Below are 72089 nucleotides of genomic sequence, written 5' to 3'. Positions count from 1 at the left end.
AACGTGGTGGAGGTGGGGTCCCTCGATTGTTTCAAGCACGGGTTGGACAAGTATATGAGTGGGATTGGGTGGTTATAGAATAGGAGCTGCCTCGTATGGGCCAATAGGCCTTCTGCAGTTACCTTTGTTCTTATGTTCTTATGTTCTTATTTGTGTAACTGTTTGAGTCGTCTGACTCTTGTGTCTCTATTAGGATAATTAGTACATTTGTACAGAGAATGTTTTTGATTGCAAAACAAGCACATTCCCCATCCTACAGATCGTTTAGGGGTTACCGGTTTAGGTAAAACAGTATTTGCAGGTTGTGATGGTTTTGCTGCTTGCATTTGCTTGTTATTTATTCTCTTGTGAGTACTTGGTGTACTCTGGGGAACCATTAACAGGCTCTTGGGAGTGCTCTTTGGACTATTAGGTCTCTTAGGAGCACCTGTGGGACTCTTAGGCCTCACTGATGAATCAGTGTTTGACTGATTGTTGTTACATGGATTATTAGCACCTTTGTTACCTAGTGACAGTGTCACTTTAGGAGTTTCAGGCAAGGAAACTGATGTAGGTACAGTTTTGGTGCATTCAGATTTAGCATTAATTGCTTGGTCTGCTGTATGATTGCTCATATTACGCAAACCTGTAAATATATCCTGCATTGACAGGGTATTACCATTCTGGCATACATATAATTTATTAAGTGTGTCACCAGACAATTTTCTCTGGATGATAATTTTAGTCATCCACTCAGTAGTTGGGTGATCCACCTCTTTACTGCAAGAATTTATCAGTGACTCAAGCTGAAAACTAAAGTCTTGTAAAGAGTCAACTGATTGCTCTGGCGAAAATAAATTTAATAATTGGTGCACAAGGTTTATAATAGTCTTCTCATTGTTAGCACTTACTTTAGAAGGCTGTTGGGAGCAATTGTGACCATTACTTGTGTTGCTTAAGGCTTCTTGCTTAGCCTCAGCTTTGATTACAGCTTCGACTGCTGCTGCAGCATTAGCTTTATCATTTTCAGGTTCAGATTCACTGATCATTGCAGCTTCACTTGTTTCATCGGCAGCTTCACTTGTTTCTTTGGGTTCTGGTGATAAGCTAGTTAATTCAGTAGCCTTATGTATTGAACTTATAGAATCCAGGGAACATTGAGAAGAGTGGTCTGAAAATTGGTCAGACTCTGTAAACAAATCATCACATGAAGCTGTATTAGATGAGAGGTTAGAAAATGAAGGTTGAACTTCAGTTATGGATCCTGTGTAGTGATCAGTATTAATTAGAGGATTCTCCTCGTCTTGAGGTAGTTCAGGTATTTCATCTGAACTTAGTGTTAACTTGGATACAAGTCTATTAATGATCTGATCTACCCACTCGGGAATATCTTGTCTCGCAAGCACCTCCTTATATCGGTCTAACCTGGTTTGAACGGAATGTTCATAGTTATCGAGATCAGATTCTGTTAGACGTAAGTGGTCTGAGACAGTATGACCGACTTGGAGTAAATTCCTGTGGGACTCGATTACAGTCTATACATGATCATACTTTTGGATGGCGCTCCTTATGTAACTTGCTAGTCTATAGACGTCACCTGGGTCAGTTTCGACACAGAGATGACATTTCATAAGCAGTTTTCCTAAGGGACGTTGAAGAGCTGTCAAGAATCTTGCATTCCTTTCTAAAGGATTCATTCTTGCGGTAAATTGAGCCTGATAGGGCTTATGTAGCTAGTGGTATAGCTATAGTCTGCTCCTTGATGTAGAGCAGGTATAAGTATTGACAGCCTGATATTTCTTGAGGCTGGTTGTAATTTACCTCATTTAGAGGTTAGCTACCTACCTAATAATAAGTAACTAAGATTTGAGTGGTACCTTGGTCTCACTACAGGTGTTCCTCAGCTTAGCTCATCTAAATCAGCCTCGGATGGGTAGTAGACTTACAGTAACACTCAAAGACATACATAGAAATATGCAATAAAATAATTACACAATAAATGGTTAATCCCACCCTTGATAGGGTCAGCACAAAGAATAATATATATCACTAACTAGCTCAAGCCTAGTCGTGAGAATTTCTACTTGAGAAACTACAACTATATTTAGTCTGTGCTTGTGCCAGATTCAACACAATCACAGCCTAAATTGCTACCTAATGAAGGTTGGCAAAGATTATATTATGGTGCAGTAATGTGCAAATAATTGTGCTGTGTTTTTGTTTTTTTTGTATTTTATATAATATACACTTGTGTAATTGTGTGTATAAGAAATTAAATGAACACAAAGGAATTAATTGTGTTTGGCAAGTATTCTACTGCCGTAAATATTATCTAACTCCTGAATGTACTCCTAATTGTGGAATAAATGTTATCAGGGTTAGTAATAATTAACTAGTATGAGATCAGTAATTTATATTAGTATACTGGATCCCTAAATGTTAATGATCCACTGACTTGAGTGAAGCAGTAACTATAACATGGATTCAGGCTATAATGGACAGTCTGCTGACAGCCATATATTGAAACATTGGTATAGCCTAAATGGTTAACACTTAATTGGTGTTAGTGATTAATATAAGGTTATGAGCTGTTGCTCTTGGTGACCTAAAGATTCTACTTCAGTATGAATTGTAGGTCTAAATGTTGTGGGTAATTGGCTATGACCCACTAAAGCTACCTTATACATGAGGTGAAAGTAGCAATATGTTAGTGTGATCTAGACTAACGGTCACACAAGGATTAGTTATTAATGGTTAATATTTTAATTATAAATTTAATGCCTATCCGGTTCGATAAGGACCATAATGTGGGATATTTGGGGCTTGATTGTGATTATTTAAATATTAATGTAGTAAATTAAATTACGAAGGACCACCCGCTTTTATAGTAAAGAGGGAAACTGAGAATTTCTGATCATTAGATAATTCCTAGATGAACCAGTAACTATGGATAAAATACTAGAGAATATGATCATAGAAATAATTAATGGGCTGTATAATTAAATACAATACAATACAACAATACAATTTTATTTAGGTAAGGTACATACATACAATAAATATTTACAAGGATTGTTTGACTTATAGGTATAGCTAGTACATACAATGCCTAAAGCCACTATTACGCAAAGCGTTTCGGGCATGATAAACTTAAATGACAAGCTTTATACTAATTGAGCATAATGAGTAGAATGAAAACAAGAAATGAAAACATAGATGAAAAAGCAGAACAAATACAATTATGTCGACAAACAGCGCTCTTTAAAGAAAAAAACAGACATTGGTTGACAATAGAAGGGTAAGGTAGGTTACAGGGAATTTATTAGGTATAGCTTCGTTTTTAACTTAAACTGGTTGAGAGAGGTACAGTCTTTAACATGGTTGGGAAGGTCATTCCACATTCAGGGCCCATTGATTTGTAGAGCATTTCTAGTTTGATTAAGTCGTACTCTAGGAATATCAAAACTGTATTTATTTCTGGTGTGATGCTCATGGGTTCTGATACAACCTTCTATGAAGCTTTTGAGATCAGGATTGGCATTATAGTTTAGCGTTTTATATATGTATAATACACATGAGAGAATGTGCAGTGACTTCATGTCTAACATATTCAGAGATTTAAGTAGGGGTACCGAGTGGTGTCTGGGGCCAGAATTGGATATTGTCCTAATAGCAGCTTTGTGTTGAGTAATTAGAGGACGTAAGTGATTTTGGGTAGTAGAGCCCCAAGCACAAATACCATAGTTGAGATATGGATAGATAAGGGAGTAATAGAGAGTCACCAGGGCAGGGCGTGGTACATAATATCTGATCTTAGAAAGAATGCCCACAGTTTTTGAAACTTTTTTTGATATGTTTAGAATGTGTCCCTGGAAATTAAGCTTGTGGTCAATGAGAATGCCAAGGAATTTGCCATCTAATTTGTTACAAATTTGGGTATTGTTTATTTTGAGATTTATTTGATTAGGGGATTTATTGCCAAACAGAATATAAAAGGTTTTGTCAATGTTAAGGGTGAGTTTGTTGGCAGTTAGCCACAGATGGACTTTATTTAGCTCAGTATTTACTGTGGCATTTAGAGCAAGGGGATCAGGACTGGAGTAAATGAAGGTTGTGTCGTCAGCAAATAGAATTGGTTTGAGGTGTTGGGAGGCATTTGGAAGGTCATTAATGTAGATGAGAAAGAGGAGAGGGCCAAGTATGCTGCCCTGGGGAACACCAATGTTGATGGGTAGGGTGGGAGAAATTGTATTATTCACAGAAACATATTGGAGCCTGTCAGTAAGGTAGGATTTGAGGTATTGTAGGGAGTGTCCTCTGACTCCATAATGATGTAATTTAAGAAGAAGGTTTTGGTGGTTGACAGTGTCAAAAGCTTTACGCAGGTCCACAAACAACCCAACAGAGAACTCATTTTTATCAAGAGCTGTATGAATCGAGTTAAGCATACTAATAAGTGCATCGTTAGTGCTTTTTTTGGGCCTGAAGCCATATTGGCAAGGGCTAAGTATATTGAGTTTGGCTAGATATGAGTAAAGCTGCTTATAGATTAGTTTTTCAAAAAATTTTGACAAGTTTGGCAGGATAGATATAGGTCTGTAGTTGTTAACATCTGTGAGATTACCACATTTGTGGACAGGCGTTACTCTCGCTTTTTTTAGAATATCTGGGAAGGTTTGGAGTTCAAGTGACTTGTTGAAGAGCAAAGCAATAGCAGGGGCTAAAGATCTGGAGGCTTTTTTGTAAATTAAAGTTGGTATCTCCTCAAGGGCACCAGACTTGGTTTTAAGGGAAATGAATCAAACCCTCAAACACCTACATTGGGGGGTTATTACTGGAGGTAAGTACGTCCAGGAATTAGTGTGGTTCGTTCACTAATTCAATTAATAATTATCTAATCCTATAAATTTTATATTGAAACTGATATCATTACCATAAATGAGAACATAGATTATAAGTATAGTAATGAGAGTTACAGTAAACACATATTAATCCTGAGAAATTCTGCACATAAAGAATTGCAATAGATTCATGAAAGAATATAAAATCTTAGCTTAATGATGATTCCTCTAGACAAGCCATGGAGTTTCCTCTTATTCTCTGGACTCGGTTGGCTGACGAATGGGACGGATTAACATGGGAGAAGGCGGCAGGAAGAATTCTTCTCACGTGCTGCAAGACAAATATTTACAGTAGCAACTAATTTAACTACTGAATCTCTATATTCAAGAAATTGAGAGTTATAGGTGACAAAATTTAATCACCTGTTATTAGATGTTATCATGCGTCATAACGGTCAATCACCCAGCTACTACAAAACTCTTTACTAGATGCATCACATAAAGGGAATATACTTAGCTGAAAGGGCACTGTATAAGTTTTAAGATTGCCGGAATTCGCGTCCCCAGGCTCCGTCTAAGCCTATCCTGGATAGTGGCGCGCTTCGCTGGCTGGTCACGTGTCGTCAAGAACCAGGTTAAAAGGTTCCTTATCTGACACCAACACCAGCTGAAGATATTATCTGCAAGGTTATTCACGCCTCACAGTGGCGACTTTCATCTGAGGATGGATAACGTCTGCCCTAGTGGCTGGGCAATGGCGTCTCCTTGTGAGTACGGTATGCGCAGGTCTGCCTCTGAGCGGCTCCACACGTGTACTGAGTTGGTCCTCTTCAACCCACGCCGCGTCGCGCGTTCATAAAACAAATTATGTCACGAACATTAATATTTCTTGCATTTACGCTTGAAACGTTGAAGACTGGACGGGTTTATTATTTAGAGGAGGAAATTATTATTATTTACCACTTTAAGAATAGTAAATATATAAGGGAGAGGAATTAATGTCTCCCCATGGCATTCACTGGTGACGTTAGCTTTATTACGAGATAAACGTTATGACTCCAACGCTCTATTCGGCTTTTAGTTGGAAGTCAATTCATCTGCAATTAGTTATCATACAGAATGCCTTAGTTATAGAGAATCGATTTTAATTCTCACATACATTGGATATAATGTGTTTACTGTAAGGAAATCTGACGCAATACTGGCGTCAGGTGACGTGAGAATTCTAGCCTACTGTACAGATGGAATTATTAGTACATGAGAATTCTACGTGTTGTTAATTTTACTTACTACAATAATTAATATAGTTAGTAATAAGTAATGAGAATACAACAGTGTTGTATTCGGTGTTGGAAATATCCAACAGCTCTGGCTCTTTGGTCCCACCTCTCAACTGTCAATCAACTGGTGTACAGATTTCTGAGCCTACTGGGCTCTATCATATCTACATTTAAAACTGTGTATGGAGTCAGCCTCCACCACATCACTGCCTAGTGCATTCCACCTGTTAACTACTCTAACACTGAAAAAATTCCTTCTGATGTCCCTGTGGTTCATTTGGATACTCAGGTTTCCACCTGTGTCCCCTTGTTCGCGTACCACCCGTGTTAAACAGTTAATCTTTATCAACCCTGTCAATTCCTCTGAGAATTTTGTAGGTAGTGATCATGCCTCCCCTTACTCTTCTGTCTTCTAGTGTCGTGAGATGTATTTCATGCAGCCTTTCCTCGTAACTCATGCCTCCTAATTCTGGGACTAGTCTTGTGACATACCTCGGAAATTTTTCAAGCTTCGCCTTGTGCTTGACAAGGTCAAGACACATGGTGGTGATGTACCATGGTAGAGTGTGTCTGTAAGACACATAGTGGTGATGTACCATTGGAGAGTGTGCCTGTAAGACACATGGTGGTGATGTACCATGGGAGAGTGTGCCTGTAAGACACATGGTGGTGATGTACCATGGGAGTGTGTGCCTGTAAGACACATGGTGGTGATGTACCATGGGAGAGTGTGCCTGTAAGACACATGGTGGTGATGTACCATGGGAGAGTGTGCCTGTAAGACACATGGTGGTGATGTACCATGGGAGAGAGAGCCTGTAAGACACATGGTGGTGATGTACCATGGGAGAGAGAGCCTGTAAGACACATGGTGGTGATGTGCCATGGGAGAGTGTGCCTGTAAGACACATGGTGGTGATGTACCATGGGAGTGTGTGCCTGTAAGACACATGGTGTCAATGTACCATGGGAGAGTGTGCCTGTAAGACACATGGTGGTGATGTACCATGGGAGTGTGTGCCTGTAAGACACATGGTGGTGATGTACCATTGGAGAGTGTGCCTGTAAGACACATGGTGGTGATGTACCATTGGAGAGTGTGCCTGTAAGACACATGGTGGTGATGTACCATGGGAGAGTGTGCCTGTAAGACACATGGTGTCAATGTACCATGGGAGAGTGTGCCTGTAAGACACATGGTGGTGATGTACCATGAGAGAGTGTGCCTGTAAGACACATGGTGGTGATGTACCATGGGAGAGTGTGCCTGTAAGACACATGGTGGTGATGTACCATGGGAGAGTGTGCCTGTAAGACACATGGTGGTGATGTACCATGGGAGAGAGAGCCTGTAAGACACATGGTGGTGATGTGCCATGGGAGAGTGTGCCTGTAAGACACATGGCGGTGATGTACCATGGTAGAGTGTGTCTGTAAGACACATGGTGTCAATGTACTATGGGAGAGTGTGCCTGTAAGACACATGGTGGTGATGTACCATGGGAGTGTGTGCCTGTAAGACACATGGTGGTGATGTACCATTGGAGAGTGTGCCTGTAAGACACATGGTGGTGATGTACCATGGGAGAGTGTGCCTGTAAGACACATGGTGTCAATGTACCATGGGAGAGTGTGCCTGTAAGACACATGGTGGTGATGTACCATGAGAGAGTGTGCCTGTAAGACACATGGTGGTGATGTACCATGGGAGAGTGTGCCTGTAAGACACATGGTGGTGATGTACCATGGGAGAGTGTGCCTGTAAGACACATGGTGGTGATGTACCATGGGAGAGAGAGCCTGTAAGACACATGGTGGTGATGTGCCATGGGAGAGTGTGCCTGTAAGACACATGGTGGTGATGTACCATGGGAGAGTGTGCCTACCCATCAACATTGGTGTTCCTCAGGGCAGCATACTTGGCCCTCTCCTCTTTCTCATCTACATTATTGACCTTCCAAATGCCTCCCAACACCTCAAACCAATTCTATTTGCTGACGACACAACCTTCATTTACTCCAGTCCTGACCCTCTTGCTCTAAATGCCACAGTAAATACTGAGCTAAATAAAGTCCATCTTTGGCTAACTGCCAACAAACTCACCCTTAACATTGACAAAACTTTCTATATTCTGTTTGGCAATAAATCCTCTAGTCAAATAAATCTCAAAATAAACAATACCCAAATTTGTAACAAATTAGATGGCAAATTCCTTGGCATTCTCATTGACCACAAGCTGAATTTCCAGGGACACATTCTAAATATATCAAAAAAAGTTTCAAAAACTGTGGGCATTCTTTCTAAGATCAGATATTATGTACCACGCCCTGCCCTGGTGACTCTCTATTACTCCCTTATCTATCCATATCTCAACTATGGTATTTGTGCTTGGGGTTCTACTACCCAAAATCACTTACGTCCTCTAATTACCCAACACAAAGCTGCTATTAGAACAATATCCAACTCTGGCCCCAGACATCACTCGGTACCCCTACTCAAATCTCTGAATATGTTAGATATTAAGTCACTGCACATTCTCTCATGTGTATTATATATATATAAAACGCTAAACTATAATGCCAATCCTGATCTCAAAAGCTTCATAGAAGGTTGTAACAGAACCCATGAGCACCACACCAGAAATAAATACAGTTTTGATATTCCTAGAGTACGACTTAATCAAACTAGAAATTCTCTGCAAATCAAGGGGCCCAGAATGTGGAATGACCTTCCCAACCATGTTAAAGACTGTACCTCTCTCAACCAGTTTAAGATAAAAACTAAACACTACCTAATAAATTCCCTGTAACCTACCTCACTCCTCTATTGTCAACCCATGTCTTATTTTCTTTTTTTTTAATCAACACTGTTTGTCAACCTATTGTATTTGTGCTGCTTTTTCAGTCATGTTCCCCCCTTTTTTTTTATCTTTATTTGTATTTGTTCTCAACACTTTTTATTCTTTATGCTCAATTAGTATTAAGTTCTAGATATTAATGTTTTTCTTGCCCGAAACGCATTGCGTAATAGTGGCTTTAGGCATTGTATGTACTAGCTCTATCTATATATCAATCCATTAATGTAACATCACTTGTATGTATATACCTTACCTGAATAAACATCTGTAAGACACATGGTGGTGATGTACCATGGGAGAGTGTGCCTGTAAGACACATGGTGGTGATGTGCCATGGGAGAGTGTGCCTGTAAGACACATGGTGGTGATGTACCATGGGAGAGTGTGCCTGTAAGACACATGGTGGTGATGTACCATGGGAGAGTGTGCCTGTAAGACACATGGTGGTGATGTACCATGGGAGAGTGTGCCTGTAAGACACATGGTGGTGATGTACCATGGGAGTGTGTGCCTGTAAGACACATGGTGGTGATGTACCATGGGAGAGTGTGCCTGTAAGACACATGGTGGTGATGTACCATGGGAGAGTGTGCCTGTAAGACACATAGACATTCACCCATAACGCTATGCGTGCTATTGGCTGTACAAGAATGTAAGAACCCTTGTATACAAAAATAATAAATAAAATACAGTAATATATCATAATATATTACTGTATTTTATCATAATTTTGTAAAATATCACAATTCCTATTGTTTAGCTTTCTAAGTTTTCTCAGCCATTACATGGGTTACAGTGTGCAGGTGTTTAACATTAGGGGGGGGGGGGCAGGGTTCATGCAGGCTTCACATACAGCTGTAATTAGGTCAGTTTCAGTCTCATCTGTCCTGCACCTCGCAGTGTTCTACAATGTTAAAGATTTTTCTTTTAAACCATTTCATATATTAATGGGCCCCGGAGACATCATCCATAACTTTTGTTACTCCTCTGCATGAACCTTTTTTTCTAATTTCACCCAAAAAATCATAAAACTTTTTCCTTGAAAGATTATCGACTACTTTTGATATCACAATACTATCTTTCTCTTTCTTAATCCTCTTTCTTGATGATATTGAGCCCTGGTGCCACACCTGAGCTGGGACCACCAACCATCTCTGCCCCCCCCCCCCGGCATCTTTCCGTAGGTCATGCCAAAACGTCTGCAGTATCATGCATCTTTTTGTGGGTTATGCCAAAAGGTCTGGCCGGGACACCCTGCATCTTTCCATAGCTTATGTCAAATGGTCTGGGAGCACCCAGCAACTTTCCATAGGGTTTTCCCAAAGATCTGGAGCACCCTGCATCTTTCTGTAGGTTATGCCAAAAGGTAGATCTATTTTGAAATTCCCTAACATGATTGTTCCAACCAGGCATACTACTTCTTTTATTGGTTATAAGATAAATACTCTCTTCCCCTGCACTATCTAGCACTGAAACGACAGATGTGAAAAAGTCCTTGAGATTGTTCTGATGCAAATTGCACTGAATAATATTGCAAGCAATTGCATCACTTGTGATTTGAGTATTGGTTAAGCAGGCATTTAAACTTATCCAGGTCAGCAAGAATGGCCTTCCTACGTTTAGGTGTGTTCTAGGGAGGTTTATGTTATCTTTGGCAGCAGCAACTTGTGAGTGAGGTATATTGGAGGTGGCCATGGCAGGATGATACCAGGACAGGTTGTCATCACTGACAGCCTTATACTTAAAGGTGTGACCAGTTATATCATCAATAAGAAAATGATCAATATGAGACCTTCCGTTCCTATCTCATGACATAAAGCTATAGTAATAGTAAATAAATCATTAATAGCAGGGTTATGTAAATTTTCAGCATCCATGAATTCATTAAACAAATTTAAGTATACATCTTAGCGGGTAAAATCAGTGTTAAAAATCACCTACCACCCCATGAGTTCAGCATTATGATACAAATTAGTCAATTGATATATTTCTGATCATATATTTCCATACTCATCTGCACAGTTGATATTGCTTGTGGAAACCATGCATATACACACACACATAATCAAATACTGCTGAGCACCTTTCAGGCCCCTGAGCAAAGGGGCCTGACACCTGAGCGGACAGCACATCGGATTCGTAGTTCTGAGGTTCCGGGTTCGATCCTTGGTGGAGGCGGAAACAAATGGGCAGAGTTTCTTTCATCCTGATGCGTCTGTTCACCTAGCACTAAATATGTACCTGAGAGATAGACAACTGCTACAGGCTGCTTCCTTGGGATTGGGTAACAAAAAAAAAAAAGAGGCCTGGTCGAGGACCGGGCCGTGGGAACGATAAGCCCCGAAATCATCTCCAGATAACTATAGGACACAAGTATAGCAGGAGTGAGCCCTGATACAATATTGACAACCTCAACTTTACATTACATATTGTTATGCCCAGGATAGCAGCAGCACCATAGGGTCTTCCAGGACCTGACCAGTCAATAGACATGTCAATACTGGCAGTGGAAAAAGAACTATCGATAAATTTGAAGTGGTTTTGATATTCATAAGATGTAAGCCAGTGTTCTTGCAAAACAAGAATATTTTGCACATACCAAAATGCTTTTAACGTTCATATATTCAGGGTTTGTTATTTCTCTAATTACCTTAATAACCGGGAATTATAACTTTACAAATACTGAAGCATTGTCATGGGGGTAAATAAACCATATTACGTGAAGATCATTTATGTGCTAATTAAAACAACACTTATAGTAAGAGGACAGTAAATTGGAATGTTGAGACAATTGTCAAGTAATAATAATATAATAATTAACAGGTTTTAAGAGCCATCTATTGCACATTATTCTATCTATAAATAATCTGAACTAATAATAGAGCCTAAATAAATAATAATTAAACATCATTCACATCCATCAAGACAAGAAATTAAATGACCAATCAAAACCATATAGGTTACTCCTACACCTCATAATACAGGCCAATAATGATCATAAATATACTTATCAATTAAACAATATTCAAACTAAGGACTTTATATCAAATTTTTTAAATCACTAATTTAAAAGCAGACATCCTTTTATATTAATAAATTGTCAGATTAAGGCATCTGTAAACAAATGAAATAAATATTAGTAATTAAGCCTTCGATGAAATACTCCGCATTATAATACAAATTCTGGAGTCACTCATATATATGCAAAGTTTTGGTTTATAAAATACCAGATATAAGATAATACAAATATCAGAATAAGGCTAATATTATTGCCAGATTCATATACAGTACTGTATATATATATATATATATATATATATATATATATATATATATATATATATATATATATATATATATATATATATATATATATATATATAAATATATATATAAATATATATATTAGTATATTTTGGTAGCAGTCTTTCCTGTAGACATATATTATTAAATATGACCGAAAAAGTAAGATTAATAATTCTAACACGAATTTTCTCAATCTTTCGTACATTACGCTTCACTGTTGGAGGTAAATCAAAAATCACTTCTCCAAAATTCATTTTTATTTCTAGTCTGACGCGACACGGGCGCGTTTCGTAAAACTTATTACATTTTCAAAGACTTCACAAATACACAACTGATTAGAACTTACGTATCTCTGATTTTATATCTACATTTGAGTGAGGTGGGAGGGGTGATGTGGCATTAACACAAGACAGAACAAGAGGGGATATTAATAGGGTATTAAAAGTATCAACACAAGACAGAACAGAAACAATGGGTATTGAATAGAAGTGTTTGTAGAAAGCCTATTGGTCCATATTTCTTGATGCTTCTATATTGGAGCGGAGTCTTGAGGTGGGTAGAATATAGTTGTGCAATAATATTTATTGCACAACTATATTCTACCCACCTCAAGACTCCGCTCCAATATAGAAGCATCAAGAAATATGGACCAATAGGCTTTCTACAAACACTTCTATTCAATACCCATTGTTTCTGTTCTGTCTTGTGTTGATACTTTTAATACCCTATTAATATCCCCTCTTGTTCTGTCTTGTGTTAATGCCACATCACCCCTCCCACCTCACTCAAATGTAGATATAAAATCAGAGATACGTAAGTTCTAATCAGTTGTGTATTTGTGAAGTCTTTGAAAATGTAATAAGTTTTACGAAACGCGCCCGTGTCGCGTCAGACGAGAAATAAAAATGAATTTTGGAGAAGTGATTTTTGATTTACCTCCAACAGTGAAGCGTAATGTACGAAAGATTGAGAAAATTCGTGTTAGAATTATTAATCTTACTTTTTCGGTCATATTTAATAATATATATATATATATATATATATATATATATATATATATATATATATATATATATATATATATAAACATATATATATATATATATATATATATATATATATATATATATATATATATATATATATATATATATATATATAATTGCTTGCTACTTAAATATATATAATTGCCAGATTCATATATACATATATTGAATTGCTAGATCCATATAAATATAAAACTGCTCGATTCAAGATAATGTAATTAACATATTTATGCTATACTATATATATATATATATCACTAAGAACTCTTTGACCCGGCCAGGATTCGAACCCATGCCGTCCAGGATCACCCCTAAACGTACACAGTACCGTGACCACCGCACCAATGATCGTCTTGGTGCGGTGGTCACGGTACTGTGTATGTTTAGGGGTGATCCTGGACGGCATGGGTTCGAATCCTAGCCGGGTCAAAGAGTTCTTAGTGATATAGGGCTTGCGCGTTTTCAAAGATTATATTATGATATAAAACTTTGTGAACAAGGAATTCATATTGGCGAGATTTGTTAACACTGTCGGGAGAGGGGAGGAGGGGTTAAGGGAGGATTTCAAGATGTCTGCCCGCCAGCCATTATACATAAGTATACATGAATACAATATATATATATATATATATATATATATATATATATATATATATATATGTATATATATATATATATATATATATATATATATATATATATATATATATACACATGTGTATCAAAACCATGTCTGTGGTATACATCTCACAGTGCCAAAATCTAATTTAATGTTAGAGGACAATGTAATGAACAATAATGAAAGGGAAATTATACAGTATACATGACAGTAATACATCCGAGACCTAAATTTATACATTCTCCATCATAGTTCACATAATATTTCCTATACAGCATTATGTAGCATTCCATAATATAAGTATATACGGATGTTTTTCAAGCTATATGACATTAGGCTACTGCTATTCACTAGACTTCTAATATATATCCACAAATACATAGCAAGGACTTATAGTAAAGATATATAATATACATAGATACATGTGGAATACATTGGCAATACACATTTAATACTAGTGTGTTGTCGAAAACAGAATAACTACATAAATTAATATTCGTGATACTAGGCTAATCAGCTAAGACATCACTATACAGTTTGAGCACATCATACACCAGCTACAGTATGATCATACTGGTGTATGTGTGTCATAACACCACCTCACACCCATATTGTAATACCACAACACACCATGGACCAGTATGGTAATATCACAACACACCATGGACCAGTATGGTTATACCACAACACACCATGGTCCAGTATGGTAATATCACAACACACCATGGTCCAGTATGGTAATACCACAACACACCATGGTCCAGTATGGTAATATCACAACACACCATGGTCCAGTATGGTTATATCACAACACACCATGGACCAGTATGGTAATATCACAACACACCATGGACCAGTATGGTAATATCACAACACACCATGGTCCAGTATGGTAATATCACAACACACCACGGACCAGTATGGTAATATCACAACACACCATGGACCAGTATGGTAATATCACAACACACCATGGACCAGTATAGTAATATCACAACACACCTGAGTGATTGTGAGGTGATGATGATATAGCAGTGATAGTAATATAAGTAATGTTGTGATAGTGATACTGAGGTGGTGATATGACAGTGATATGGAGGTGATGGTAATATAGCTGTGATAGTGAGGCGATATAGCAGTGATAGTATAGTAGTGATAAAGCAGTGATATTGAGGTGATGGTGATATGAGTGATGGTGATATAGCAGTGATGGTGCAGTAGTGGTGCTGTAGCAGTGATAGTGATATAACAGTGAATGTAAGGAGGAAATCTATCAGTGTGAGGTGATAATGCGGAGAAAGAGAAATGATGTTGGTGTAGCAGTGACATTGTTATGTGATAGTGAGCTGTTGGTGACATAACAGTGACAACAGCTGTCATATGGTGACACCAACAATTTGTTACTTAATATGGTCAGTATATGACCCCAAGTGTGGGCACTAAGGTGATGGTGATATATAGAGGTGATAGTGAAGCTATAGTGATACAGCAATGATAGGTTACAGTACTGAGAAGATATAGCATTGATGGTGATACAGCTGTCATTGTCAGGTATATGATACCAAAGTATAAATACCAAAGTGTTAAATACCAAAGATAGTGAAGTTATGATGATATAGTGATAAAGGTCTGTCCTTAAGTTACATTGTCCTCAAAACACGCAGTCCATGGTGATGAAGGGATGATGGTGATGGTAGTGGTACAGTGAACTAGAGTGGCAGCACACCACCACAGTAGTGATGGTGGTGGTACAGTGAACTAGAGTGGCAGCACAACACCACAGTAGTGATGGTGGTGGTACAGTGAACTAGAGTGGCAGCACAACACCACAGTAGTGATGGTGGTGGTACAGTGAACTAGAGTGGCAGCACAACACCACGGTAGTGATGGTGATGGTACAGTGAACTAGAGTGGCAGCACAACACCACAGTAATGATGGTGGTGGTGGTACAGTGAACTAGAGTGGCAGCACAACACCAGAGTAGTGATGGTGATGGTACAGTGAACTAGAATGGCAGCACAACACCACAGTAGTGATGGTGATGGTACAGTGAACTAGAGTGGCTGCACAGCACCACAGTAGTGATCGTGGTGGTACAGTGAACTAGAGTGGCAGCACAACACCACAGTAGTGATCGTGGTGGTACAGTGAACTAGAGTGGCAGCACACTACCACAGTAGTGATGGTGGTGGTACAGTGAACTAGAGTGGCAGCACAACACCACAGTCCACCACAATCACCTCCGTAATGTCACTGTGGTTGACTGCTGCCCTCACCACATCCAGGCCGCTCACCACATCACCGAAGACATTTGACCACTGGACACCATCCGGGAGGTCCTTGGTGGTGATGACGAACTGGGCACACCTGGAACCCCCCGGCCCACCCAAGGCCCGCACAGCTCCTGCCTGACCTGACCTCCGGTACCGCCCCTGGAGGTCGGGTAGCATTGGGGCTCCTCCCTTACCATCATTACTCTCGTAGTCTCCGCCCTTCACCCACTCCCCCGGCTGACCCTTGTTCACCACCCGCAACAGTTTAGTGTTGCGGTAGGTGTGGCCCCGCTGGCCCGTACACAACAACACAAACTGTCTGGCCAGCGGAGTGTCCGGGATCAGCCGGATGGTGACCCGCCCTCTTGTTGACCGCGCCCACCCGAGGTCAAGGAACACCAGGGTGCAGGAGGGGTCCAGCACGCCCACAACCTCACTCTCCTACAGAAAATAAAATAAATCATGCTAATAACTGTATAACAAAATGTTATCATATTAGTTATCAAAACTCAGTAAGTCAGTAATGTCAGTAAGACTAGTGGGTGTAATAAAGTGACCTGGAGGGTGTGGGCGTGGGCGGGCGTGGGCTGACGCAGGAGTGGGTGGAGGTACAGCTTTCCGTCTTGTAGAGTTATCCTGGCAGAGCGGCGGCCATCTTGGTCTTCCTGGACAGCCATCACCCTGCCAGCCTCCACCAGCCTCTTGACGGCCACCACACGACCAGCCTCCACCAGCCTCTTGACGGACTCCCTCATCCTGCGGAGGTCCTCAACCTGTGGACAGTGTCAGCCCCATTATCACCTGTGGTCAGTGTCAGCCCCATTATGACCTGTGGTTAGTGTCAGCCCCATTATCACCTATGGACAGTGTCAGCCCCATTATCACCTGTGGACAGTGTCAGCCCCATTATCACATGTGGTCAGTATCAGCCCCATTATCACCTGTGGACAGTGTCAGCCCCATTATCACCTGTGGGCAGTGTCAGCCCCATTATCACCTGTGGTCAGTGTCAGCCCCATTATCACCTGTGGTCAGTGTCAGCCCTATTATCACCTGTGGACAGTGTCAGCCCCATTATCACCTGTGGACAGTGTCAGCCCCATTATCACCTGTCGACAGTATCAGCCCCATTATCACCTGTGGACAGTGTCAGCCCCATTATCACCTGTGGTCAATGTCAGCCCCATTATCACCTGTGGTCAGTGTCAGCCCCATTATCACTTGTGGTCAGTGTCAGCCCCATTATCATCTGTGGACAGTCAGCCCCATTATCACCTGTGGTCAGTGTCAGCCCCATTATCACCTGTGGTCAGTGTCAGCCCCATTATCACCTGTGGTCAGTGTTAGCTCCATTATCACCTGTGGACAGTGTCAGCCCCATTATCACCTGTGGTCAATGTTGTTTGGTGGTATAACACATGTAGCTAGACCTGTAGTTTCAGCCCCCCTTTCTCCTGGCAGGGGGTTGGTGCTGGACCTGTAGCTCCAGCCCCCTTCTACTGGCAGGGGGTTGGTGCTGGACCTGTAGCTCCAGCCACCCTGTACTGGCAGGGGGTTGGTGCTGGACCTGTAGCTCCCACCCTCTCTAATGGCAAGGGGTTGGTGCTGGGCCTGTAGCTCCAGCCCCCCTCTACTGGTTGGGTGGGGGAGGGGGGGTTAGTGCTGGACCTGTAGTTCCAGCCCCCCTCTAGTGGCAGGGGGGTTGGTGCTGGACCTATAGCTTCAGCCCTCCTCTAATGGCAGGGGGCTGGTACTGGACCTGTAGCTCCAGCCCCCCTCTACTGGCAGTGGGTTGGTGCTGGACCTGTAGCTTCACCCCCCCCCCTCTACTGGCAGGGGGATGGTGTAGGACCTGCAGCTCCCCCCCCCCCACTCTACTGACAGGGGGTTGGTGCTTAACCTGTAGCTTCTCCCTCCCCCCTCTACTGACAAGAGGTTGGTGCTGAACCTGTAGCTCCAGGCCCTTTCTACTGGCAGGGGGTTGGTGCTGGACCTGTAACTCCAGCCCCCCCCCCCCTCTACTGACAAGAGGTTGGTGCTGAACCTGTAGCTCCAGGCCCTCTCTACTGGCAGGGGGTTGGTGTTGGACCTGTAGCTCCATCCCTCCTTTACTGGCAGGGGGTTGGTGCTGGACCTGCAGCTTCAGCCCCCCTCTACTGGCAGGGGGTTGGTGCTGGTATTGTAGCTCCAGCCACCCTTTACTGGTAGGGGGTTGGTGCTGGGCCTGTAGCTCCAGCCCTCCTCTAATGGCAGTGGGTTGGTGCTGAACCTGTAGCTCCAGCCTCCCCCCCCTCTACTGGCAGGGCGTTGTTGCTGGACCTGTAGGTCTATCCCTCCTTTACTGACATGAGGTTGGTGCTGGACCTGTAGCTCTAGCCCCATCTAATGACAGGGGTTTGGTGCTGGACATGTAGCTCCAGCCCCCCTTTTACTGGCATAGGAGTTGGTGCTGGACCTGTCGCTCCATTCCTTCTCTACTGGCAAAGGGTTTGTGCTAAACCTGTAGCTCCATCCCCTCTACTGGCAAGGGGTTGGTGGTGAACCTGTAGCTCCCGCCCCCTCTACTGGCAGGAGAGATGGTGCTGGACCTGTAGCTCAAGCCCTCCTCTAATGGCAGGGAGGTTTGTGCTGAACCTGTGGCTCCATCCCCTTCTACTGGCAAGGGGTTGGTGCTGAACCTTTAGCTCCAGCCCCCCTCTACTGGCAGGGGGTTGGTGCTGGACCTGTAGCTCCAGCCCCCCCTCTACTGGCAGGGGGTTGGTGCTGGACCTGTAGCTCCAGCCCCCCTCTACTGGCAGGGGGGTTGTTGCTGGACCTGTAGCTCCAGCCCTCCTCTACTGGCAGGGGGTTGGTGCTGGACCTGTAGCTCCAGCCCCCCTCTACTGGCAGGGGGTTGGTGCTGGTATTGTTTAGGAGTTTGTTGGCAGTTTCAAGGCTTCAGTCTCTTGAAACCCAGCAGTGGTCTGTGGTTCGCTGTCTTTCTGGATGCTTTCCCGGTAGGTTGGTGGAGTGTCACCCGCTCTCTATGCCTCTGTGAGGGGGGCCAGGATCCCGGGTTCAATAGAGGATCACGGGTTCAATCACCATGCAGGCAAGAAATGGATCCGATGTTTCCTTTCACCTGATGATCCTGTTCACCTACCAGAATATATTTATCCAGGAGTTAGACAACTATTTTAGATTGTACGTTAAGGAAAGTCAGTAGTTGACCTTGGGGAACCCCCAATAAACCTAAGAACAGGCTTCCTCTCCTCAAAACGCAACTCAATATCTTGTGATATGACCTATGAGAGAAAATAAAAAACTTACTGTTAATTGCTTCTGGGGCATCTCTCCAGTGATTTCCTGAACTTTATCCATGATGCTGGAGGCTGAGTCTCCCAGGTGTGTGGGGTCAGCTGTGGCACCTGTCCCCGTGGTCGTCATCTCCAGGGCCTCCCTGATGGTCTCCTGCACCTGTCATTACCAACACAAACATTAATGGTGGAGGCTAAGTCTCCCAGGTGTACGGGGTCAGCTGTGGCACCTGTCTCTGTGGTCATCATCTCCAGGGCCTCCCTGATGGTCTCCTGGACCTGTCATTACCAACACAAACATTAATGGTGGAGGCTGAGTCTACCAGGTGTACGGGGTTAGCTGTGGCACCTGTCTCTATAATTTAAACGCCCCGCCTGGGATAGGGGCAGCAATAGTACAGCCATGACCGATAGTTGCCAGATGCCACCTAGAAAAAAAATCCAGGCCAACATTCTTGGGTGTTACAGTGTCAGTATTGAGCAAGCCACCAAGGCTGGTGCATGCAGCACGAGCTCCCAGCACCGCTGTTCAGCTTGTGACCACAGCATCGCCTACAAATGCCATAATATACTTGTTCATGCTATTATTTAGCAGTGACAGTATTACTGAAGCCCCCTGACTGTGATAAAACTGACCAGGATTCTGAAAATAGCAGGATTGTGGTGATATTTAGCGCTGTGCTAGGAGTAAGGCTGTGGAGGGAGGGTTGTGGTGTCGTCTTCTGACTGTGTGTGGCCACCATTTATTGACTGCACTCACTATACCAGCTTAGTGGTTCGCCATCGTGAACATAAATGTAGATACTTATATATAACATGTGTATAGTGTGAGATAACAGCGAGAGGAATAGGTTGGGAGCCGCCATTTAGGTGAGGGAGGAGCGTCGTCTGCACGACTTGGCATATTGTTAACTGATGGCCACTATGGTCTTTGGGCACCATACCAGCTTATTTGTACAGGTATGGTGAATAAAACAGGTAGATACTTATATATAATGTGTGTATATAGCGTAATAACACCACAAACAATATTGTTGGAGGAGAAATATTAGTGCATCTGGCCTTGAGGGCGGCCGCCGATCAGCTGACTGTGTGAGTAGCTACGTCTTTGTGCCTTTACTCACCATACAAGCTTAGATGTACAGTTATGGTGAACAAAACATGTAAATACGAATATATAACGTCTGTGTATAGTGAATAAATACAAAAACAGTATTGTGGGAGGAGAATGAGGGCGAGTGAGATGGTGTTGAGGGAGGGAGTGGCAGCAAGTGGCTCGCTGGTGTTTGGCGGTCACTCCTCGTTGCTTTTTGACTCACAAGACCAACTTAGTAGTTCGTTATGGTGAACAAAACATGCAGATACTTATATATAACCTGTGTATATAGTGTAACAACAGCAAAACTATTTGTTTATTTTTTTATGAACATAATAATTGAATCACTAATATGCACACCATAATTTTGAGTACAGCGATGGTTCACACATTTTATTATAAAAATATACCACAATTCACTGTATGGAATAATATTACTGCAAAAAAACTAAGAACAAATCAGAGACATTGAAATAATTAGGTAATAATATATTTGTGGCAACTGCCGTCTGACAGCTCGGGCGGAGTAGACCTCGTCTGGTGAAGGCTCTGCCAACGCCCCTTTTTTGCCACACTTCCCTACCCTATTGTGCCTAAAATATGCCACCTACGATTTTTTTTTCCCATGATCAGGGAACAAAAATGAACACTTCTGAAAGACGAAAGATTTTTTTGGATTTTTTTTTTTTTGTTGCGCCTGTGGGTGTGAATTCCATTTGGGCCCCTAGCGGTTTGAGGGTTAATGTGGAGCCTGGACTATAATGAAGCATCAGGCTCTGAGTAAAGTAACTGGACTATAATGAAGCATCAGGCTCTGAGAAAAGTAACTGCAGTACAATGAAACACCAGGCTCTGAGTAAAGTACCTGGACTATAATGAAGCATCAGACTCTAAGTAAAGTTCTCTACACTGACCACAGTGTAGAGAAACACCAAGATGACAGTTGACTTTATTAATAAAAATGTTTCAGGTGTTAGAGCAAAAAGTTTCCTATATATAAAGTCTACTCTCATCTTGATGTGTCTCCATGTCAAAAATGTTTATATAGAGGCAATACTACACTCAGTTGGGTGAGAACAATGTGACCTTCAGCAGCGTACCTTCACTGAGGTTTGGACAGTCTTGACATCTGGGAAGAGTTCCTGGCACTTCTGGAGCCAATTTTCTACCTCCATGTTGCATTGGTCAACTTCATTGATGGTCATGAATACTTCCTGTGCTGTGCTGACTGTGTCGAGGCTCCCCAACATGGCCTGCAGCTGAGTCTTCCCTTCCTCTCCTTGTGTTGTCATATCCACCACACTGGTATCCTCCAGTTCCAAGAGCTTCATTGTTGACTTGTTCTGCACTACCAGAGCATAGAGTCTGTCCTGGAGCTGGAGGTGTTGAGTCTTCCAGTCCCCCAGCTGCCCCCGATACTCCCCCAGCTGGGACAGTACCTCTTCACAGCTAGTAATGAGGCTGCTGATGATGCTCTTCTGCTCCTGCACCAGGGAATGTAACTTCTTGCTGATTCCTCTTGCAGGAGCTTTAATGGGTTTTCCTGGTACAACCTCGATACCTTTTAGTTTTCTGATAAGGGCCTCCATACCATAATTAATTGGGAACTGAGTAGCAGCTGTGGCAGCGTGCTCGGCACGGCAGCTGGGGCAGGTCAGCTGCCCATTCTTGATAGCATTGTCAATACACTGGGAGCAGAATGTGTGGCCGCACGGCAGTGTGCGAGGCCGTAGCTGATTGTCATCATAATTGTTAAAACACACTGAACATTCCTCTGGCTTGTTATCCTGTGGAAAAAAATATGTGGTTAAGCTAGAAGAATTTACAACAAAAAACAATACAGTATTACAGTATTGTACTGTATTTACCAATACAAATTACATAATATTTACATAATTTCTTTGTACAGAGGAGCCTCAGTGTTTGCACTGCTAAAAATTCGCACTTTTCGGTATTCAGACGCTGTGTTCATGTTTGGTATTCGTCTGTTTGCTCGGCATTCAGATGTAAACACGCGTCCCCTGATGCATCAGTTTCACCATAGCTGTTGGTCACTGCACAACCTACTACACTTTTCTCTTGGATATTTTTTATATTCTTATTGTAAATAAGTCACCATGACACCTATGAAAGTTTGTGATATGAGCCTAGCAAAAAGAAAAATGGTTAGAATCACGATACAGATGAAGAAAGAACTCACAGCTAAATATGAGAGTGGTACCTGAGTGTCAGCTCTTGTTACAGAGTTTGTTATGCCTAAATCTAGTTCTCTATTAAAAGAAATGTGTGCAAAATGAGGGAAAGTGCAAACCTTTTCTTGAAATTATCACCTTGACAAACTGTGTTATAAATCTGTTGAATGACAGTGCTATGACTTACTTTAAAAACATTTTAATGCACAGGCAAAAACAATCATCCTTGGACAAGTTTCTTTTAAGAAATGCATTCAGTGAGTGTAATGAGGGAAACAGAAAAAGACAGAAAAGAGAAAGAACATCAGAAACACAACTTCCAGAAGTTTTAATGTTAGGGAACTCCCCTGCCAAAGAACATCTCTCTTCCTCTGCCTCACTAGTTTCCACATATGCCATCAACTCTCCAAAGTACAGGTAAAGTGTAGTGTGTTAGCATTTATTCCATTTAATTATTGTATAACTATACAGTATTTATTTTTGTGGTTTGGAACTGATTAACCCTTACACTGCTCAGGGGTCCTTGGGACATTTACACCCCTGTGCGCAAGAAAAAAAAAATGAAAAAAAATTCTTTCGTCTTCTAAATATGTTAATTTGTGTCCCCTGAGCACGGAAAAAATAAAAAAAAAATCGTAGGTGACATATTTTGGGCACAATTGACCGAGGAAGTCTGGCAAAAAGTGGGCGTTGACAGAGCGGTCGTCAGACCCGGTCAGCGTCACCCGCGTTGACAGATGGGAGTTGCCACAAAGATATTATTACCAAATTGTTTCAATGTCTCCGACTGATTTTTTCTTAGTTTTTTTGCAGTAATATTATTCAATAGTGTGTATTGTAATATATTTATATAATAAAAGTGGTTAATAATCGCTATACTCAAAAGTATGATGTGCATATTAGTGATTCAATTATTATGTTTATAAAACAATAAACAAATAGTTTTGCTGCTATTACACTCTATACACAGGTTATATATAAGTATTGGCATGTTTTGGTCACCATAACGAACCATTAAGTTGGTATTGAGAGTCGAAAAGCAACGAGGAGTTACCGCCACACACCAGCCAGCCACTCGCTGCCACTCCCTCAACACACGCACTAAACTTTCTTCCCCAACAATACCATTTGTGGTGTTATTACACTATATACAGACGTTATATATAAGTATGTATATATTTTGTTCACCACAACTGTACAGCTAAGCTGATATAGTTAGTTCAGGCACTAAGAGTCGTCGCTATACACAGATGGCGGCTCCCTCACTCTTTCAAGGTCACACGCACTAAACTTTCTCCCCCAACAATACCTTTTGCAGTGTTATTACCCTATATACACATATTATATATAAATATCTACATGTTTTATGCACCGTAACTGTATACCTAAGCTTGTAGTGCGCCCAAAGGGCATAGTGGCCACCCTCTAAACAGCTAGACAAATCGTGCAGACGACGTCACCTCCGTCACCCATATGGCTCCTCCCAGCATAATCCTTTTGCTGTTATTACACTAATACACACATTATATATAAGTATCTACATTTGTGTTCACCATAGAGAACCACTGACCTGGTATGGTGAATGCAAACAATAACAGCTAGCCACACAGTCAGTAAACGATGCTGTCTCCCTCCATCTCTCAGCATCACTCCTCCCACAGCGCTAATTATTACAACAATCCTGCTATTATCACAACCCTGGTTATTTATATCACAGTCATTGGTCATCTGTAATATTGTCATCGCTAAATAATAACAATTATATATTTATTTTGACATTTTTCGGCGATGCTGTGGTCACAAGCTGAACATCAATGCTGTTTGCTCATGCTGTGTGCGCCGGCCTTGGTTGCTCCAACAGTACTGTGCCTCTCACACCTGAGAATATTGCCCACGATTTTTTTTTTAAATGGCATCTGTTTACAAGAGCCCTGAGGAAGCTACTGTGAACCCCGTGTAGCCGCGGGCCATTTGAATCAGGCCTGGCACCCTATGGCGTATATATACGCCATGCGCACCATGGGACATGTTACTCAGGGCGTATATATACGCCATGCGCAGTTTAAGGGTTAATCCAATATACATTATTCTTTACTAGCTGTACTTGGCCACACATTGCTGTGGCTCAGCAACACATGTGCGTTGTTGAGCCACAGCAACCTTTCCTGTCTCCCAGTCCTCCCCACCTTTCCCCAGTCCCCTCATCCTCCCAACCATTCCTCACTCCCCCGTCCCCTCGTCCTCCCAACCATTCCCCACTTCCCCGTCCCCTAGTCCTCCCCACCATCTCCTCTTCCTAACCATTCCCCACTCCACCATCCCTTCGGCCTCCTAACCATCTCTCACTCCCCCATCAACTCATCTGCCCGACAATTCCCCCCCCTCCCTTGTCCCCTCATCCTCTTCACCATCACCCACTCCCCCTGTCCCCTTGTGCTCCCCACCATTCTCCATTCCCCGGTCCCCACATCACCATCCCCAACTCCCCCATCCCCTCATCCTTCCCATCATTACCCCCCCCCCACTCCCGTTCCCTCGTCCTCCCCACCTTTCCCCACTCCCTCGTCTTATGCATTCCCAAATGATCTGATGTTCCCATTAGAAAATTGGGAACATCAAATGATCTGATGTTCCCATCACTGAAATATAAGAAAAACAGTTAAAAAACAAAACAAAATAAAAAACAAAAAACAAAAACAATCTACACTCACCAAATTTACGGTATGATAAAAACACAGCTCAATTCCAATGCCATGTCACACAAAATAATTACTGTAGACACTCAATTATCCGGGATTCGAATGTCCGGAAAACACCCTTATACGGTCAAAATCGTGACCGGATAAAGTTATCTCAATATCCGGCCAAAATGTCCATAGGAGCCGGGAAAATCAGGAGTTTGTCCGGATAAAAATCTGGGCCGGTTAACTTGCTGCCGATGTTGCAATATCCGGACAGTCAGCCAGACAGAGTGAATTTTCCGGATATGAAAGCCAGGCTGCGGGCCGTACCATATTAATCCAGTACGGCTGTGGCTCGAGGCGCATGGTGTAGGAGGGGTGGGATGGGTGGGTGGTATCGGGAGATAGGGGAGCGTTGGGAGGGATAACCTGGGGGGCTAAGGGGGATGTGGAGTGGCCTATACACTACGGTACAGTAATTACCATTAATTTTAGAACAATTCATCATAGCCAAAAACAAAAGAAATACTAGAATACTAAATATTTTTTCCAGTGTTCTGACATCAATTTTTGTGTTACGTCTTCCATTTTGGTATCAAATTGTGCGCAATTTAAAGGCGCATATTTTAAAACTAGTCCCATAATAATAAAAAAATAAATATAATTTTAACAAATATTTTAACTTTTGGACACTTTTTAACGCTCATCACCACAAAATTATTTATATCTTTCCAGTGTTCTGACATCAATTTTCATGTTATGTCTTTCATTTTGTCATCAAATTGTGTGGAATCTAAAGGTGCTCATTTTGAAACCACACCCAGACTGATAAGTTAAAATTTTAATTTTTAACAAATATTTTAATGGATGATTTCAGACCGCGTCACCCGAGACGTCCCAGGAAAAAAACGGATGTCACTGGAAAGCGACAGCGAAGCGTGAAAGTGATAATTATTAATACACTCACCAACACAGGTTAGTGACAACTGTTATGAGCCACCAGTCCCTCATAATATCCACCCCACCCAGTATGAGAGTTATTGTACACCTATTCCATATTTATACCATGTTTGGACTGCCTTATAACCCATTAATATGCAATACAGCATGTGTAGTTAGGTAGGTAGTACTGAATTTATAAGTGTTTCAGGCTCTCCAGACAACAGTATTAACAAAAACTCCATGATTTGCTCATCATCAGCTCTACTGAACTGCCCGAAGAACAAGAAGGTCAAAACTGTTCAAGTGTAGCCCATCAACTGATTACATCAGAGATAAACTTTAATGATACTATTAAATCTATCAGAATAGATAAAAACAATCACCACAGCACCAGACAGATGCTCACTAAACTAGCTTATCCCAATGACAAGTAACACCTCATTCAATCAGCTACAAATATAAAATCAATCTTTATATAAATGAGTGCCTTACCAAGCAGCGTTGATCCTCCTCTACAGACTGCATCATATTCACAAACAAAACCCAAATCTTATCAAGCAGTGCTACACCAGGAATGGAACAATCATTGCTAAGAAAGAACAGCAAAAGACATGAAATCAAAAGTGTCCAACAATTACTACCTTTCTTTGTTGATTGTGACATAACTGGAAGTCAGCGAACTTCCAATGCCATTACTGAGAGTAACACATGAGTGATCAGGCCTTACCTAGCCTAACCATATTTAAATTTTTTTTATATATATATATATATATTAATTACTAAATGCTTCTTTTTTATATTAATGACTTTAAATACATATAATTTACCCTCTTATAACTATTACTACAAAGACTTCAATTTTATAAAATGTAATAATTTTTTGAATGCTTAATTTGTCTAGTTATCAGATTCTTACCTTACAATATTTGCAACTTACCCATTTATCTGTTGATACTAACACTTCAATTTCCCAAAATGTTATAAACCTTGAACTCTTAATTTGTCAAATTATCTGAATCTTTAATTCATTACTTTGTGAATTAAAAATTAATAATTTAATTTCTCACTTATATATCTGCCCATTAATATTAGCTACTAGTCTTGTTTGTTGTCTAATATTCCAGTATTGTTAATGGATTCTTAAGCTTTAAGTACATCAGTGTTTGCAGCCATATGTGTTTGTTTCTATTGCATACCCTTATCCAACTTGTCTTATTACCATATGATATTACTGTATTACAATCTTAAGAGATTACTGAATTTTTAATTTGATTAATTATGTTTCCTTTTTTATTAATTATTTTGAATCTGAATCCATTTATTTATTCATAATTTTAATCTAATTGTCTAATTCTCACTTTGTTCTCTTCTTTTTTTTTTTTTTTGCCTGTGTATTACCTTTTTATATTGCATATCTTTGCCCATCTTGTATTATTACCATATAATATTCATGTATTACAATATTAATCTAATTCTTAAATTAGCTAATTATTTGTATTCCATTTGATTAATTATTTGAATCTTAATTTGTTTACTCTAGGAATCTAAATTTGATTAATTATCTAATTTCCCACTCTTCTGTTCTTTATTATTTTTACTTTTATATCTGGTAAATTTTATTACTTATATCAGTATCTGCTAAATTTTATTACTTTCATATCTGCTGAATAATATTTGCAATCACTTCTCTATTCTTGCATTTGTTTTCTTTCCAAATACAGTGCATCATCACTCTAACAGACCCCACTCTAACGAATTCCCGGATGGTCCAAATGAATTGCATTTGGCACTAAATGTTCAGTGGAACATACAAAATTTCATTTGTGTTGTTCCACTGATGGTGATGACCTAGTCCGGCATGGCAGGGCTGTGAGAGCTGTGTACTGTACACACTCTCCACATCGTTCACTTCACTATGCATATCACTAGTAGCAGACACCTGTGTTAGGTCTTTTTCCAGATTTGGGTTATCAAAATCATTGGCATGCTCATCTTCAAGCAATATGCCTTGTATTCCAACATCAAATGATGTTTTCTTAAAAAATGGCCGACTAGGGCTGGGAGCACGAAATGGATGAATACGACATGGTTTCTACCTTGAATATGAGCCTGCCCATGACTATGGGGAATGCTGGGAATTTTTTCAATCTGGCAAACACCTCAGGAATCCATCTTGTACCCAAGTCAACACTGCGTTGGACAGGTGTTTGGGAGCCAAAGGCGCATGTGCCACCCATTGTTGCTCACTCAGTACTAACCCAGCCAGCAGCCCTAGGACATTCTGGGAATTTTTTCCAAGATGGCTGCCTCTCACTGGAGGTCCTAAGAGTCCATTTTGTACTCAACCTACCGCAAGCGCGCTTCGACTGTGTACGAAGAAATGAAAAATACTTTTGTCAGTTGGCACAGTAATTGGCGAATGGCATTTGTCGTTTGGCACAGTGCAGTGGTTAACCCTTAACATGCTCGGGGTCTAATATCCTGCCATCCGCACAGGCGCATGTCATTTTGAAAAAAAAAAATTTTTTTTTTTGCTAATCTGTTAAGTTCTGTTCACTGATCACGGGAAAAATAAAAAAAAAAATCTATTGTACTTACTTTTGTTGCAATAGAGCCGAAAAGCTCGGTGATGACGTCACAATCTGCATGTTCGCTCATGCAGTACACGCCCGGGAGGTGTTGCGCGCGGTCCTCAAACAGCCAGAGTTGCCACAAATATATTTTCGCGCTATTTATTTACAATGTCTAAGCGCATTTTATCTAATTTTTTTTCACTAATTGTGTTTCAAATACTGTTTGAACATATTTTGTATCAATAATTGTTGCATATTTGAGTATACACAGGTGCACACAAATGTTTTCAATTACGGCAATATAATATGTCATTACAGTCTATTATATTGTATGTTCTGCTTATATTTGTATATATTTACACACACGCACACGCTATCTGCTTATATGTTTACATATTTACACACTCGCACACGCTATACACACTTTGAAGCACACTTAGAGGATTTCTAGAATGTGGTAGTCATTGAAGCAGTCGACAGCACATAATGAGATACCACACGTTTCACACCATGTTTGCACAAGCTTCCGTTTCTTGTCTCTACGTGTCGTTGTTTTACACACCAAGCAATCACGTTGGGCTATTGCACGCTTCACACCAGGTGGCAAATACTTAAGTTTGTGTGCTAGGAAGCCTTCAGTGTGAGCGAGGCGTGGAGTACCAGCATGCTGCAACAGTGGGTTTATGATGGGCCGCTGAATACCTGGGACATCTTTTGCAAACTTTCCTAATAACTGTATTGCAGCATCAAATACAAAGTCACGGAAAGTGGGCTTACGTCCAGTTCTCACAAGGTACATGTTGAAACAGTTCAGCATGCTCATGTCCACAAGATGGAAGAACACTTTTTTCGTCCACCTACATGTCTTCCGCACACACTCTGCAGTGCCAATCATCATGTCTGATTTATCAATCAACCGCATGTTGATATTATAGTCTAAAACACAGTCTGGCTTATATAGTGGTGCGTTTGTTTTATGGCTCACTTTCCCACTGTTCACCATTGTTCCATCATGAATTGTTGTCAACAAGTTTACCTCTCTTTTGTCTTTCCACCGAACTGACAGAATGTTATCACTTTTCCTTCTCTGACACTCACCAACTGCAATGTCGTTGTCAAACACAGGCATTTCCCTTCGTTGTGGCTTTACTGTACCAACCAATCCGGTTCTATTTTCTAGCAAGAACCGAGCTAGCAAGGGACTTGTATACTAATTATCTGTGTATAAAATGTGTCCCTTGTTCATCCACGGAGCCATGATGGTCTTCACTACACTCCCCGAGAATCCATGTTCGTCGTTACCGGGAATGTCTACATCACTAGCCGAGTACAGAATCATGTGTAACACGTATCCTGTCTCACAATCACAAAGAACAAAAAATTTCAGGCCAAATCGGTTTCGTTTTGAGGGAATGTACTGTTTGAATGGAACACGTCCCTTGAAAAGTATGAGAGATTCATCAACCACCAGCTTCTGTGCTGGTACGTAAAAATCTCTGAATTTTCCAATAACATCGTTCATGTAGTGCCTCACTCGCCACAGTCTATCATCAGGTGTTCGGTCCTGAACACTTCCAAAATGTAGACACCTGAGGAGTATCTGAAACCTGTCTCGTGACATATATTTCCCGAATAAAGGTGTTGGTATTGTCTTGTCCTTGCTCCAATAGTCATTTATTGCATGTTTGTGACAGTGCTTCATCAACAAACAGAGTGCCAAAAACACATACATTTCCGCCACTGTGGTATTTTTCCAACGCTGCAGTCGTGAAAATTCTGTGATTTCCCTCTCAATCAGGTAAGCAGCATGCAGGTTCGTTTGGTGTACAATGTATTCCATGAGTGGTTCATCATAGAATGCTGTAAAATATTCCATCTCAGCCATGTCCTCACCTTGATTAGGGAAAAGGTTTGTAATCCCTACATCTTTATCGTCAAAGTGAGGAATATTAGGAATAAAATCGTCACCATCACTCCACTCAAGTACACCAGGCGTCCTGCGAGATGCAGAGGAAGGACGGGGAGGAAGCGATGCATACCGGCGACCAGGAGCTGAATACCGTCTGCGAGAAGCACGGCGGCTACGTGCACGTGAGGTGGGTGCACGTGAGGTGGGTGCACATGAGGTGGATGCACTTGAGGTGTATGCACTTGAGGTGGATGCACTTGAGGTGGATGCACGTGAGGTGGATGCACGTGAGGTGGATGCACGTGAACACAAGGGTCTTGGTCCCTCATGTGGTGCCATGCGGTGGCGCTTGGCCGGGCGAGATGCTGCTGACGCGACAATTTCTCGCCCAGTTACACCACTGGTACCTGCCACAGGCTCAATAAAACTTTGATCTGAGTCACTAAACCCAGAAAAGGAGTCACCTCCCTCTGACTCGTCACCCTCAAACAGAAAATATCCACAGGAACTGTGAGGTCGTGGTAGAATTGGGGTAGAAAATGGCCGAGGAGGCATGGGTGAACGTATAGGCCTCGCCATGGCATGGCGGTCATTCTCACTTTCACTGCTGCTGCTACTATCACCCGACAACTGTGTATAATCCTCATCGTTGTCTGAATCGTCAAACACACTTTCTTCACCTTCAGAGAATAATTCGTGGGCTATTTGCTCTGGGGTGAGGGACTGAGTGGTGCGTGCCCGTGAGGCGTTTGACCGTGCGCTCGCCATGGTGACTCTCGCTAAACTGAGGCCTCCCATGCCTTCGGATCGTGAGCGGGATTTTTTTTCAAAATGGCCGCTGTTTACTAGAGCCCCTGGGCAGCGTATGGGACCCCCAGCTACACCGCGGGCCATTCAAATCGTGCGCGGTACCCATAATCTTCATATGAAGTGAAGCGCAGTTGACTGGTAAAACGATTTACACTTCATATGAAGTGATGCGCACTTTAAGGGTTAAGGTGTTATGCACACCCCTGATTGAGCAATATTATACGCTAATTGCATTTCAGAGGGGTAATACACTCAACATAACTGGGTAATAACACCATGATTAACCCTTAAACTGCGCAACACGTCATATGATGTGTTGAGTAACTTGCTATAAATTGTGCATCATGTCATATGACGTGATGGAATACCACACAAGATTTGAATGGCCAGCGGAGTAGGGGGCCCCCATACGCTGCCCAGGGGCTATAGTAAACCAGCTGCCATTTTGTAAAAAATATCCAGCTCACGCTACCAATGAGTGGGAGGCACCAATTACCCAGCGGTCACCATGGCGAACGCACAGCCAAATGCCTCCTGAGCACGCACCACGCAATCACTTACTCAAGAGAAAATAACTAGTGAATTATTTTCTGATGGTGAGGAAAATGATTTTTGATGACCCTGACATTGATAAGGACTACAGACAATTGACCGATGATAGTAGCACAGACAGTGAATATGAGATACAGTCTCCTCCCATGGCGAGGCCTACATGCTCACCCATGCCTTCTCGCCCAGTGTCTACTACAATTCACCCACGACCACACAGTTCTTGTACTTATTCAGAGTATGAGGATATTTTGGGCGACGAGTCAGAGGAAGGTGACTCATTTTCTGGTTTTCGTGAAGTGGATTCAGAGCATAGTGTTATCATGCCTGTTGCTAGTACCAGTGGTGATACCGGGCGAGAACTTGTCACGTCAGCAGCGTCTCGCCCAGCCAAGCGCCGCCGCATGGCACCACATGAGGAACCAAGACCCTCATGTTCACGTGATTTCACCTCACGTTTACATAGCGCCCGTACTTTGTGTAGACGGACTTTAGCTCCTGGTCCACGGTGTGCAATGCTTCCTCGCTGTCATGCCGCTGTTGCGTCTCGCAGGACACCAGGTGTACTTGTGTGGAGTGATAGTGACGATTTTATTCCTCTAATTCCTGCCTTTGACAATAAAGACGTTGGGATTACAGACCTTTTCCCTGATAATGGTGAGGACATGTGTGAAATGGATTACTTTACAACATTTTATGATGAGCCGCTCATGGAATATATTGTACACCAAATGAACCTTCATGCGACTCATCTCATTGGAAAAGAGATAACAGAATATTCACGATTGCAGCGTTGGAAAAACACTATTATAGGTGAAATATATGTATTTTTGGCAATATGTATGTTGATGAAACATTGTGTCAAACACGCTATTACAGATTATTGGAGCAAAAACCTGATTATTAAACCCACCTTTATTCGGGAAATATATGTCCCGAGACAGGTTTCAGATACTCCTCAGGTGTCTTCATTTTGCAAGTAATGAGGACCGAACAGAGGATGATAGACTTTGGAGAGTCAGGTACTATATGAATGAAGTGATTGGAAAGTTCAGAGATTTCTACGTACCAGCACAGACGCTGGTGATTGACGATTCCCTTGTGCTTTTCAGAGGACGTGTTGCATTCAAGCAGTATATTCCCTCCAAACGCAACATATTTGGATTGAAATTCTTTGTTCTTTGAGACTGTGAAACAGGATACGTGTTACACACGATTTTGTATTCGGCTAGTGATGTAAACATTCCCGGTAACGACCAACATGGTTTCTCAGGTAGTGTGGTAAAGTCACTGATGGTACCATGGATGAACAAGGGCCACATTTTATACACGGATAACTGCTATACAAGTCCCTTGCAATCTAGGTTCTTGATTTAAAATAGAACTGGATTGTTTGGCACAGTAAAGCCAAGAAGGGAAATGCCAGTGTTTGACAATAAACTTGAAGTTGGTGACTGCCAACTAAGAAAAAGTGATCAAATACGCTCAGTTAGGTGGAAAGACAAGAGAGAAGTGAACTTGCTGACAACCATTCATGATAGTACAATGGTGAACAGTGGCAAGGTGAACAGAGTAACGCAAGAACCAATAAGCCAAATTGTGTTCTTGACTATAATATCAACATGCATTTGGTTGATAAATCTGACATGATGGTGGGCAGTGTCGAGTGAGTGCGGAAAACATTGAAGTGGACGAAAAAACCAGCGTTGAATGTAATGAAACGCCATTTTCTGGGCGAGTCCCGGAGGCTCCCCGGAGCTATCCATGGCTGATATGGATACCCTAACTATTTTGCATCAGTTGATGTGGGTGGAGTTCTAGGCCTACCGGGGACCACGAGCCAGAACCTGGCCCCCTCAGAGAGGCAAGGGGAGCAATGGCCTATAGAAACCCTCGTGTGGTTGGAAGCATTCTATGTCTGCCATCGACCGGGACAGGCACCCAGAAAGGTAAGCGCCACAAAACAAACCCCTATTTTGGTTAAACAACAAAAATCGACAAACGAGTGGACAGAACTCCCCCAGGAAAACGAACTAACAAGCATGACGTCACGCGAGCCGCGCCGCATGTCTGCGCAGCTCCCCCCTCCCCGGGAGGGGGAAGGGGAGCCCCAGAACCCCGCACCGGCGATCCCCGCCCCAGTTCTGAGGCTGGATATCAAAACCGTGAAAAACCCGCCGACCGGAGGGCGGGAGGGTGCCGGGGAGCTTCCGGGACTCGCCCAGAAAATGGCGTTTTATTACATTTAACGCTGGTTTTCTGGGCGGAGCCCCTACGGCTCCCCGGAGCTACCTCACCAAAGACTACCTAAAAAACAAGGGGACATACCCGGGAGGCGGTCGGAGAATCACTCCACAACACGAAGTCGAGACAACAATCCAAGGTATAGCATTCGCCAGAAAAAAGGGAGAACGGCCGCAGACGAAGAAAACCTATGATCACGACAATAGGAGCCAAAAACCACTGCGCCTGAGAAGAGCAAGAAGCTCTGCCACACGGCCCCCAGAGGCGAATGCCAACACAAAAAGAAAACCGAGGCAAAGCAAACCTGACCCCAAGGAGCCACAACCACCAAGGAGAAGAAAAACAGGAGAGCACCCTGTCCAAAGACCAGGACGACACAGACAGTGCATAAGCAGGCCGGAGGTGTAACAACGCACGATACAACCTGCGAAACGGCGCAGAAGGAATATCGATACCGAAAGCTAGCAGCAGAAACCAAGGTGCCAGACCCAGGAACGGCCCCAAGCGCCTCTACATCCTCTGCAAGCCAATTCTATGACAGCCCCAGGAGGGAAAAGAAAACGCAGGACCAAAACGAAAATGCCACAAGTGTGCAAGACCACCTCCACAAGTGCAGCTGACAGGGAAGGAACTCGCATAAGGAGCTGCCCCGCACCAACATCCCGCAGAAGGGCAGGAGCGAAAACACTCATTAGGAGCAAAATCTCTCCCAGGAAAACTAGGAGCGCCGAGACAGTGTGAAGAGAAGAGATATTCACAAAAGAACAAAAAGGCCAACACCCAGAAGCTGCTGGGAAGAGGACCCACAAGCCCTAGAAAGGACCGGAGGGAAGCTCAACCGAATGACGACAGACGCACCAGAAAACGGGAAGGAGCAAAACAGTCCCGAACCATCGAGAACAAAAAGAAGCAAACACAAAGGACGAAGGCCCCAAAACCCCGTCGCACCCGAGACCAAAAGTCATGCAGAAACCCCAAGAAGAAAGGGACATGACGGAAGAAGGCCCGTCCCGGAAAAAGGGGCGAAGATCGTAGAAAAGCACCCACCGACAGGACGGAAACAACGGGTACAACGGACAAGGAAACCAAGCCCAGGGAGGGGCCGACAAAGCACGTGCAGATAGGGGGAACGGAAAACCCCACACCATACTACTGCAAGTCCCCCCCAGAGGGTTAGAAACACCCCGGCGGGGACCAACGGGGCCTGAGGCCTCTCACGTGAGCCCCACCCCAGCCCCGGGAACCCACCCTGCAGGCCCCGGGGCCGAGCTGTCCCCTCAAAGCCCCAGCGTCAAGAAAACCCCAGGGCAGCCATGAAAAACACGAAGGAAGGGAGCCCACTAGGCTCTGGAACTTGAACCGAAACCGGAGGATAGGCGAGGGGCGAAATGAAGACCCCAAGCTCATCCCCAGCCAGCACAATGAGGCGAGGACAAGACAATGAAACCAAGGAACATGGAAAAACCAGGCCCTGCACGGCAAGGAAGGAGAGCCCCAGAGAGAGCATGGAAGGGCCGAACATAACGCTACAACCAACCCTGACACACAGCTGCAGTACCAAAACCGCAGCAAAACGTCACCACACTCCCAGAGGAAGCGACAGAGAAGATAAATAAATCGTACACGAGTGGCACACATAGGGAAAATAGGCGGAAACCGAGCACCCAACTGAGCCACAGGGACGGTAGAAGAAACGTGTGCAGTGTAACAGGCAATCAAAGGAACACACATTAGGCAGCCCAACATGGGCTGACCCCATACACATCCCCAAGAGCAGAGATGAGAGTGCCCAAGAAGCACAGAATCCACCCGACAGGCAAACGACAGGGAAGAGGCGGAAACAAAGAGCCAGAACCCAACCTGCAAACACAAGGGGCCGGATTCAGGAAGGTACTTACGAAGGTTTTTCCTCTTAGCTAAGAGCGTTTTCCGTCTTAGCGCCTTCGTGGCGGCTACGTCCGTATTCAATTAACTACCCTAAGTGGAAAAACCTTCGTAAGTTCATTCCGGGATTTAAGTGTGGTTTCGACCACTCGTAGCTTTACGTAAACTGGATATAAGTCATTTTTTCTCTACTACATAACACTGGGATCGATTTATGATATTGGAACATGACCAAAATATTATAGCTGGTGAATCTAGTGAAGAGGAATCCTTCATGTTAGTTATATATGCATTCTCTGCTTGAAACTTGAAGTAAATATGTGTTTGATGATAGTAGAATTAGTTTTATAATAGCAAGATATTATACCAGTAGTTATTAAGTAAATAAACACTGGTGAACATGAAATATGAGAGGTGATGAGCCCTGCCTGATGGGATCATTTGCTATCACCAAATGCCCCTGTTCACCTAGTAGTAAGGGTATACCTTAGCTATATATACCCATTTCTAATTTATTTAGTTTGGTTTTATTTTGAAATTAAATATGGGTGAGACATAAAATAAAAATATGCTGCACAAATGATGTTAGGTAAGGAAAAGGGTAAAAATGTCAAAAACTTTATTCATTGAATACTTAAAGCTATAATTATGACTATATAGATTATTAAAAAAGAGAGAGGGAAGTAAGGATCCAAGACCTCTTCCTGTTATACAATTTGGGTGTGGAACAAGTAATTATAAAAAGAAGGCACCATGCCGGGAAGGCTATGTAGCAGTAAGGCAGTGAGGTGAGGCAGCTACTTATTTGAGAAATGCTTATTTTATTTACCTTATAAGCTGAGGCAACTTATTTTATTTGAGGAATACTCAGCTGATTCCTCTACATTTAGCATGGAACAAATTTGTGTCCAAGACCTCTTCCTGTTACTCAATTTGGCTGTGTGTAACCAAACTAGAAGTGCTCTACAAATCAAGGGACCCAGAATGTGGAATGACCTCCCGAATCATGTCAAAGGCTGTACCTCTCTCAACCAGTTTAAGAGTTAAACCAAGTACTGCCTAATTAACTCCATGTAACCTAACTTACCTCCTAAATGTCAACCCATGTCTTGCTATTTTTTAAACAACGCTGTTCACCAACATGTGCAATTGCTGATTTATGCTATGTTAACTCCCTTTTTGTATTTTTTATTCCTTCTTTCAACACAAATTATACCTAATCCCGATTACTATTAAGTTTTAGTCTAAGTGTTTTTCCCCCCACACCTTGCCCGAAATGCTATGAGTATTAGTGGCTTTAGGTATTGTATGTACTAGCTCTGTCTATAAATCCAACATTATGTTTGTAAATCAACTGTATGTACTTTTCCTGAATAAAATGTATTTATTATTTATTTTTAATCAGTAAGTATTAAAAGAAGGCACCAAGATGGGAAGGCTATGTAGCACCATTGTGTGTAACAATAAACCAATTTTTTTTAACAAATAATGCACCTGTATGGGAAAACAAATCCTGTCAGCTGTAAAAATATTGATGCAATTATTTAAATGAAAAATATAATGAAAGAAATATTACTGGTTTATTTTTATCCTATCTTTTTGTACTGTACAGTATATCCAAGGAAGTGAAAAATTGAGACATAATGCACAATTTAATGAATGATTAGCATGGATTAGCAGTTCAAAAGAAATATGACTTGTATTACATATCAACATGAGATCTTAATGATCCATGGTCAACATGATTTAATAAGGATAATACAGTACTGTATTTGTAATAATACCAACTATAATTTAAAATCTTTATTACTGATTTTTTTTATTAAGAAGATTTAGGTATACACAGCAATGTGCTGCTACCCTATTCTATATGGAATATTACACAGTGTAGATAAAAAACTAGCTATAAGTTTATCTAATACTCCCATCTCACAGGATGGTTAGACATACTGTACATGGAATCAATTTAGAAAATACCAGCCTCAATACAAAAAACAAATCAACTCTGACTAAACAACTCTAAGCAATTTTCACAAGAGGTAAGCACTGAATCATGGAAACATTATATTATAATTACTCTTACCAGTTTCTACAAAACTCCTCTCAAACAATGTATTTTTAAACATGTTTAGGTATACACAGCAATGTGCTGCTTCCCTATTCTGTATAAAGGACCACACAGTGTAGATCAAAAACCAGCTACAAGCTCACCCAACATCCTCACCTCACAGGATGGCCAGTCATACATGGAATTAGGAGAGAACAAAATACTTAATGCTGATCTATTAGCCTCCACTGGCAAAATCTGGGTGCAGCACAAAAATATCTTCCAATATTCCTGAGTGTATGAAGTAATTACAGAGCTCAAAATACCTCATACCATTTGGTATGAAGTCACTGATAACAGGACAATCACAGATATAGTGTTGGAGAGTATGTTCTCTCAAGTAGGACTAAAAACAGATGTTTTTTTTCCACCAAGAGGGCTATAAACCCATGGAACCGCCTACCCGCTGAAGCCGTAAATGCCAAATTCCAGCTAAAAAATATCATTAAGACAATTGGCGGGCCCTTTAACAAGCTGCCGGCTTTCTGTCCTCTTCGAGGTCACTAGATAGTTAGTGGCCTTGGGTAAATTCAGTAAATATATACAATAATTGTCAGCGCATCTTCCGAGCAACAAGGACAGCTACACAGTATCTCTTAGAATTACGTAGGTAAACAACAAATGTAACATATTTGTTTACTACAATGTCGGTGCTGGCTGTAGAAGTTGAAAAAACATTGTTTTACTTCGAAATATACTAATTTTATAAGAAAATTCAACGTAAATAGGAGGCAGTAGAGCTCCGATAAGCCAGCACTAAATCTTCAATATGAAGAATGTTGCTGCTCTCTGATTGGCCAAACGAAATACAGTAGTGACCTCTATCGGCACGCAGGTGAACCAACAATTTTCTTCCTAAGTATACCTTATTGAATCGCACCTAAGCATCTTCTTAGGGCGCACTTAGGAACCTTCGTAGCAAAACCACTTACGAAGAAATACACAGAGCTTCCTGAATCTAGGTCAAGGAGGCGAACACAAAACCTCCGACACAGGAAAACTTACTACCAAACAGGCACCCCCACCGTTGCACTGCGGAACAAGGTGGAGGCGGGGCCCCGAACTCAAGCAAGGTTAGACAAGCATAGGAGGGGGCAGGAGGAGTACAGGCAGGAACCGCCTCTGAAGGGACAAGAGGCCACCCGCAGACACCCGTGAACCAAGGAAGGAACCAGGTGGAGAGAACAAGAGCTGCCCAGTATGGGCTAATAGCCCTACAGTAGGCACCTCGGGTGATACGGTCCACGTTCTCAAGTACGTATGTACACCCATTCCTACTCCCAAAAACAAAAACAGCGTCAGGACGAAGGAGACGCCAAAACCGCACCAACTCACCTGCAGTACATAGGCCCTGAAGGGCCATGACGCAAGCGTTCGAGTCCGCATCCGCCGGAGGCGGCCAGTGCGCCCATGCTGGAGAGGAGGGGAGCAGTGAAGGAGGCTCCCCACCCTAGAACGCAGGGAAAACCTCATGAATTCCACACAGCGGCAACCCAGAACAGCCCCAAAGCAACGGGGCACGGATGGGAATAAGAAAAGAACGAGAGGCGAAGCCCCCCGAGAGAATTGGAGCAGAACACGTGTGCACACCACCCGGAACCAAAACAAACTCCTACAGCGCATGCGCAGGACGCGAAAGAAAGTAGCCCAACCAGGCGAGAAGTAGCCCAACCAGGCGAGAAGTAGCCCAACCAGGCGCGAAATAGCCCAATAAAGCGAGAAGTAGCCCAATAAAGCGAGAAGGAGCCCAACAAGGCGAGAAGTAGCCCAACCGGCTACAAGGAGCCCAAATGGCCACAAAGGAGCCCAAACGGCCACAAAGGAGCCCAAACGGCCACAAAGGAGCCCAAACGGCGACAAGGAGCCCAAACTGCTACAAGGAGCCCAAACAGCTACAAGGAGCCCAACCTGTCCAGAACAGAAGGAACCAGTATGGAGGCAAACTCCGGGACACGCAGGAGGAAGCCGCAAAGGCCAACCGCACCGCAGGCGAAGAGATGCGGTTAGCCGAAAACCTCCTGAAGACAGAACCGAAGAAACCACAGGGACACGGAACCGAACCCGGGGAGGAGCAGAACCCAAGCCCAAATCGTACGCAGAGGGGGGAAAGAAAACCCCACTCCTCGTAACAGGAAGCCCCGCTCAGAAGGATGGAAATCCAGGCGGGGCGCAATGGAGCCCAAGGCCCCCAAGGCCGCTCCTCCCCAACCCCAGGAGCCTCTGCACCAGGCCCCGGGGCCGAGTCGACCTCCAAAGTCCCGGCCTCACAAGAAAAAGCCGGGGCAGCCGAGAGAGCTGAAAGAGAATGGGGCCCACTGGTCAAAACCCCGGAGCATCGGCCGGAGGAACAGACTCGAATGCCTCCGCAGCTTCCCCGGACGGGGCAACCCCCGAAACTGCCCAAGTCTCAGAACCTCTAACCCCGCCCCGACCCCGAAGCCTGCAGATGGGTAGGGGCCGGAAGCAGGAGGGGGAAAAACAAGGGAGGCGTGGAAGGAACCAAGGCCGAAGCGACCAAAACCACCCAAGTCTGGGTCCCTATACAAGCGGGGCAGCATCGGGGCGTCCGGGGAAGTGACAGACCAGAGCGCGTTGCAACATCCTACCCTGCAACGCGCGAGCTGCCTGCACCCACGGGAATTCATCAGCAGACTGGGTGAATGGAGTCACGAACAGGCAACAAAGCTCGCAGGACTCATGGGTCGAATGTGTCACCGACCCAACAGGCAGCATGACGGAGGCAAAAACAAGGAGTCACCCTGAGACAAAGGGACAGAGCAACCCTCAACTCGCACAAAGCGAGAGGGGACGCAAGGGTCTCCACTATCGGACCCGAGAGCCCCCGGGGGGTTTCCCAGGGCCCCTAGACTGGGTCTGCTAAGGGTTATCCCAGGCAGGGTACTGCTAACCGGCGCCCCAAACTACCAAGCAAACTGCTAAAGCTGAACCCACGGGACATGTCCACTCGCGAGAGCAAAGCAGGGGGTGCCACCACACAAACGAACCTAATATAAGGGGGGGGGGGAACACAAGGAAGACCCCCCTACCAGGCAAAAACAAAAATAAAAGAAAAAACCACACAAGTGGACAACGTACCCAGAGGGAACAGAGCCGGCCGCTGTCATAGGTGAAAACTAGCTACGCAGTACCCTGCGCCCCACCAGTGCGATAACTACCACTTACCCCAAGGTAAACAAGGGAGTGAAACCCCCAAACCCTCGGGGCGGCCAAACGCCAAGCAGCGAAAAGCCAACAGAGGTAGACCCAAGGTGACTTGTGGAAGGCAACCCCAAGCCCCAAGGGCGGTACTTACAGGGCACTCAGGGAAGGTGACCCTAAGCACATGCAGCCCGAGTACCTGAGAATACTACTCCCAGCTCACATGACCACCGTAAGAGAAGCACTGCAAACAAGTCACAGCACTGAGACAAGACCGGAGCTGGAGCCACACGACCGTGCATGATCCCATCAGCCGAGGAACTGGGGCGGCAACCCGTTCTCGCAAATTCGTAAAGTCAATATTGACTTATTAAATAAGTGCATAGGTGACATACTAAACATAATAGATACCCTTAAAAAGCTTCATAGAAAACACCGACCTTACCTAACCTTGTTAGTATCTTAAGATAAGCATCTTATAGCTTCGTAATTACAATTGTTACTTAACCTATTATAGGTATAGGTTAAGTAATAATTGTAATTACGAAGCAATAAGATGCTTATCTTAAGATACTAACAAGGTTAGGTAAGGTCGGTGTTTTCTATGAAGCTTTTTAAGGGTATCTATTATGTTTAGTATATCACCTATGCACGTAGTTAATAAGTCAATATTGACTTTACGAATTTGCGAGAACGGGTTGGGGGTGGGGATCGCCGGCGCGGGGGTCTGGAGCTCCCCCTTCCTCCACTAGCTGCGCAGACATGCGGCGCGGCTCTTTACTTTAAATTTACATGACGTCATGCTTGTTAGTTCGTTTTCCTGGGGGAGTTCTGTCCACTCGTTTGTCGATTTTTGTTGTTTAACCAGAATAGGGGTTTGTTTTGTGGCGCTTACCTTTCTGGGTGCCTGTCCCGGTCGATGGCAGATATAGAATGCTCCAAATCACATGTGCATTTCTATGGGCCATTGCTCCCCGTGCCTCTCTGAGGGGGCCAGGTTCTGGCTCGTGGTCCCCGGTAGGCCTAGAACTCCACCCACATCGACTGATGCAAAATAGTTAGGGTATCCATATCAGCCATGGATAGCTCCGAGGAGCTGTAGGGGCTCCCCCCAGAAAAGTGTTTTTCGATGTGTTGACATAAGCATGCTGAACAGCTATATGTATCTGGTGAAAACTGGACGTAAACCAAGTTTCCGTTCGTTTGCTTTTACACTTCGGACACAGTTATTAGCAAAGTTTGGCAAAGATGTTCCTGGCATACAAAGACCCATCATGAACCCAGTGTTGCAGCATGCTGCTACACCCAGGCTCACTCACATTGAGGGCTTTCAAGCACACAGACTAAAACATTTGCCACCAGCTGGAAAGCGTGCAATAGGCCAACGTGATTGCTTAGTTTGTAGAACAATAAAAGAGATCAGAAACGTAAACTTGTGCAAACATGGTGTGAAGCATGTGCAGTCTCATTGTGTGCTGTCAACTGCTGCAACAACTATCACTCTCTCCAAGAATTCTAAATGTGCAATAATAGTGCAAAAACCTGTAAATAGTGTGTGCATGTGTGTAAATATAATAATGAACAATGTGAATACATATCATATTTGCATAATGGGAAAATATTTTTGTGTGCATGTGTATACTCAATGTATGCAACATTTATTACCATTGAACATGAAGTAACATTATATGCAACACAATTAGTGAATAATATTTGTGATAAAATACGCCTAGACACTGTAAATAATGCAGCAAAAATAAATTTGTGGCAATTCTGACTGCTTGAGGACTGCGCGCAATGCCTCTGGGACGCACCTTGCATGAGCAAGCTTGCAGGGTGTGACGTCATCGCTCATATTGTCGGCTCATTTATGTCATTTGTAAGTACGATTAATTTTTTTCTCTCTCGTGGTCAGGGAACACAAATTAACAGGTTAGGAAAATTTTTTTTTTTCTTTTTTGTTACACGCCTGTGGGCGACAAGGGACAAATCGCCCTTAGCAACACAAGGGTTAATACACTCACCATCACAGGGTAATGACAATATAATTAATACACTCGCCATCACTGGTAAATGACAACACCAACATTAATACACTAGTTAATGAAAATATCTTGATTAATACACTCACAATCACTGGTTATTGACATCAACATGATAAACACACACACTGGTAGTACAGTAAGAATAAAATTGTCCTTACCATCATTAATGGGCAGAAGTTGTTTGCTATCGTCCTGGGTAGCCGAGCAGAGACTGGAAGCAGTATTACCTATTAAGGCAAAATAAAACAAATTTAAGGTTTCTATGACTAAGTTTTTCCCACCAAAACACAGTAAATGTTTAGAAAAATTAAATAATTTTTTTTAGGTATTATGCTTTGAGCAAAAGTAAGGAGGGTGGGCATGAGTAAGGAGGCTGGGCAGGAATAAGGAGGGTGGGCAGTAATAAGGAGGGTGGGCAGCAATAAGGAGGGTGGACAGGAGTAAGGAGGGTGGGCAGGAGTGGGGAGGATGGGCAGGAATAAGGAGGGTGGGCAGGAGTAAGGAGGGTGGGCAGGAGTGGGGAGGATGGGCAGGAATAAGGAGGGTGGGCAGGAATAAGAAGGGTGGGCAGGAATAAGAAGGGTGGGCAGAAATAAGGAGGGTGGGCAGGAGTAAGGAGGGTGGGCTGGAGAAAGGGGGGTAGCCAGGAGTAATGAGGGTGGGCAGGAGTACGGAGAGTTGGCAGGAGTACGGAGAGTGGGCAGGAGTAAGGAAGGTGGGCTGGAGTAAGGAAGGTGGGCTGGAGTAAGAAGGGTGGACAGCAATAAGGAGGGTGGGCAGGAGTAAGGAGGGTGGGCAGGAGTATGGAGAGTGGGCAGGAGTATGGAGAGTGGGCAGGAGTAAGGAAGGTGGGCTGGAGTAAGGAAGGTGGGCTGGAGTAAGGAAGGTGGGCTGGAATAAGGAGGGTGGGCAGGAGTAAGAAGGGTGGGCAGCAATAAGGAGGGTGGGCAGGAGTAAGGAGGGTGGGCAGGAAAGGGGAAGGGGGTATGGGCAGGTTCTCGGCTGCCTCCCCTCCCTCTCTAACAGCCTACGTAATACAAACCACATGCATTAACCCTAAAGCTGCTAGAGCCTGGGCTGTAAAAGCTGGGGCTGGGCAAAAAATATTTGAATTATGTGAAAATTAATATTAAATGTTAAACAAATCTCCAACTTATTGGCTTAAGTGTCATGAAAGTTTCATTCCAATATGTTCAGAAATGTATTTTAGACAATTTTTTTTAAAAAGGAGAACATTTTGTTGATAAGGAGAACAGCTCCTGTTAACTGGAAATGAGGGATAATGCAGTAATAAAGAGATGTAAGCACTTGTCCAATGTACAAAGAAGAATAGTAGCAAGAAGTATCCACAAAGTGGATATGCAGCTGGTGCCTGTATACCATTGCTGAGTAATACATAATAATACCAATAATAATGAGTATGTTATCATGCTCTATTTTGTTATATATCATAAAAATGCATTGCCTAATGTTAATTTCTGTTACTTTCACAAATGTCCAATTTTTTTTTTGGGGGGGGAGGAGATTTGTTTTTTCTCCTTTGTTTATTATCAGATTTTGTTGTAACCTCTACATCCTGGAGAGTGCATACCCATCCCTAACTATGTCAAGATAGAATGAAATTGGTCACCCAATAAATCAGTCACAACTGGCAGAACTTGGGACTGAATTTTGTTACCGAGTTTTTCAGATTTCAAATTCTATTTTCTTTGTATCTATAGGTGGTTTTGATGATTAGGGCTTTATAACTTTTATACAGAATACATTTTTATCCCTTAATTAAATCCCTAGTTAATAACTATATTTTGTTTCTTGGGGAGGGGGGGTATTTTTTCTTGACATCATTACAACACATATTGACCTACAAGTTTCGCATATTCGAGTACAAATGTCAAACTACCTTTATTAAAACTAATAAGTAAATTAATGAATAAGAACTAAATTATTCATTGTCAATAACTTCAACTTCAATTATCTCTAAAACTAGAGTTTCAACTTTGAGTCAGCTTCAAAAAAATTCAGTTTCTGACCAATTCTCACCATTTTTACAAATAATGTGCACAGCTGTCTGTTCTATAATCTTATTAGAATGGATTTTTCCCAAACCCTACATGTTTGGAGTTATCAATTTTTTTTCTAGGTTTGGCGTATAATTCAAATGCCACATTGACGATTTTTTTTTACAGTAAATTAAACTGAAAACATGTATTCTAAATCTATGAAAATGAAGATCATATACTATTCTGAGAGCATAATAACACCAAAGGAATAATTGGTGATAGTTTATATTTTTGCAGCTGATCTCAAAATCTGATATTCTCAATATTCACTTTTATAATTATTTTTTATTTTCTTATTTTTTAAGTTACGTTTGTGATCATTTAGACAAAGTTGCAGGATTTGCAAGTATGCACAAAAAATTGGAAAGCATTATAGCAAATTTGAGAAACTGAACTTTTCCATCAGGTCCTGTCGTATATGCTCCCGAAATATGGCATATTTGGTTCTGAAACGCTATACGTGCTAGTAGCTTTACAAGAATGGTAATTTAACTTAATTTCTATATTCTCTCTTAACCCCCCAATGTAACTTCTTGTATATAAATAAATAAATAAATATGTATGCCATGCACAGCTTAAGGGTTAATACAGAACTGTACTGAATAAAATGTATATAATGTCAAACTAACAATAATAATATTTTTAATAAAACAATTTGTAAGTTGATTCTATTAGAAATGCAGCTGAGAGACTTGCTGTAAAGTTAAACATAGACAATTTCAAGGCTAGCACTAAATAGGTATGTCGATTTAAAGAGAGTTAATACATCATTAACATGAATATTTGTGGCGAGGCATTAAGTGTAGATGTTGGAAGTGCTAATGCATATAAGCATAAACTTTCTCAGCACATGATATCTAATAATCAAAGCTGGTTTTAAGTGTACAAAGCAGATAAAAATGGCTTTATCTGAAAGATATGTATATGATAAGATATATGATAAGACATTTAACTGAAACTATATATTATGAAAGATATTTTAATGAAGCTCACAAGAAAGAAACAAACTAAGATTCAAAAGTTTTGGTATGGTTTCACAGTAGGCCTACAGGACCAGCACCCAGCACTAGCAAGGACTCACCTTCCGAGGATGCCCAGGCAACTGGACCAGCACCCAGCACTAGCCATAACTTACCTGGGAGTACCAATTGAGCTGTACAGCACAGTTCTAATGACATTAAATGTACAAAGTGTAGTTTATATGATACAAGTGTACTGCGGTAGTGTGATTCTAGTGGTCTGTACTTTATGTACAGACTGTAGTGTATAATGTACATTTGTTAGAAAAGTTACTGTTCTTTAAACAATTTATATTCATATGTGTGGCACTCTCAGGATATTAAGGCTAACAAAGTTTGCACTACAAAACTCAACTGGTAGGGTAAGTACAGTACTGTAACGTGCAATATCAATTTATTTCATTGCAATACAAATTCTTTATTATTTAAATTTTTCATAAGGCAAATGTGGACTGGCATATGTATTAATGTGATTGTATTTTTTTTTTGGGGAAGGGAGGAAAGGGAGTTGCTGGGGCCGAACGGATGGAATGAATTTCACACTGGAATGAATCGGCTATGCCCCATATAGTTCATTCAAGCGAGTACACACATTTAATTTCTACATTTACTATCAACATTTAATGTCATCTAATTTCATGCATTTCTTTGATAAAGTGTTTACTCGTGTCCTTTATGATCTTGGTTATTTGAAACTGTTGGCCAAATTAACCTTAAATTATAGTATGTTACTCTATGTTCAGATATGTTCAGAGAAAATGTTATGAAGAATAGTTCACTTGCTTTTCTAAATTACACCTTGTATTTCCATTCTATAATTAATGTAAATAAACTACTGTACTGTTGCTAGAACTACTGACTCCATAATGTAATAGTCTATGCTTGTCATCCTTAAGTATCACCTTCTTTGTATTAATTTTTTATTTTCCTTGAACATTCTCATTTTGTTAGCTTACTTCTCTAATAGTATTAAGTGTTTTATCCCGTCACAACTTTAATTAAAAAATTTCTATATTATTATTAATTTTGCCCGAAATGCTTTGCGTAATAGTGGCTTCAATAGTATGTGTAACTTCTGTCCCTTCAATTGAACAATATTCTTATGTTCTTTGTACACACCATCTTTTGAATAAATAATAATATTATTATTATTATTTACACAGAAAATCACACAAAAGTGATATACATCAATGAGAAAATTCCCTCGGGCTGTGAGATGATGCAAACCTGCAATGTTTGCATTACCTCACAGCCTCAGTGGATTGTTCATTGATGTATATCACCTTAGTGTGATTTTCTGTGTATCTGAAGTTGTGCATACAATGTTGAACTACAGTACTTTATCCTTCACCTGAGTGCTTGGGGTCTTACATAAAACTTGGACTGGCTTCAGGACTGTGATATCAGGATATCACAGACTTCCTGTGATATCAGTAGAAATCCGATTGTAAGAAAGTCAGTGGTGGTACAGTAGTAGAGTATGCAGCTGGCAATGCCTTGGTCATGGGTTTGCAACACCACACAGTCCCAGTGGAATTTCTCATTATTATTATTATTATTATAAAAGTTATCATTATTCGATAGGCCAATGTCCACACCCCAACAATGCCAGGCATATAATTTACCCCAACAATTCCACTGGCCTACATCTACACCTCCAACAATTCCATAGTCCTATTTCCATACCCCAACATTATTGTTGAAGAAAAAAAAATGCTGTTTGTTGACCAACTTGTATATTGGCTATTTTCTACCATGATCCCCCCTTTTTTCATCTTTTATTATTTTTCTTTTTTTCTTTCAATGCAATTATACTTTAAGCTTAATTACTATTAAGTTTTAGTCCAAGTGTTTTTTTCCCCACCTCACCTTGCCCAAAACGCTATGCGTACTAGTGGCTTTAGGTACTGTATGTACTACCTCTATCTTTAAATCAAACAGAATGTTTGTACTGTAACTCTGCAACTATGTATGTACTTTTCCTAAATAAATTTTTATTATTTTTATTATTAACAATTGTATGTTGGGGGTGTAAAACAATGTTGGAGCAGACAATGGTGGAACAGAAAGCTCAGTACTCACTTCCCCCCCCCCCCTTCAGAGCAGGAGAGATTGCTGAAATAGAGGGAATACAGAGAACATATACGGCACGCATCGTTGAGATAAAACACCTAAATTATTGGGATCGTCTCAAAGCTCTCCGAATGTACTCTCTAGAAAGGAGACGAGAGAGATACCAAATAATATACACATGGAAAATACTGGAGGGCCAGGTCCCAAATCTACACAGTAAAATAACAATGTACCGGAGTGAATGACATGGAAGAAAATGCAGGATTGAACCAGTGAAGAGCAGAGGTGCCATAGGCACAATCAGAGAACATAAGAACATAAGAGCAAAGGCAACTGCAGACGGCCTATTGGCCCATACGAGGCAGCTCCTATCTATAACCACCCAATCCCACTCATATACTTGTCCAACCCGCGCTTGAAACAATCGAGGGACCCCACCTCCACCACGTTACGCAGTAATTGGTTCCACAAATCAACAATCAACAACCCTGTTACCGAACCAGTATTTACCCAAGTCTTTCCTAAATTTAAATTTATCCAATTTATACCCATTGTTTCGTGTTCTGTCTTGTGCTGATACTTTTAATACCCTATTAATATCCCCTTTGTTGTGTCCATTCATCCACTTGTAAACCTCTATCATGTCACCCCTAACTCTTCGCTGTATAAACATCAGAGGTCCACGGTTGTTCAACGTTCTCCCAGTGACTATAAGAAATATTGCCGGAACAACCGTGGACATCTTCAAGAGAAAACTGGACTGTTTTCTACGAGAAGTTCCGGATCAGCCAGGCTGTGGTGGGTATGTGGCCCTGCGGGCCGCTCCAAGCAACAGCCTGGTGGACCAAACTCTCACAAGTCGCGCCTAGCCTCGGGCCGGGCTTGGGAAGTAGAAGAACTCCCAGAACCCCATCAAGCAGGTATCAAGCAGGTAATGCACTCAAGTACTTACGAAGGATGATGAGAGTGCGAGAAACAAGGTGGTCAGGTGGAGCCAGTGACTCCTTCCTTCAACAGTTTTGTCTCTCCCTCGTGGTATATCCTCAATGTCTTCAGTGGTGTGGCCTCACCACACACTTACACTGCCATAAGTGTCCTGAGAGTACTGTGGGAGGGACAATTTGGCGGGTATTGTGGACACAGGTCTTTAAGACAGGCGAACTTCACGAGTCGTGGAGACGTCTATAGCAACCTTTGTTGTGATGACGTCACTCGCTCGCTCGCTTACTCGCCACGGTGCTCTTCCCATTTTCTTTGGTTACTGATCTTTGCCGACCTTTAATTAACCTGAGAGCCACTAATATTGGTGGCCTCAATGAGGACAGGAAGTTGGCGGCTTGTCAAAGGTCCTACCCATTTGCCTGGACGATCTTTTCTATCTGTATTTTAAAACCCAGTAGAGTTTTGGCGTTTACCTTACCTACTCTTTGGCGGGTAGGCTGTTCCACGGGTTTACCACCATACGGGAGAAAAAGCCTCTCCTGTTTTCTGTCCTACATTGTGGCTTGTTGAGCTTGAACCCGTTGCTCCTCGTTCGTGTTACATCTGACCTTGTGAAGAAAGTGTCCGGATCAACATCGTCCAAATTGTTTAGTATTTTAAGTGTTTCGATGAGCTCCGCCCTGTCATGCCTGGTTTACTGTGTTGTTTGGCCAGTGACCCTCAACCCTTCCTGATACGAGAGATGACTAAGCTCTGGTATGATTTTTGTTGTCCGGTGTTGCATCTTCTCCAGAGCAGCTATATGTCTTTCTGAAGATAAGGTCTCAATGCCTGTATGTAATAATCCAGGTGGGGGCGCACCAGAGACTTATACAATTGAAGGACTACTTTAGTTTACTTGAAGGTAAAGGCACGCTTAATTATTCCCAAAGTTTGGTTCGCTTTTTTATTGCCGCTCCCACTTGTTGTGCAACATTTAGTGAATGATGGATTCTGATTCCAATGTCAGATTCAGATTCAGATTCAGATTCAGATGTTTATTCAGGTAAGGTATATACATACAAGTGATGTTACATTAATGGATTGATATATAGATAGAGCTAGTACATACAATGCCTAAAGCCACTATTACGCAATGCGTTTCGGGCAAGAAAAACATAAATATCTAGAACTTAATACTAATTGAGCATAAAGAATAAAAAGTGTTGAGAACAAATACAAATAAAGATAAAAAAAGGGGGAACATGACTGAAAAAGCAGCACAAATACAATAGGTTGACAAACAGTGTTGATTAAAAAAAAAAAAAAAAAGAAAATAACAGACATGGGTTGACAATAGAGGAGTGAGGTAGATTACAGGGAATTTATTAGGTAGTGTTTAGTTTTTATCTTAAACTGGTTGAGAGAGGTACAGTCTTTAACATGGTTGGGAAGGTCATTCCACATTCTGGGCCCCTTGATTTGCAGAGCATTTCTAGTTTGATTAAGACGTACTCTAGGAATATCAAAACTGTATTTATTTCTGGTGTGATGCTCATGGGTTCTGTTACAACCTTCTATGAAGCTTTTAAGATCAGGATTGGCATTATAGTTTAGCGTTTTATATATGTATAATACACATGAGAGAATGTGCAGTGACTTAATATCTAACATATTCAGAGATTTGAGTAGGGGTACCGAGTGATGTCTGGGGCCAGAGTTGGATATTGTTCTAATAGCAGCTTTGTGTTGGGTAATTAGAGGACGTAAGTGATTTTGGGTAGTAGAACCCCAAGCACAAATACCATAGTTGAGATAAGGATAGATAAGGGAGTAATAGAGAGTCACCAGGGCAGGGCGTGGTACATAATATCTGATCTTAGAAAGAATGCCCACAGTTTTTGAAACTTTTTTTGATATATTTAGAATGTGTCCCTGGAAATTCAGCTTGTGGTCAATGAGAATGCCAAGGAATTTGCCATCTAATTTGTTACAAATTTGGGTATTGTTAATTTTGAGATTTATATGACTAGAGGATTTATTGCCAAACAGAATATAGAAAGTTTTGTCAATGTTAAGGGTGAGTTTGTTGGCAGTTAGCCAAAGATGGACTTTATTTAGCTCAGTATTTACTGTGGCATTTAGAGCAAGAGGGTCAGGACTGGAGTAAATGAAGGTTGTGTCGTCAGCAAATAGAATTGGTTTGAGGTGTTGGGAGGCATTTGGAAGGTCATTAATGTAGATGAGAAAGAGGAGAGGGCCAAGTATGCTGCCCTGAGGAACACCAATGTTGATGGGTAGGGTGGGAGAAATTGTATTATTCACAGAAACATATTGGAGCCTGTCAGTAAGGTAGGACTCGAGGTATTGTAGGGAGTGTCCTCTGACTCCATAATGATGTAATTTAAGAAGAAGGTTATGGTGGTTGACAGTATCAAAAGCTTTACGCAGGTCCACAAATAACCCAACAGGGAACTCCTTTTTATCAAGAGCTGTATGAATCGAGTTAAGCATACTAATAAGTGCATCGTTAGTGCTTTTTTTGGGTCTGAAGCCATATTGGCAAGGGCTAAGTATATTGAGTTTGGCTAGATATGAGTAAAGCTGCTTATATATAAGTTTTTCAAAAATTTTTGACAAGTTTGGCAGGATTGATATAGGTCTGTAGTTGTTAACATCTGTGAGATCACCACATTTGTGGACAGGCGTTACTCTCGCTTTTTTTAGAATATCTGGAAAGGTTTGGAGTTCAAGTGACTTGTTGAAGAGCAAAGCAATAGCAGGGGCTAAAGATCTGGAGGCTTTTTTGTAAATTAAAGTTGGTATCTCCTCAAAGGCACCAGACTTGGTTGTAAGGGAAAGGATTATCTCATTGACGTCAGTGGAGTTAATAGGCTTTAGGTACAGAGACTGTGGATAGTTACCTGTAAGATAGTCCTTAATGTCAGTACTGGAAGATGGAATATCATTTGCAAGGGATGAACCAATGGAAGAGAAGAACCTATTGAACTCAATAGCAGAATCAGAGGCTGAAAGCTGACCATCATTATTAGACAGGAGAGTCGGTTTGTTATTTAAAGATTTCTTTGATCCCAATATTTGTGAAATTGTGCTCCAAGTTTGTTTAATGTTGCTCTTTATTTGAGTAAATTTATCTTCGTAGTATTTAGTTTTGGCTCGTCTAATTATCTTAGATAGCAATAATGAGTAATTCTTTGAGAATTCTTTGGAGACAATTCCTAACCTATACTTCTTCTCAAGGTCGTGTTTTTTGTTAATGGATTTCAGTATTCCCTTTGTAAGCCAAGGATTGTTAAGCCTTTTGCTTGTGACTTGTTTTGTAAGCCTAGGACAGTGGGTGTTATAAAGGCTAAGAGTTGTTTGTAGAAAAGATTGCACTGCTAGGTTGATGTCCCCTATGTTACCTAACTCAGACTCCCAGTTGACATTATCAGCAGCAGTTATAAAATTGTTTATAGCAGTTTCATTGTGCAGCCTAAAGCTTAACTCCCTTGTTTCTAGAGGTGGTGTGCTAATGTTAGTTAAGAGAAATGTGGGGTAGTGGTCTGTAGTGCTATCGGTGATTATACCTGAAGTAAGCGGAGAGGTTATGTTGGTCCAGATGTGATCTAGAGTCGTGGCAGTGCTATCAGTGATTCTAGTAGGTCTAGTGATTAAGGGTATGAGGAAGCAGGAATTCATACAGTTGAGGAAGCTAACAGCAGTAGGGTGTTCTGGCTCGCAGAGGTCAATATTAAAGTCCCCTGCGATAATTAGGTGGTTTTTGTTCAGTCTGTTATCAAGTATTAGATTTCTAAGGTTTGAGTTGAATTCAGACACATCAGTGTTGGGAATTCTATAGACTGCACCCACAGACAGGACAGACTCGGCACCCTTGACTCTGAAGCTGGCGAAGATATACTCCCCATAGCAGTCTCTAGTTCTAATTTCTTTTAAGCATGTTAGTTCTTGGTGGTAGTAAAGAGCAGTGCCACCACCTCTCTGGAGTTGGCGACAGTTGTGAATTGCTGAGTAGTTAGGCATGTTAAAGAGTTGAGTAGTATCCTCTTTCAACCATGTTTCAGTAAGTATAATAAAAGAGACTTTGTTGCCAATAGTTTCAATCAAGGCACTAACATCATCGAAGTGTTTACCTAGGGATCTAACGTTCAAATTGATTACAGAGATATTGTGATTATGAGTTAATACATTGTTTACATCATGTGCTGCAAAATATCTGCAATTTAGATCATTAAAGTGATTATTGTCATAGATAGTGGATAAGAGGTTAAGTTCTGGGTCTATACTTGTCTGCATAAAAAAAGCTGATTGTAGAATCAGAAATAAGTAGAAATACGCTATAAAATAGGGAAAAATATATACACAATACTGTACAAAACAAACACAAAAGGGGCTTACAGGGGTACAATGGAGTAAGGGAGTATGGCTAGGCTAGGCAACCTAGGTAATTAATGAGATTAAAGAAAAAACATGTAAACATGGACTATACAAAACACAAGATATAGAAATACAAAACAAAAAATATAAGCAAGACTAAGCAATACAAAAAAAAAAAAAAAAAAAAAAAAATGAGCAAAACTGAAAAAAAAAGAAAAAATGAGGTAGATTGCTTACGAGTACTCTCAGGTACACTGTAAGTAACAATTTGCAATTTGAGATGCAGGCAAAGCCAGGGGTACAATGGAGTAAGGGAGTAATGTCGCATTCTTCATCTATCTGTTGTAAGGTAAAGCTGGCAATTTGGTAGTTGTGACGTGGAATGTTATGCCCTACAGGCAAGGTCTTGCATTTATCGACATTAAAGAGCATTTGCCAGTCATCTGACCATTGGTGGAGTTCATGTAGATCTCTTTGTAAGGTCTCAATATCACTTTCACTTCCTTCTTTATCATAGATCTTAGTGTCATCTGCAAATGTGTCATCTGCCCAACATTCCATCTCCCAGAATGAACAGGACCAGCAAAAGCTGCTTGACTATGTTATTGTGTCGTCCCAAAATATTCCTGTGGAACGTGAAGGTGAAAAGTGTATTGAAATAGTTCATGCTCTCGTAAAAGACGAATTGCGTGTCACTCTAAATAAAACCGACATTATTGCTGCCTACAGAGTAGGCAAAAAGATTCCATCAGGTCTGAACCAGCGAAAAATTCGCCTCAAGCTAGCTTCCCAGTCCATAAAATCGCATCTTGTCCGGACAGCTGCATCCCAACGAAAGGGAATCTACATCAACGAGTGCTTGACTAGAAAAAGACAGCAACTCCTCCACCGCCTGCGTCAAATCCGTCATCAAAACCCAGATGCGATTCATCAGTGCTTCGTTAGAGATGGCTTGATTAAAGTGAGAAAGACCTCAGGAGGTAAAATGTTTATAATTGCTAATGAGGATAACCTCAACACTTTCCTCTCCCAATGTGGTTTGTCTCACCTTATTATCCCTCTCATTGAGTCAACATAATTAACCCCCTTGTCATCTAGTGCGGGCTACGTATCCTAAGTCTCTTTGTTACACTTTTTTAAAGTAAATTTTAATTTAATGTATATTAGTCATTTATTGGACTTAATTAATTGAGTGCCTTAATATTTTCTTTAGTTCTTATTAATTATAGGATCATAACTAAACCCTTTATAGTTAATAATCTTTAGATTAAACTTGCCTATGTTTATTATTCAACTTTATTCTTTGCTTTCATTATTACCTCTGTTGCCTAGCCTCGCCATACTCCCTTACTCCATTGTACCCCTGACTTTGCCTGTGTCTCAAAATGCAAAATATTACTTACAGTGTACCTGAGAGTACTTGTACGCAATCTACCTCATTTTTCTTTTTTTTCTTCATTTTGTGTTTGTCTTGTATAGGTCTTGTTTATATTTTAATTTTCCCCCTTTTATATCAAAATTTTGTTTTGTAATTGCCATTCTTGCCTTGTTTTCCTACAACCAGCCTTTTTATGCAGATAAGTATAGACCCAGAACTAAACCTCTTATCCACTATCTATGACAATCATCACTTTAATGATCAAAATTGCAGATATTTTACAGCTCATGATGTAAACAATGTATTAACACATAATCACAATATCTCTGTAATTAACTTGAATGTAAGATCGCTTTATTTATTTATTTATTTATTTATATATATACAAGAAGGTACATTGGGTTTGTGAAAATACATTGGATAGTACAGTATTTACATTCTTGTAAAGCCACTAGTACGCGCAGCGTTTCGGGCAGGTCCATAATCTAACAGATAATTTTAAGTAGCTAATTTCTATCAGAATTGATAAATGATAACAAATACATTGCAAGAGAAAAATGAGATGAGAGAGCTTAGTAAGTATATTAAAGCACATTGTTATATTAAAGCTCTGATTGATTACATTGACAGCTTGATTGGTAATTTAAACAAGATTAATAAACACCATACAGCAGATTGACAGCACATATAAGACAGCAATGATCACAATGGTAAAGGTGTTCAAATTGGGAACATAAAGGTTGGGAGATTGGGTAGCAATAGACACAGTGCAATTTTAAGGCAAAAAGTGAAAAACTATGAAGATGAAATTAGGTACTTTTTAGTATTGATTTTGAATGATGTAAAAGTTGGACAGCTTTTCAATTCAGTAGGGAGTGAGTTCCATAAACTGGGTCCCTTTATTTGCATAGAGTGTTTACACAGATTAAGTTTAACTCTGGGGATATCAAAGAGATATTTATTTCTGGTGTGGTGATAATGGGTCCTATTACATCTGCCCAGGAAGAGTTTCAGAGCAGGATTTGCATTTAAGAACAGGGTTTTGTAAATGTAGTTGACACAAGAGAATGTGTGGAGTGAGATTATGTTTAGCATGTTTAGGAAGTTAAACAAGGGGGCTGAGTGTTGTCTGAAAGCAGAATTTGTTATTATTCTGATGGCAGAGTTTTGCTGGGTGATGATGGACTTGAGGTGGTTTGCAGTGGTTGAATCCCATGCACAGATACCATAGTTGAGATAGGGATAGATTAATGCATAATATAGAGAGATGAGAGCAGAGTTAGGTACATAATATCTGATTTTGGAGAGTATACCAACTGTTTTAGAGACTTTCTTAGTTATGTGTTGTATGTGGGTACTGAAGTTGAGTCTCTTGTCTAGGAATAGGCCAAGAAACTTTCCATCATTTTTATTGCTAATGTTTACATTGTCTATCTGAAGCTGAATTGCATTTGTAGATTTGCTTCCAAATAAGATGTAGTAGGTCTTTTCTATGTTAAGTGTTAGTTTGTTGGTTGACATCCATAAGTGGACTTTTTTTTAGTTCATTATTAACAACATCATTTAATGTATGTGGGTTGTGGTTGGAGTAGATGAGGGTAGTATCATCAGCAAACAAAATAGGTTTCAGAATGTTAGAGACATTAGGCAGATCATTGATGTATATAAGACATAGAAGAGGTCCCAAGATGCTGCCCTGTGGCACTCCAACGGTTATTGGTAGAATGGGAGAGGTTATATTGTTGATGGCTACACATTGGTGTCTATCACTAAGATAGGATTGGATATAGTCCAGTGAATGGCCTCGGATTCCATAATGATGGAGTTTACATAAGAGGTAATCGTGATTAACAGTATCAAAGGCCTTTCTCAGGTCAATGAAGAGTCCAATCGGAAACTCATTTTTGTCAAGGGCTGAGTAAATTATATCAAGGAGACTAATAATTGCATCGTTGGTACTCTTTTGAGAGCGGAAGCCAAACTGACAGGGGCTAAGAATGTCGAATTTTACGAGATAGGAGTAGAGCTGTTTGTAGATAATTTTTTCAAATATTTTTGATAGAATGGGTAGGTTCAATACTGGTCTATAGTTGTTTATGTCTGCCGGATTACCTCCTTTATGAACTGGCGTTACTCTTGCTTTTTTAAGGATATCAGGGAAGGTATGACACTCAAGGGATTTGTTGAACAGCAGAGCTATAGGTGGCGCAAGGGCATGGGAGGCGCTCTTGTATACAATGGATGGGATTTCACTGATGTTCCCAGCTTTGGTTTTTAGTGAGTGTATGATGGACACAACATCTGTCGGGCTGACTGGTGAAAGGAGAAGAGAGTTTGGATAGCTGCCTGAGAGATATGTGTTATGTGTCTGAGTCTGTGGGATTTTACTTGCAAGGTTAGCACCAATCGATGAAAAGAAGCTATTAAATTCATTCGCCATTTCTAAGTCAGATAACGGTGTAAGGCCATCTTTAGAGAGTGTTATCTGGTTGTGGGAGTGTTGTTTAGTTCCTAGGATATTAGAGATGGTATTCCATGTGCTTTTCATGTTGCCTTTTGCTTCTTTGAATCTAGTCTCATAATATGAAAGTTTTGCTTTTCTTATGATACTGGTAAGCACTGATGAGTACCTTTTAACTACTTCCTTTGAAACTAAGCCACTCCTAAATTTCTTTTCATATTCATGTTTTTTGTTGACTGATTTAATTATGCCACTTGTGAGTCAGGGGTTATTTTTTCTTTTATCAGTTACTTGTTTGGTAAGGAGGGGACAGTGAGTGTTGTAGAGGCTTAGAGTTTTGGAGAGAAAGAGGTTAGTTGATGAGTTTATATCCTGTGTATTATTAAATTCAGATACCCAGTTAATATTGTGAAGTGCATTAGATTGCCTAAAGCTGATTCACTATGTAGCCTGAATGAGAGTTTCTTGGTTTCTGGTGGTGATGTGTCCAAGTTTGCTATGAGGAAGGTAGGATAGTGGTCAGTTGTTCCATCATAAATTACCCCAGATGTAAGGGGATCTGTTATATTAGTCCATAGGTGATCCAGGGTAGTGGCAGATGTTTGAGTGACTCGGGTGGGCTTGGTGATTGTGGGGATTAGCATACAGGAGTGCATGCTGTTATGGAAATAGTCAACTTGAGGGTTGTTTTGAAGACCCAGGTCAATATTGAAATCACCTCCCAGAATGATGTGATTTTTATTGAGATTGTTATTTATGATAAGATTCCTTACATTGTCTGAGGATAAAGCTATGTTGGTATTAGGAAATCTATAGATGGCACCGATAGTCATGGAGGATTTAAGGGATTTACTGGAGAACTTGGCAAAGGTATATTCACAATAGTCGTCTCTATCACTAATAACACTATTGCAAATGAAGGTATCTTTGTAATATATTGCTGTGCCTCCACCTTTTTTATTAGGCCTGCAGTTATGAATTGTTTTATAACCAGCTAAATTGAAGAGTTGGGTATAGTCATTACTTAGCCAAGTTTCCGTTAAAATGATGAATGATAATTTAGTGCCTAGTGCTGTAAGTAGTGCATTTATATCATCAAAATGTTTACCAAGTGACCTAACATTTTGGTTGTAAACTGATAAGCAGGTGTTATTTAGGAGTTTGTTTTTTGCAAGATTTGCTGTGTAATACCTGCAATAATGATGATCAATGTGCTGATTTGTGTGGATATGGGACAGAACATTTCGATCAGGATCAATATCAGTAAGCATATAGATAAAATAATGTCACGATACAATAAGATAAGCAATTACAGGAACAGTAAAATACTAAATCTGCTGTAAAATAGAAAGTAATTATAGCAAAACACAACAATACAATAATATAACAATACAATGAGAGCTTACAAAGTATTAAGTCTACTAAAATTAGAGAATAATTATAGCAAAACACAACAATAAATGCAAGTAAACAAAAGAATTGAAACAATTAGAGGTAGAATAAAGGTCACTAAATAGCCATGGAGGATACACAAGTTTGGTGGAGAGAACAAAAAGTCAGTAGAGACTGTCAAGATGAATATATAAAAAATTTGACTAATGATAATTGTAAAGTAAAATAATCTTAAAGATAATTGTCCCATGGAGTTAATTTCACAATTGTCCCATGGAGTTAATTTCACAATTGTCCCATGGAGTTAATTTCACTTCCAGATACCTATTTTTCAATACAATTTCAATATTTTCTGGCTATTTATGCTAAATATTATTGTAACTATGCATTATTGTAGTTTATACCATTATTTCAATTTGTGACAATTTGAGCAGAGAAGTACGACGTGTGTACAAGAGGCTGATATGCCAGCAAACACTCTCCAGGCAACAATCTGTCTTGGATAAGTCGCTCCACAACATTGACGCTTGGATCATCGACTTGATTTGGCGTCACCAGCTCTTTATTTTCGTCTAATTTCTTTATAAAAAGATACTTTTTCAGATTAAAATTATGTTTTTTCGTGTTGTACGTTCAGCACCAACTTTATAATGAGTAAATATATCATATTTATTCATTACTAACGTATTGACAGGAAGCTTTCTGAAGCTTGTGTAGCTTGTGTTAGCTTGTGGTAATTAGACGGACCCAATATAATTACCTCTGAAGAGCATCCAACTGACATTGTGATAGCACACTGTTAAAGGTGAGTTAATATACCATTATGTGCCTCATTATCCTTCAACATTTTCTTAATTATCTTCCACACTCAAAGTGTTAGCCTATTATCTGCATATATCATCTTGTGCCTCTTTATATGTCCGAGACGACTAAATCTCTTCCCACACTCTAGACATTCATGAGGCTTGTCACCTGAATGCACTAACATGTGCTGTATTATAGTTCTACGTTTTTTAAATTTTTTGCCACACTCAGCACATTGAAAAGGTTTCTCATCCACATGCACCATCCTGTGAATGTTCATATTTCCATGATGACTGAATCTTTTTCCACATTCTGGACACTCGTGAGGCTTGTCACCTGAATGCACTAACATGTGAGTCTTCATATTTCCACGTTGACTGAATCTCTTCCCACACTTTGGACACTCATGAGGTTTGTCACCTGAATGCACTAACATGTGACGCTTCACACTTTCTGGACGAGTGAATACCTTCAGACACTGTGGACACTGGTGAGTCTTCATCTTCTTTATGACAGGTGCAGTTTGTGTGGAGGTTTTCTCCCCCGGATGTTGGGAGAAGCGTCAAGGCTTGAGTGTTGTTTCTTAGAGTTAGACTTGATGTGAGCACTTGGTGGTCAATGGTGGTGCTTCTTCTTTATGATAGGTGCAGTTTGTGTCGAGGTTTTCCCTTAATGCTCGTGCTGGACATCACCGGCCTGCTAAAATGGCGGCGGTTGTTTACTCTCTCATCACCTAAGCGTTCCAATGTTTTGGTGTTGTTCCACATATCATTTTTCCAACCTCTTATTTTTGTTTATATCTAGTCATTTGAAATTAACACTTGTATTTATTCTCATGTTTTTTAATCAAAGAATGTACTTGGAATTGTTTCTTTAAACATAATGCCACATGATTATACTTTTTGAAGGAAACAGCTCTCCCATAGTGGATGTGATCTGAACCGTAATAGAATCTAACCCATGTATCAATCGGGTCAACCCTTGTGTGGTGTTTCCAAAATGGTTGCCCATGCTGGAAAAAGGAACTGTATGTGAAAACTTTTCCAGGACAATATTTAAAGTAAAACCGAAGATAATTGTAGCGGTATAAAAGTTGCATATTTAATGGCTCGTAGAGCTGGAAACCCGCAATATTAATTTCAGAACAATGCTTATTTCACGCAGATTCCTTAATAAACGTAAGAGTTTTATGTCTCAAGAAAGATAGAAACATAAGCGTCATTTTAAATACTTTACCATAGACATATATAAAGCTCAAGTGAAGATACATATGTTTTTACAGTGGCATTCAGTTGCTTATCGGTCATGGAATTTTTATTATTATTATTATTATTTTCTACCACAGACGTGGCCACACATTTACAATGCTAACTACTGCTCGGCTTAGACTCGGTTACAAGTATCTCTGGGAATTCTCATTATCTGCCGATGTAGACCTGACCAAATGTAAACTGTGTCAACAAAATTATTCGCACACCCTCCGACACTATGTGATGGAGTGCGAAAAGATAGGTGAATTTAGAGACAATTCTATAACCAATGTTCCAGCGATGTGTCAATATTTCCCACAAAAACCAGGTGCTGCATCTTCTGCCAGTGGTGGGCCTTCTCTTGATGTGGAGTGGCCACTTCCTGGTTCTGGGATAATGTCACCTGCTGTGAGACCACCATCCACAGCTGGACCCCACAGTCAACTGGAAGTGGGGGATAAAGAACTGGATCAAAATGAGACAGATCGCAACCTCAGCCTCCCTACCACCTCGCCCTTGGGTTGCTCCACTGTTCAAGCAGTGGTTGCCCTTCGTGACCGGTTGCAAGAACACCAGCAGCAAACGGAGCGGCTGCAAGAGCAACTCCAACATGAGAAAAAATCCACCAGCGATATTTCGATGATGCTCACGTGTGTGAGGGGACTTGTAAGCAATGACCGCCAAACTCCCCCTGAACCCTCCAAACATGTGTTTGGTTGCCCATCAGGGGAAACTTCTAGTGATCTTGAAATCTTGTTTAGTGGAGTCCTTCCACGCAAGTTAACTGCCAAAGTTGTGCTAAAGTATGTTCAAAACGACTCTATAGCTGGAAATGACAGACAAATTGTACTAGACCATTGGATGCAAATGTGTGACATTGGTAATAAACTAAGAAATGTTCCTGGACTTATACCGTAGTGCAATAGATAATATGTATATAGATAATATATATTAAGTGAACTAATAATATCAATATATAATGCTGACTTTAAATGCACAATTAACTAAGTTATCCATCCTTAGCTGGAACATTGCATCCCTCAAAAAAGGTTCTCAGATTTACATCACAAAGTAACAACTGAACACATCGATATTGTATGTCTCCAGGAGTGCAGAGTTCCCGCAAGATCCTCACCCCTGAAATTGCCCTCATTTGTTTCTTACAACCTCAGATCCAGTAACTCTTGCATTCTATACATCAAACAATCCCTACCCCATCAACTTCTGCCAGAAAAACAAACTGCCGGTCAACAGTATCATGGAGTGAGGATCTATGTGGGCAACTCTGTCCTCAATGTATTTAATCTATATGCTCCAGCAGGAAAGTTAAATTATATTGATCTTCCGGCCTGCGCTCAAACAGAGCCAACCATCATTCTTGGTGACTACAATGCTAGACACAAGGACATTGGTGGCTCTCGCTTCAGTAATGGTAACGGGAATCAACTGCTGTCGCTACTAAATAGTCACCAAGATGTGCAGATTGTGGGTGACCTTGAACCCACGCATATTTGTGGAGGCATTCTAGACCTCTGTGTTAGTTTCAACGTCTCTCACGTCTGGTGATCATCATGTATTGTACCAGATTTGTTGTCAGATCATCACCCTAGATTGACTACTCTATGTATAGGAAATACCATCCTGCCCGGTGGGACTTTCAAACGCAAACGGCTCAGTGTTCCTCCTGCTCGACGTGAAGACTTTGTTGCTCATGTGTCAGAGTGGTACAGCACTTATGATCCCTCCACAGTCCAGACATTTAACGACGGTCTAGTACAGAACATTCAGATGTTTGCTGACCCTTTAGGTCGGCCCCCTGCACCATCCAATAATCGGAACGATATGAAAGGTAATAAACGCCATGCCTATTACAATGACCCCAAACTGCGTACTTTGAAACGCACTGCCAGACGAGTTTGGCTTGCATATAGGGAAACACGTACGCCAGCAATGCTCAAGCTCTTTCAGAAAGCCCTAGCCAAGGCGAGGGAGCGCATGACAGAGCTCAGGCAAGATAACTGGGAAACTTTTGTTAACAGTCCCAACTCTCACACCCCCCTCAGCCAGGCATGGAAGGATATTAAAAGAATTAAAGGCGATAAGATCGGCCAAGTAGCACGTCACCCTCACCCTCTACACAGAGCAAACGAGTTAGTAGATGCTTGGGCAACCACCTGTAGCTTCAATAATCTTCCCCCAGACATACAGTTCAGATTAAATGCTGGTTACGGAGATCGAGAAAGGCTCATTGAATTCATGCTCCACAAGGAAGATGAATGCAACGTGCCATATACTGAGTTTGAATTACTCGCGGCCCTAAACAAAGGCAAAGCCACATCTCCGGTGAAGATGGTATCACTTATGACATATTGCGTCTGCTCCCTTTAATACCAGGGAATCCCCTGCTTGAGCTGTATAATATGAGCTATGTCACTGGGGAACTTCCTATCTCTTGGACCAACAGTATAATCATTCCAATTCCCAAGCCAAATCAAGAGAATGCTTTCCGCCCAATTTCCCTTACTAGCTGCATTTGCAAAACATTCGAGAGAATGGTCCTAAACCGTCTCCTCCATAGAATAAGACCCGTATTAACCCCCAGATATGGCTTCATGCATGGAAGGAGTGTGCATCATTGCATCACCACCTTTCTTACCCTGCACACTGAAAAGTCATATACCACCTTCCTAGATCTTAAGTCTGCCTTTGATATTGCAAATAGACATGTTATCTTGAGTGAGCTTGCAAGAATGAATATTGGTGGTCGGCTTCTTTGTTGGATCAGGGGTTACTTATCCAACAGGAAGTCATCTGTATTTTTCCAGGGGCATAGGAGTGTAACAAGAGACTTTGAACTAGGTACCCCGCAGGGAGGTGTCCTCAGTCCTACCTTATTTAATATCTTAATAAACACGCTGTTAAACTGTATACCGAGCAAACCCAACGTCCACATCATTAGCTATGCTGATGATATAATGATACACACCACTGGGTATGCTGATGATATAATGATACACACCACTGTGTATGCTAACACACAGAACACTCTTAACTCTGTATTAGACTCATGTTGTAACGTCCACTAGACCATTATTGTAATAACACCTAAACCCTTGTTACCATTGTAATCACCGCAGCCTCTCTGTGATCGTCTCTCTCTGACCACTGTGTAATTCTCTTACTAATTATAAAATAAAAAAACATTAAACACTGCCACCACCTTCCCAACATAAATGAATGTGTCTAAAATTATTGGTCCCCAGGAAGGAAGGAACTCAATAATCAGGGAACTCAAAATGGCAAGAAAATGAATCTTAATGGATTAATACTGTAGTCTTACTGAACTGAGCGGGAGATTCTAGAGCGACTTTACTATTCATAAGATGGAGAACACAGGGGAATTCCTAGCACAGCAAATGAAAATCACAAGAATTAATAACACAGTCATTAATCAAAAGGAACAGATAACTAAACACAATTACCTTTATATTATTTTATTATTTGAACCCGTATATTTAAATCAAAATTGAAACATAGCCTACTCTACATAACCTATGAGGCAATGGAATGTAATACCAATGTTACAAAAACTCGACTGGCACAATTACCTTCAATACTGCAGCTTGCCAAAGGCTGTTGATTGGCTGCCCGCAGGTCAATTGACCTGTACCCCAGTTGAAGTCCCAAGACACTAACTATTCTTTATTAAGAACGCTTACCAGTGGAACAGGCTCCACCCCCTAGTTCCTAGGCCCAAATTAACTCCGCCTATCCCAAGCCTATGGCCAATGGATTTAAACATAACTAGGTGATCTAGAAACCGGGTCAATGGCATAGGCAGGCACTACCCTGTGAGGCCCCGCCTCCCCAGGCCTACATGTCTTTAACCAATCCGGATCAGGCTTGACCATAAGGGTCAATTCCTCTTGACAGAAAGTCCAAAAACTGGGAAGACACCAACGACTTTCCTGAGGGACTGCTGGCTGGGCACCCACGTGTAACTTGAGAATTACGGTAATTTGTCACTGCTCTAAAACTGTCAACTGGAGTGGCAAAAGGCAGGAGAGGGGAAACGGGTTGGAAACAGGGGATTGGAAATGACTGGGAGACAAATGATTTGGAAAGATTAGAGACATATAGAGATTGGGGAACAAGTGACGACCACCGGACTAGGGTAACTTGACTCTGGAAAGAAGGGGACTGCCCGCAGGGAGGGGAGAATGACCAGAGGTCGGACTGAGGACTGACACATACCCTTACAACTTCCCCTCTTCGGAAATTAAGAAATTTGTGTGTAAAGAAGTTTAAGGCACAAAATTCTTATCCAGAACCCTGCCCTATCATAATCATTAACTCTAAAAACAACATTTAACTCAACAATAAATGACCCAATGCCTCAAAACAACAGAAATAATTATCTAATCCTAACTAATTCCATACAATCCTCCAAAACAAATAATGGCACTCCCAAAAGGTGTGCCCCAGCATGAATACATACATAAATAATAAGTAATAAATATGTTTATTCAGGTTAGGTACATACATACAAGGGATGTTACATTAATGGATTGATATATAGATAGAGCTAGTACATACAATGCCTAAAGCCACTATTACGCAATGCGTTTCGGGCAGGAAAAACATTAATATCTAGAACTTAATACTAATTGAGCATAAAGAATAAAAAGTGTTGAGAACAAATACAAATAAAGATAAAAAAAAGGGGGAACATGACTGAAAAAGCAGCACAAATACATAACAGCACATAACAAACACAGTAATAATACATAAAACATAAGGACAGAGACCGCCCCTATAATCCTGGCTGTCCACTTGGGTGCAGCCCCGTACCCTTCCAACTACCTGGAAGACAAAACATCCTATACCTGTCTTGATATAGTAACAATAACTGGAAAAATTCAAACCTAACAACTATCAACTAGCTAGAATCAGCCGATAGCCTTCAGCTATCCCAGTATTTCACCTGGAATAAAGATCAAACACATCACATAGAAACATTAAAAAAATCAATGTCATTAAAAATTAAAAAATTATATCAAAATAGAGGAACACTACCTCTCAGGAGCCTAGTGTTCCACTCCACACCTGTGGCAACTGCCTACCACAGCGTGTTCAGATCTTTAAACCTAAAGAAAATACACAAAAATATTTTTATTAACAAAAATTCAATGTCCACAGACATGTCTTTATCCAACAACAACACACAGGATATGAGTTCCTCAAACTCCTAATATCCCAGAGTTCATACTCAAGTCCACAACAACAGCGGGTGAACACATTTGTCAGACTGTGTACCACACCCTTATTGTTCAGTAAACCACAAAAAAATTAAAAAAATATATATATATATAACTATCAGTATCTAGGGTCTAGAAAAATCTAGATAAAGTTCCCCTGATCAACGTTTCTAGAGACCCTACTAGATGGTTCTCAAACCAGTTCACTCATACAACTTATCTAGAGACAGGGTCATTTTCTAGTAACAATTTTCTAGATGTTCACTTACTAGATTTATTTCTCTATTTCACTAGTCCTAGTTTTCAACATTTAATTAAAATTTATTCACTTTTTATAGATCTATTCCAGCACCTTTTACATATCTATTTATCACATATAATTTGGTTCGTAATCATCATGTATTTATTAATCCATTCACATTTTAAGATACTTTATCACCTGTATTTATACACTTAATCATTTTTAATAACTATTTAATTGCATATAATTCATTTATTCTTTCCCGTTTTATTTGTTTATTTAATTATTTTCAATTTATCTATTTATAACTTATCGGTTTAGTTATTTTGCTATCACCTTTTATCTTTCTGTTCAATCTCTTTTCAATTACAACTATGCTTCACAGGAATAACGTGTTGTGAGTATTACAACACATAAATGCCATTTTATGAGTAGTCCAACACAGAAATGACGTTCTGAGGTTGCAGTGTTGTTCAGAGTGTTGCGCACATAAATTATAGATTGTGAGTGTTGTGTTACATCATTGCAACACAAGATTATCGTGTTGTGAGAGTTGTGCCACACAAATAACCCGTTGTGCGTGTTGCAACTCAGGATTAACATATTGGGAGTTTTGCACCACAGAATAAAAGTGTTTTTCTGTGATTATTTCTATGCCATTAAGAATCAATTCACAGTCTTCAATGTAGAAATATAACTCCAAGAAAATCTTTTAAAAAAGTTTAGGTAAAAAAATTGAAACTTATAAGTTGAAAAACATTATACAGTCAAGTTCCATCGATCTGGTTTTGTTCTGGGTTTTAAACACTTCTCGTCAACTAAAAGAAAAATCTTAATCAAATCTATTCGTCAACTATACTAATGTATCCCTTTTTTCTCTATTCAACTGCGTTCCTGTCTTACGGTTATTACGAAACAAACATGAACACTACAAAAGCAGCTTAAGGTATCAGTAATATTTGAGCTTTAAACAAGATGAAAGACTGACTATTAGAGTGAGAACATCAAAGTGAGCACATGCAGGTGATCACATCTAGGTGAGTACATCTAGGTGAACATCTATGCCTATAAACAGCTTGTGCAAAAACTAATATTTTATTAGATAATTACCAAGTTTAATACCTAATTTATATGCCTTAAAGAACTGGTGAGAACAATTGTGTACACTTCAGTTTGCTTAAGTTTATTAGATCTGAGCTGCTTATAAAATACGTTTGTGTTCGATCCCCGATGGTCCAAGTGCTTGGGCACCGTTACTCCACTCCGTCCTCTCGATTCTTGCAGAGTCCGCGCTCGATCTCCGATGGTTCAAGAGGTAGCCTACAATTCGTTCACTTCTTTCTTGTGTATCTCAGATCTTAATATTCCTTCCAAGTGCTATATAATCATACTGGCCTAGTAATTTCACCTCATAATTACCTTGACTTGCTTTACCTCGCTTCATAACATAAATTATTTTCCTAACTGATTTTTCTTCTCATGCCTACAATGTCAGTTGATGATGTATGATGAATGTATGACTATTGAGTTCTTCATTAAGCAGGAAGAGTCGTGGCCAGACTGGGAGGTCGGACCCGGTGTTCACGCGGTCACCAGTTCTACCTCTTGACCGGAACTTCATTTTTTCATATATTACCCAAATAACACTTTAATTGGAATTATTGAGTCTTACTTTTTCATCTATTTAATCCCTTTAATATTTATTCACTTTTTATGGATCTATTCCAGCACCTTTTACATATCTATTTATCACATTTAAATTAGTACTTTAATCATCATGTATTTATTAATCCATTAACATTTTTAGATACTTAATCACTTGTATTTATACACTTAACCATCTTTAATAACTATCCATTTGCATATAATTTATATATTCTTTCCTGTTATTTTAATTATTTTCTATTTATCTATTTATAACAGTATTTTCCATCACCTTTTATCTATCTTTTCAATCTCATATCATTTGTAATTTACATATTAGCAATGAACAATTAATATGGTGCAAGAATACAACGTTTAACGCTTGATGGGAAAACGAGTTGAGTGTTGCATCACATTGCTAACGTCTTATGAGTGTTGAAACACAGCAATAACATGTTGTGAGTGTTACAACACATAAATGACATTTTGTGAGTAGTGCAACACAGAAGTGACGTTCTGTAAGTATTGCACGCATAAATTATAGATTGGGAGTGTTGTTACATCATTGCAACACAAGATTAGCGTGTTGTGAGAGTTGCACCACACAAATAACCCGTTGTGAGTGTTGCAACTCAGGGGTGACATGTTGTGAGTGTTGCATCACAGAACAAAAGTGTTGTGAATAATGCAACGCAGAAATAAAATGTTATGAACGCTGCAACACAGTAATATTGTGTTGTGAGTGTTGCAACGTTGTAATACAAGAATAACGTATCGTGAATGTTGCAGCGGGCAGGAATAACGTGTTATGAATGTTGCGTGCAACGGACAGGAATGTTGCATGCAATAACGTGTTGCGAGTGTTGCGACACAGAAATATTGGGGTTTGAATGATGCAACACAGGGATATTATGTGGTGAGTGTTGCACCATTGCAACACAGAGATATTATGTGGTGAGTGTTGCACCATTGCAACACAGGGATATTATGTGGTGAGTGTTGCACCATTGCAACACAGGGATATTATGTGGTGAGTGTTGCACCATTGCAACACAGAGATATTATGTGGTGAGTGTTGCACCATTGCAACACAGAGATATTATGTGGTGAGTGTTGCACCATTGCAACACAGAGATATTATGTGGTGAGTGTTGCACCATTGCAACACAGGGATATTATGTGGTGAGTGTTGCACCATTGCAACACAGAGATATTATGTGGTGAGTGTTGCACCATTGCAACACAGAGATATTATGTGGTGAGTGTTGCACCATTGCAACACAGGGATATTATGTGGTGAGTGTTGCACCATTGCAACACAGGGATATTATGTGGTGAGTGTTGCACCATTGCAACACAGAGATATTATGTGGTGAGTGTTACACCATTGCAACACAGAGATATTATGTGGTGAGTGTTGCACCATTGCAACACAGGGATATTATGTGGTGAGTGTTGCACCATTGCAACACAGAAATAACGTGATGCTACTCTCACAGTATATTATTTTATGTTGCAACGTTCACAACAAATATGTTAGTCATGTGTTGCAACACTCACAACACATTATTTCTGTGTTGCAACAATAACAACTCACTCGTGTATTGCAACGCTCACAACACACTATTCCGTTGTTGTTGTGAAGCTCACAACATGTGTGAATGTCTCAATATATGTTGTTTGTGTGCAAGTAGATTATCGTTCATAACTCCGTTCTCATTATAAATTCCTTTTCTCAAGCATCAATAGAGAAATATAATCAATAATATAATGACTCCCGTGAGATTGTGTTAGAAATATACCAATATTTCCTCTGTACACAAAAGGAATATACAAGTCTTTACCATAAATATTACCTTAATGCCTCAACTATTGACAGAATATTACCATAATTACCGTAGCTATTATTATAAATTGTTTGAAGTCTTCAATATAGAAAAATAACTTGAGGGACTTTTTTGTTAAAAGTTTAGGGCAAGAATTGGAATCTTATGAGTTTGAACACACTATGACGTCAAGGTCCATCGATCTGTTGCTTCTTTCTTTCTGCACTTGCGGCGAACTAGAAGTAAAATAAAAATTAAACCCATAAACGCCAAATACACTGTACTTTATTTCTTCTAATCATACAGATAAAATTCCTGCTATGTGATCATTACTAGAAAATTAAATTGAAAAGTAAAAAAATCAGCTATAGTTTTCGATAATATTTAACACTGATAACTAGGGTGAGTACATCTAGGTGAGCACACCTAGGTGAGTACATGTAGGTGAGCACACCTAGGTGAGTATATCTAGGTGAGCACACCTAGGTGAGTACATCTAGGTGAGCACATCTAGGAAAGCACATCTAGGTGAGCACATCTAGGAAAGTACATCTAGGTGAGCACATCTAGGTGAGCACACCTAGGTGAGCACACCTAGGTGAGTACATCTAGGTGAGCACATCTAGGTGAGCACACCTAGGTAAGCACATGTAGGTGAGCACATAGAGGTAAGCACATCTAGGTGAGTACATCTAGGTGAGCACATCTAGGTGAGCACACCTAGATGAGTACATCTAGGTGAGCACATCTAGGTGAGCACATCTAGGTGAGTACATCTAGGAAAGCACATCTAGGTGAGCACATCTAGGTGAGCACATCTAGGTGAGTACATCTAGGTAAGCACATCTAGGTGAGCACACCTAGGTGAGCACACCTAGGTGAGTACATCTAGGTGAGCACATCTAGGTGAGCACATCTAGGTGAGTACATCTAGGTGAGCACATCTAGGTAAGCACATCTAGGTGAGTACATCAATGCCATTAAACAGCCTGTCCTGAAATTTTTTTATTTATTAAGTACTAAGTGTATATATCTTGATATACCTTATAGAATTCCAGAGAACAACTGTGTAGAGTTTCCTTCGATTAAATATATTCAGATCCTTGATGTTTATAAAATATGTTTTTGTTCGATTCCGGAAGTGGAAGTAGTTGGGCAGCGTTCCTTCACTCCGTCCTCACATCCCAGCTCATCTTAATGACCCTTCCAAGTGATATATAAGCATACTGGCCTAGCACTTTCACCTCATAATTACCTTGCCTTACCTTACATATTTTTCTTATAGTTTTTCCTCGTGGATTTTTGCTTCTCAGGCCTCAACTGTCAACTGATGATGTATGATGAAGTGAATGAACATATGAGTGTTAAGTTCTTCATTAAGCAGGAAGATTGCGATTGTTATAACGCAGAACAATGTGTTGTGAGTACTGCAACATACTAATAACATGTTATAGATGTTATAGGTATATGTGCAACGTTACAACACAGGAATAACGTGTTGTGAGTTTTCACCAGTCAGGAATACCTTATTGCAACCACAGAATTTCCATAATATCAGTGAGTGTTCCAAAATGTTATTCTGTGTTACAACACTCACAACTCCTCATTTCTGTGTTACAACACTCACAACTCCTCATTTCTGTGTTACAACACTCACAACTCCTCATTTCTGTGT

At 41.0% G+C, this 72089-nt stretch overlaps 1 protein-coding gene across 1 annotated transcript; it reads right to left on the bottom strand.

Annotated features, from left to right (window-relative positions):
- Nucleotides 1-15034: 15034 nt before the first annotated feature.
- On the bottom strand, nt 15035-50513 carry LOC138349581 (uncharacterized). Its single transcript, XM_069336161.1, has 6 exons — nt 49794-50513; nt 43848-43916; nt 21695-22381; nt 19512-19658; nt 16760-16975; nt 15035-16643 (listed from the first exon to the last, which is right to left on the bottom strand). The coding sequence occupies exons 2-6, from the start codon at nt 43851-43853 to the stop codon at nt 16131-16133; spliced, it is 1569 nt and encodes a 522-aa protein (XP_069192262.1). The 5' UTR covers nt 43854-43916; nt 49794-50513; the 3' UTR covers nt 15035-16130.
- Between the last annotated feature and the right edge of the window lie 21576 nt (nt 50514-72089).

The sequence above is a fragment of the Procambarus clarkii genome, chromosome 35 (assembly GCF_040958095.1).
Source record: "Procambarus clarkii isolate CNS0578487 chromosome 35, FALCON_Pclarkii_2.0, whole genome shotgun sequence".
Lineage (NCBI taxonomy): Eukaryota > Metazoa > Arthropoda > Malacostraca > Decapoda > Cambaridae > Procambarus > Procambarus clarkii.
The sequence above is the reverse complement of the archived record's forward strand: the minus strand, read 5'-3'. Positions and strand labels throughout refer to the sequence as shown.

What these genes read in the sequence shown, in the direction of transcription:
- LOC138349581 (XM_069336161.1), bottom strand. An exon ending in CTGTCCAAACCTCAGTGAAG is followed by an intron (nt 19,659 to 21,694) that starts GTACGCTGCTGA and finishes TGGTAATGACAG; the next exon opens with GTGCAGGAGACCATCAGGGA. An exon ending in CCCACGCCCACACCCTCCAG is followed by an intron (nt 16,644 to 16,759) that starts GTCACTTTATTA and finishes TATTTTCTGTAG; the next exon opens with GAGAGTGAGGTTGTGGGCGT.